The sequence below is a fragment of the Oenanthe melanoleuca genome, chromosome 1, assembly GCF_029582105.1.
Source record: "Oenanthe melanoleuca isolate GR-GAL-2019-014 chromosome 1, OMel1.0, whole genome shotgun sequence".
NCBI lineage: Eukaryota > Metazoa > Chordata > Aves > Passeriformes > Muscicapidae > Oenanthe > Oenanthe melanoleuca.
In genome coordinates this window covers 68,717,092-68,789,180 of record NC_079333.1, presented here as the reverse complement: position 1 = coordinate 68,789,180, position 72,089 = coordinate 68,717,092, and positions in this window count along the sequence as shown.

Sequence of the window (72,089 nt, the reverse complement as noted above, 5' to 3'; positions counted from 1 at the left end):
GAACATTTTGCAATTTCACATTAAATTAATGAATCAGAGTTTAAGAACACTGACAAATGGTTGGCTAAGCACTGCAGATTCTCTTGGTGTTCTCACTTCTGTAGGCACAGAAGTGTGCCAAGTGCTGGCATGAGAAAACTTCAGCACTCGAGTTGCTTACTCGCACCATTTAACCAAATGCTTGTGTCTTCCTTGTTTTACTAGTTTTCAGACTTTTGCTGACAATCTCAGAACCTATCTTGCTGTCTGAATATGAAGCTCCTTTAACCTCAGGGCAGACTGCCAGAACCAGATGTCTTTAAGGGAGTTGTTGTGTGCTGCAGGAATTTGGGCTATTCGGCCTTCCCATGCCCCAGGCGCTGAAAATTCCGCATTATCAGATCCAGGGCATTTCTTCCATCTCATTGGGATGGATGTGGCTGCTGCTGTTCCTGTTGGCAGGTCTGGGCAATGGCAGGACTCAGCACGGATTCCAGAGACACAGCTGGAGAGGTACATGCCTGCATACACACGAACATGCCCACCAGTGTGTCGGGCTACAAAAACCAACACAGACAGAAAACACTGCTGTCATGGTACCCACATAAATACCTCCAGCTCTCACATGTAGCCAGTACTGTCATTTTTTTTCCTGTTTAAGGTTGAATTTACCAGTATAAACATGTATATATTTATATCTATGTAAACACATATGTATCTTTATGTAAACACATATAGATACAGAGGATTGAAATTCACTAATGGAAAAATACACTCCAGACTCTACATGCTGCAGGCATCCCTGAGTGCTCTCTGTGAACTCTGTCCCCTTTTCCAGGTGCTAGCCTCTAGGTACATTCACACAGAGTGAAACTCTACAGAAAATAATAAAGAATATGATTTAATAACATGATAGGACAGACTGCATTGATCAATACGGGCTCAGTCAGATAAGTGTGCTGCTCAGCAGCTTATTTGCAAACAATTATGCTTTTCTATTCTCCTCTCCTCTCCATTTCCTATACTTGTACTTCTGTGAACTACTTTGAACCCCTCTTTTCTTCAACCCTTTCTCCTCTGAAGAAATCCATCATTAATTACCTTTTTCCAATTTGTCCCAGTTAAGCTAAATTCACAACCAAATTTGGTATTTCTGATAGCCTTCCCAATCCTTACATGAAGCCTTCATTATATGGTAGCAGGCAGGATTCCAGCCAGTTTCAACATTGTATGTTGTAGCTAAAAGAGAGAATAAAAGTACTTTTTGAGCTTTGAACATAGTCTTGCCAGCTTCACTACTGCATCTTTGAACCTCTGAAATTCATTCGGCTTTCATCCAGTTTTCCTTTGACCTTTCTGGAAAAACCATATTTCCTTCTACCTTGTCAAACTTCATTCTATTAATGTAACTTTTAACAGAAAAATGTACAGTAATAGCAAAAGTATACTTGTCAAGTTTCTGTCAGGTAGTCCAGAAACCTCATTATTTTGGGGACAAAGGCTGTATTGTCAATGCTCTGGCAGACACAGAGCTACAAATTCTGAGTCATTTCCAGTGCTCTAGGTCAGAATAATGCTCACATTTTCTTTTACTTTTTACATCTAATTTTAAAAATGTATTGGAGTACCACAGTCGTTCATAGGTGTTAAGATAAACATAATATACATGCTGTCACAAGCTGCAGAGCCAGTGGTTCTTACTGACATACCTGAGATTTCTGTTTTGAAGGCAAGAAACAAACCTAGGCTTGTCCAAGGGAAAATCCACTTGCCTGTAAAAAAAATCTCTGCACTGAAAAAATGTCACTAATAGAAAATGAGCTCAAAAGAGAAACAGAGGTTAACATCCATGTCAGGGTCTGAAGCGCAACAAATGGATCTCAATGACTTTTACCTGCTTTGACTCTGAGTCCCCACACCCTGACTGCCCAGGGACCCAGGACATACAATTTGATCCAGACCTGGTGAGACCATTGTAGGTGTTCCTGTCTCCATCTGTGTCTCCTAGAACGACCCTTCATGTCCACACTGAAGTTATCTCGTCTCCATCACAGACGTGGTTTGCTCCATTGTATTGACATCTTAGACCACTCTTTGGCAGCCTCATGATGCTGCTGGAAACCAATCTCAGCCTTGCCTCAATGCTCACCCAAAGTCCCAGAGACTGGTGGTAGGGCTCATTGGTGGCTCTGGTGCTTCCTGCCACATTCAGGCTCTGCCAGACTGCACCCATTGGGGTTTTACAGCCAAACCCAGGGTCTTGGCTGTGCTTGGCCCCCTGGGAGCCATCAATCCTGACTGTGCTCTGCCAGTCATTCCTGGTTTCTGACCCAAACTCCACAGTCTCTGGCCCACTGCAGCTCAATGCCTTGCCCCCATGGCTTCCCCAAAGTGGAAAGCCTGGCCCTGAGTTTTGGATCTCCCCACAGAGCCAAACTGCTGACCAGCCCCAGGCATCTGAGTGAGCCCTCTCTCACTGGTTCTCCCAGGACTCAAGGCTCCTTAGAGTTATTGTCCTCCTCCTCTAGGAATATCAGGAACAGCTTGAATGTCCTGCCCAGCTCCAAATCCCCTACACTGTCCCTACCACAATCCTTACACTACTCCAATTCCCCAGTGTCATGCCACCATTTCTTCCTCTGTAGACAGGCTCTGTCCTGTCTACACCAGCTCCAGGTTCCCTGTCTCACTCCCAAATGCCCTTTGTGATGGTCCTGCACGGCCTTGCTGTGTTCCTGACCTGGATCTAAGCTCCAGCCTGAGCCACATCCCTTTTCTAGTTCCCTGCCCCACTTTTTCATCCCATGAAACTGTCCCTGCTCAGCATCCACTGTGGCCTCCTCCCACCCCTGCCCACAGCCCAAGACCCCATTTCAGCTCATGCATGGCCACAGAGTGCTGACCTGAGCAATGTTGTAGGTGTGCATTTCTCCACCCCTGTGGCAACAATTAGTTTCTATGTGTAAGATCAACTTAGACCTTTTTGCACATCATGTATGTAAGCGTTTTCCTAAATGTAAGAAAGAAGAGATGCATCAGTAAATGAAACAAAAACTACCAAGGAACAAATGCTCCCTTCCACAAGCTCATATATTTTCTTGTCTTATTTAAAAAGAATGATAAGAAATATTCTTTCATTATTTAATATATGATCTATTTATTTATGGACATGTCCATCTGTAGGCTTTTTAGAACTTTAAGTTACATGATATAGAAAGCATTTACTATAACTGCAATGTGAAAATATTAGACCTTAACTGTTCTCTGCTGTAGGGTGTTAATGCTCTAATGAGCTACTCAATCATCTCACATAGATGAACTTTTCTGCCACTCTTCTTCTTTTTCAGAAAAAAATATAATTGGCTATTCAGACTTCCTGGAAGCATGTGAAACACCACAGACTTCAATCAGTTAATCCCACAGACTCAAATACAGATGGGGCTCTAGGAAATGAAAGACAGACGAGTGATGTTATCTATACTACAACCTTTTTGTTCAGTTTGCAGTCTGACCGCAGCCTACACTCTGTGGTCAAAGGAAAGATTAGTTCTAAAGCACAGCATCACTTGTTGGAGGCTATGATCATATGCTTTATAAGAATCATATAAAAAAATAAAAGGCAAGATTGCTTCTGAATTGAATTTGAAGTTCTTTGACTGTATTTAGGGATACCTATGTACCATCTAAATGAGCTTCTATAATATTAAAGTTATTGTAATATAAAATAGGACATACATTGTTCATGCATAAAGGAGATTTAATTAAAATCATTATGATCTCTGCAATTCCTGCCCTAAACTCGATCTGGTTAATGATCAGTCCTGAGAGAATTAATATTGGTATGATGGTAAAGCTTATAAAATAATCGATCCTTCAGATATTTTCTCTGCAAAGAAGCTATTATTTGGAAACTAATAATTATTTTGAACACCATTTTGATGAGTGCTGCTTATTTCAGTGGTGGATTAAAGACCAGGTACAGGTTCTGAGGAGTGCAATGTTGAGAAAATATACACAAATGGGAGTTGGGGTGAAACAGGATGGAAATAGTAAATTAAATCAATCAGTAGCTCAATTATATTGTCTAAGTTAAATCTATACATGACCCTACAGATTATTTTTTTTTAAAAAAGAAAGTCTAGAGAGTTAATTCACATGCATCAGGGTGTTGCTATGTGCCCTAAATTCATGTTGAGTCTTTCAGCTCTTTTTCAGTATCTTTCTTGAGTCCTATTACAATTTTATTCTTCAGAAACAGTGGAAACTTGAAGAAGACAAAACTTTATTGTCTCTGGTTTACTAATGTCCAGCTGTTTCTTCAGTTTAAAAAATACTTCACAGCATTTAGAACTCATATTGAAAAAAAAAGGTTTCTGAATTCGAATTTGGGATCCAAGACAAGATGAACTACTCTTTTTTTTTTTTTTCTTTTTTTTTAATGGACTCCATCCAATACAAAATGCAGTAAATCAACAAAATCCTTCTATAATATTCACCCTTTTATTGTAAAATATTCCTCATTGTTCGTCTCCATGTAAATCAGTGATTGTTGAAACAGGTTAGCTAAATAAATGTTCCACACCTGTACTCTGCTTTCCTACATACATCATGTTAGAGACTCTGATGATGATCTAATGAAGCTGATGATGAAAAAGTAACTGCTTACTATATCAATACTAGCTGCTACTAATGGCTATCCTGAAGATTAGAGAACTAGCAAATTAGAGAATTCAGGGTTTTCTACGTTTCTGTTGAATGAAGAAAAAATTGGTAAGTTTTCCTATTCTACAAATCATAGATAGTGCTCCATCTCTGCAAGAAGTGCAATTATTTCTCTGCAAATTATTCTTCTCAATATTAGCAAAGGACAGATATGAGCTGTATATCACCTGAACATATCAGAAATACTCTGTAAGACACAGATGAATGGGAGGATTATGACCCATAAAGATAAAAGGTATTCAGTAAATGAAATAAGCAGGACAGAAAGAGTTTGAATACCTTCAAAGTTTAGCCTGAGACAAATAACTTTTTGGTATTTCATGTTACAGGAATTAGCTATTCCTTCCTTATGATGTAAAGAAGAAAGATCAGGACAGTAAAAGACTCTAACAATCTTTATGCCAGCACAATGAGATAAAGGATTATTTGAAGAAAACATTTCCCAAATGAATCAACAGCTTGACATAATGTATTGAAATATTTGTATAACCTAGCATCATGAATTTAACTGGAGCAACATAACTTTTTTAGAGACAAAAGTGCACTTCAGATTTTCATGATATGCAGAGAAACAGTTAAAATAATGTTCAATTGGCATGTTACTGTCCTTGCTTTGACCAAGCGATGAACTTGAAAAGTCCAAATGCCTTTTTCAAACTATCTGAAATTATTTTACTTTCTTCTTTTGACATCTAGGGCTATAGTGTAGGAGCAAGTAAAGAGTATGGAATTTAAAGAGCATTTCTGTAACAGCATAAGTGATTGCTTCTGATCATGTAGGAAACAGAATGAAGGTTATTTGTTCTTTTTTTTTTCTCCTTTCAATTTTATTCATACTTTCTTACTATTTATAAAAATCCTGTAAGATTTTAAATATTTACATCTTCCAATCAAAATTAAATATGAAAGAATGAAAGCGGAATTGAAGGTTTTACTGAAAAAAGCTCTTTTTGAGCCTACATTGAGAAAATAATTGATAGGCATTATTTACTCTTTCTTCTAAGCTATGTATTTTTTTCTCCAATTAGTTTCACAGGAAAGTTATAGTCATTGCTCATTTAATTACTTCTCATATTAAAAGAATGTGTTCAATTTTCTTAAAGTCTTACTGAGATTGATGAGTGTCATGGAGTTGGAGCTTCAGACAAAGTTTATTAGAGTAGAACTCCCAAGGACCTATGAGGTGCAGAAATTCATATCTTTAATCAAATAAGAATAGATCTTTTAAATTGTTTTTCACATGCAAGGCATAATTATATTTTCACTATTTTTAAAAAAATATTTTGCTAAAAATAATTAATTATTTTACTTCTGCTTTCTTCTATTTCATATTTTTGATGGTTAGCTGGATGCTAACCACTTGGATTGGCTAATACCTCCATTACTGTTTTTGTCCTTTGCAGAGCTGCCTTTTATTTTTAATCTATTTCTGTTCAGTGCCACTGGTGAGACTTATCCCCTTACAGAGGTATTTAACCATCTGTGAGTTAAGTTTTGAGTCTAGTTCCTATACTAAGACAAATATAAACTTTGTCACAATGGGCTGTAAGGTACTGCTTTATAGTTACACATCCATCGTGAAGTAAGAAATAAGATATACTTTATCAAAGTTGAAATGTCTTTTAATCAGTTGATACAATAGACATGATGTTAAGTACTACTTCAGCTAAAAAACAGATCATGTAGATATTTGCTTCAATATATTGGCATGGTATGCTAAGGAACAGTGATGGAGTACATTTCATTCCATTTCATCTCATTTCATTTCATATCATCTCATATAATTTCATTTCATTTCATTATTTCATTTTGATAAGTTTGTAAGGGTGTCCTGGATTTTTATGTTATTTTCCTCATTATATTACTTAGTTTTGCAACTATTAAAGTTAGTTGTAGCATATTTTGAGCAGACAGCTTCCATATCCTTTCCAGATTTTCAGTCTTTATTTTTGAGGAAACCACCTATGCAAACTGCATTCCTGAGATTAAAATTTCCGTTTTTCTAGTGGATGACAGACGTCATGGAGATGTAACACTGAACCTTCCCCTTTTTGCCCTCATTGCTTTTAATTAACTATTTCTAATTATTTTCAAACTGCTCAAAATAGAAAAATGTTGCCTCTCACTGTAGTTCATTCCCTGTCAAAGTCATAAGGCAGAAAAATTTCCAGAGAAACTGAAACAAGTTTTCAAGCCAAACTAATCCCCAAATATTTAAAAATATTTTGACAGTAATTTCTGCTTTCCTTCACAGCAAGCACATCCTAAAAGTGTTAGGAAACCTGAATTTTTATACACTGAAGTTGTGCAGTGGCATTGGTAAGTCTATAGGATTTAATTTTTTTATTTTTCTCCCTCTTCCCCCCGCCATCCCCCAGTATATGACATTTAGTTCCCAGAAAAGCAGTGTTCAATTAAGATTATATGAAAGACATTATAACCATTTTTTGGAAGCCACTACTAATTTGTGAATCATGACTGGATAAAAAATTCAGACTTATTTATAATAAATCTTATGTCTATACTTTTTTATTTAATATCAAACATGGGAAAACAACAGTAAACTAGGGGATTTTCTTCAGGCCAGTGGTCCTCCTGCTACACAAATGCTGAAACAGAAAAAGCACATTTGTTCCCAAAACAGGATTCATTGGTCTTGTAACTAAAAAAAAACAAAAAAACAAAAAAACAAAAAAAAAAAAAAAAAAAAAACAAAAAAAAAAAAAACAACCACAATTGACAGGCTGTCTTTCACAAAGAATCTATCTTATTTACAGTTGTCCTCTCTTTATTGAACTCTTAGGCTTTATTTATTGTGCATTGTAGTGAAAAAGTGTTTAAACCTCCTTTCATTGTTTCTGTGTAGAGTATACTTTTGTTTACCATATTTTGCCAGTCTAAATAGTGATGTATTTTGTGTATTTACAGAAAAACTGATGACTCCAGAAGAGATCTGCTAGGGAAAATATAACATGTGATTCTATGACTGCTATTTCCAGTCACTTCAGGCAGTGTTACAATGGTCAGTAGAAACTGGGCTGAACTGAAACAGTGCATACAAGCTTTCTCAAATTTTGAATATGTTTTCAAAGCTCTTGTCAATTTATTCTTTGAAGTAGTGAAGCAACATTCAAGAACTCTGAAGTACCTCAAAACTTCAACAATAAAAAACTTGACTCACAACTATTAAAAATTAGTTTTAATAATTTGCAGCACGGCTTACTGCAAACCTGAGGAAAAAAGTCTCAAAAAGTATGTGACTGAGCAACTAAACTGCTGTAAACATCCCTCAACCATAATCTCATAGGAAGAATGGAGATCTGTGGGGGTTCAGCACTGAGCACAAGTCCTCAAACATATACATACTGCATTAGCAAAGAAAATCTCAGAAGAGAATGAAAATGCATTTCTGTGAGCTGTCCAAGTAACACTAAACACAGGAAATGCTGATTAAGACAGATAGGATGACAAAATAAAACAAGTATATTCTCACCTGTGTGTTATCTTTATCATGACCATGTATTGTGCCCTTGAGAAATGCCTCAAGATCAGTCCTATTTTATTTACTCTTGAATAAGAAAGCAGCAGAGTAAAAATGTCTTATCAATAATTCAGCAAAAACAAACCAAGACACCCAGAAGCATCACCATATTTCCCTTCTGATTTTAGTAGCTATTTCATTTTATTTTGCACCCATATCCAGTACAAACAAAATGCAATATCTAAAAAATGCAGTGATTTTAGGTTAGTTATTTTGCAATCCATAATAGGAGAATAGATGCCTATATTTAAAAAAAAATCAGCTTGCTTTATTTTTAATCTGCCATATTTTATACTATTTACCTTGACTGGCTACTTCAGCTACACAAGTGCATGTTAAGTGTTATGGTGCCAAAAAATCTGTGAAATTAAATATGTATTTTAAAAAATCCTACTTTGCTTAACCAGTTTTTTTTTTCACAATTGTTGATAAAATGAAGAAACAGGAAAAGCAAGCTACATTGTCACCATTGAGCAATCTGTTTTACAGGACATTAATAATTACTCACAACTGGTGAAAAAGAAGTCAAAGTGAATAAAAATAAACAGAATTGCTCACAGCCCTGTAGTGGTCATAGCAGCTTTGGTGATGACTAGCATGCATAATGGATAATAGAATAATACATTGTGGCACTGAAGGGGTGGTCAGAGGTAGGAATAGGCTGCCCAGGGAAGTGGTGAAATCATCTCCGGAAATGTTCTAGAAGCTTGTGGCTGAGGCACTTGGGAATATGGTTTTGTGGTGAACACAGTGGTGCTGGGTTAATGGTTGGACCTGCTGAGCTTTTTGTTTGAGGTCTTTTCCAATATTAATAATTCTATGATTCTACATCAAGCTGGATTAATGACACTATACTTAAAAGTAACAATAGAGAAATTCAGTAATCCCTCTGACATGGCTATGATTTATTCCTAAGAATTGAAGAAAGGAATATGGAGATATAAGACTGGTAAATATTTTGAATCGCTCTCCTTTAAGATATATGATTGCAAAGAATGCCAAGAACACACAAGTATTGATAATATTAATCAAGCAGGAGATAGACTAACTCAGGAAATTACTGTAGTAGCCATTCCAGATAAACATCTGTAACCTCAGCTGCACAGATAGCTAGAGGCAAACCTTGAAAGAGAAGTTCAGACATGAGTAAATTAATGTTATAAAGCATTTATAATGGAGATATGATAGGAATTTTTAAAAATAGAATTCTATTTACATGTGTTATATATAGGCACTTAGACTGTTATAAACATGGCAACATTTTAAACAAAGGCTTGGAGAAATTAAATATAAATATAAATATTTTAAAAGAAATCAAAATAAATAATTCTGGAACATTCCCAAGGAATAATGTTTTTTAGTATCGTTTTTTGGTGTTTTCCAGGATCTAAAGCATAGTTAACTTACAGACAATGTGATAAAATGCCCTTTTTTTCCATTAGAAAACTGTGGTTTAAGATTAGCTACAGTTTCTAATTATCTAGTAACAGAGTCAATATTTGCAATTCAAAGAGAACAATGCCTTAGACTTTATGCAAGTCAGAAAAGAATTATTTTAACTGAAAGAACACAATGGTTAGTCATCAACTTGATAACTGGCATGCACTTCTTGCTCTCCTTATCTTGAGGAGGAGATAATTCTTCTGAGATCATTCCTTCTAAGTGCACAGAATGATTAAAGGCTTTCACTACTATTGGTGTGCTCTGAATTTCTATTTCAGGACTGCTATATTTACATCACATGGCATCTCCTTCCTTTAGTTAGTTTGGATTAAGGGCTCCTTTTACCTAAAGAGAAATAAATTTAATTCCATTGCCTTAAGTTTTTTTACTTCAGTTGAATTGCATTAAGTTAATTTCTGCTATTTTTTGCTATAAGTTTTTGTGTAAATGGATAAAATAATGCCTTTTACTGGAGAAACATAAAACAAAATATGGTTTAAGGTATAGGCATCTAAATGGAACCATCAAAAAAAGCCAAACAAACAAAAAAACCAAAACCAAAAAAAAACCCAAAACACCAAAACCTAAACCAATATGTCAGTTAGATTTCCCAGTTTTCATTTTACCAAACAGAAATTTAGTGAAAAGAGTCAATGGAAACCAGAGTAAAACGTAGTGAGATGATGTCAAACTTCTTTAGTTGTTTTGTGTTATTTAGGATAACCTTGTTTACATAAGGTACCTATATAAAGGTATATATAATGGATATGAAGTATTATTTACAGAAAATGCTCCAAAAAATCAGCAGCTCTAGATGACACTGGATGACTAACAGGATTTTGACCTCAGTGACTCCTGTAGAGAGAACTGAATCAGCACAGGAATTTAAAATCAGTGAAATCAAATCATTACAAACCATTTTCAGCAGAACCTTAGAATCCAAATTTGCTATCAACCTCCTATCATTTCTGCCTTTATAATTATTGAAAAATCTGTTAGGTTATAACTAAAAGGAGTCTGAATATTTAATCTAAAAAGACTAATAATAAAGTAATATAAGAAATACAGATATTTAACCTGCTTAATAAAAGCTTTATAACAGCTATAGCAGGGGCTTGTATGTTCTCTAATTAATTCCAATAAGTTCTCTAACTAAAGTGTGCAGCTTCCCTGAGTATATTTGAATTAGAGTATCAAATATTAAATTTGAACAAAGTGTTTGTGGGAATTTTTCAGAAAAAAGCATATGTACCATAACATACTGAAAAGGAAAGGTTTTATGCAGGCTTTTCTTGGTCAGGGCAGTGTAGACACAAAAGGAATTTTGATTATATGGCAGGTCATATAGGGGTTAGACTAAATGATCTTTAATGGTCCCCTCCAATCCAAGCCATTCTCTGTAATTATGTTAAGACAGTTGCCTTTAGAATTTAATCTATCATTTTCATAATTAGCAAAAATATGTGAGTTCACTCAGGGCTAGTGATTTAATCACAGCAGAATCATATCTTTTAGTTAGTTATACAAGCTATTTACCAAATCATTTGCCTTCTTGTCACAATTTATTTTCTTTGCAACCAGAACTACTTTTATTTGGTAAATAGTTTTCTGCCTTCTGTATGATTATGATTCTCAGATGTGGTAACTAAGAGTTTATACATGTATTTTATGGAAAAAGAGAAGGAGTGCTTTTATCACATGTAGAGTGATGTGATATAGTGCCTGTTCAGTCTGAACAGAAAATCTAAAACAAGTTGCAGGAAATGCATTTAACTGCTAAATTTTTTAGAGTACAATTCCAGTAGAAGTCATCATCTGTAAGTCTTTTAGTCTGGGACTAAGAAATCACCTAGGCAGAATGATGGAAACTACTTTAAAAGAATTTGCCAGTGATCAAGTTTTTAAGTTAAGAAATGTTCATAATAAATAGCGTGGAAAATCCAGAAAGACTTCCATTTATGCAATTGGGCTGAGACATAGCAAATAACATCTAATGTTGACATTTGTGCAGCAATTCATGTGGACAGGAAAAACACTGGCCTCAAATGTAAATTGCACTTTACTGTTTTTTTGGTTTTTGGTTTTTTTTTTTTAATATTCTAAAATAGATCTTAACTGGGAGTGAAGATTTCAGAGAAATAATACAAATATGTAAAGAAGTTATAAAATGAGTTATCTCATGACACTATGTTAAGAATGGTTAAAAATATTTCTTGATTATATGGAAACTAGTAACTATTATCTGTTGAATAGCAAATAACTATATGTATTTCACAAAAGAAAGTGTATCATAAATGTATGTGGTAATAGGTTACATAAACCAGAAAAATACCTTAATTTATGAGCTGACTTTCATATTGTTTAGCTCTATTTTGAGCAAGATTTATATTTTTTTAACCACTATTGATATTTATTGCATCCAGGTTGAAGTTGCCTTGACTAGTACATATTTTTCAGTTCATTAAGTCATCAAAGTCATGTGAGATATGCAAATAATTGATTCGTATTATTATAGTTAACGATGCATAGTACCACTTCTAAGAAAGTCTGTGCATCATTCTTTTCCAGCCTCAATTATAAACTATGTAAGTTCTATTCAGGAAACAATAAAAGAATTTTTCTTGGTAATTAGGTGCATATATGTGAGTTATTATCTCTTTGACTATTGTATTAATTTAGATAGAACATAGTCTTTCCTGGTTCATATTTCCCTGACTTCCTCCAAATGTTACCTCCCTATTTAAATGTTAGATTTATACCTGTATTTGAATAAGGAATACCAGTCAGTTTATGAATACAGAAATTTCTCACTGAATATTTCCTAATAACTTTTTTTTTTTTTTTTTTTTTTTTTTTTTTTTTGTTAAAACGAAAAATGACAAACCAATAGAAAACCCAGGGAGGCCTTTCTACACAAAGGGGATTGGTTTGCTGTTTCAGGGACAGTGAAAGACCTATAATCTTGCTGAGGCATTAAAAAAAATTCATGCTGTATACTTTACTTCAAGGAGAAATAACAACCTACAAAAAAATTCCCAACAAAAATCATAAGCTTAATTCCTGTGTGCTTTTTTTGCTGGACTACTATAATAACTCCAGCAATGTGAAGTTCTGCTCCTACATTGTAAGTCATTATTTCTGTCCCAAGATGGACTGTTGCACATTTGATAGATGGGTGAATTTTGTGTTCATGGCAGATAGAATTACACTTCCTCAAGCATCAAAGATATTCAAAGCCTGACTGAACACAGTCCTGGGAAACCTGGTCTAGCTGAACCTGCTGGGGGGATGATTGCAGTAGATGATCTCAAGAGGTCCCTTCCAAAGGAAATGATTCTGAGAAATGGATAGGAATTGCACAGCAGCAACAGACAGTGACTTAAGTCTCCAGGTATTCCCAGCTGAAAAGGTTTCTGAAAATCAGACTGATTTGGTTGTGAGGAAAAGATTTAAACACCCAGCAGTAATAGTGGAGAAAAATTTTAAAATAGAAGAAGAAAGTTAAAGTAAATCCTTGTTATCTTTCAGTGGTTTATTATCTTCCATTTTCCTGAAAATACATGAAAGCCACTTTGAATGGAAAATGTATACACAACTAGAGTGGGATGTACAGCTGTTTAAAAAAGCAAAGTAACTGTAACATATTTTTTAAAACTTTGCAAAGTTTTAAAACTTTGATTCACTGCATGTAAGTGAATAGAATAATAAACATTAGGTGGATTCATCCTACTTGGATCAATTAAAGCTGGAGTTTTATAATGTGTTCCAGCTCTTTTGTTTCACTTGTGTTTACACTTGCACTGAAAAAAAAAAAAAAGGAGAAAGTGACAGTGTCATCTGTTTTTCCATATTGTCATCATTGATTGTCTTTTCTAATGCATACTTTCCATCTTTGTACTCCAGCCACTTCATAATCATTCTACTTCCAGTTTCCTTGCTTCCTTACTGTAGTATATTATTTGTCCCATACTACATGTCCAGTAAACATTTTTTTGTGTCAGCCAAATTCTATGTATATTTGTTTTTCAGTCCTTTAACAGTTTCCTCTCCAAACAAGTTTTTAAGCAATAATGTCTCTGATCAGGACTGAAATTGGGTTATCACAGGGCATCCTTTTTTGATTGCTTCACATAATTAAAAGTAGACCTAATTCCCAGCCTCTTTAAGTTTGACTGGAAATAAACAAAGTGTCAGATACTATTTGAGATGCTGGAGTGACCTGAACCATGACTAGGGGAAGAAAAACACACGTTTTTCTATACAAAGGAGCCAGATATACTGGGTAAACTTGAGTCTCAGTCTATGGGAAACCTATAATGCAGCACACAACAAAAGGAATCAAATGTCTAGTCAAAAGGGCAAATGCTTAAAAACACAAATCTTCTTAGCTACTGATGTAAAGAGGACAGTCTATATTTCTTTAAGTGCTTTTAAATATTTTCCAAACTGAAAAGTTTTAAGGAAACTAATTAAGAGCTTGTATTCAGAGAATCATGTTTAGAAGTACATTTTTTAAAGGGAAGTCAGGTAATGCCAATTCAGAGAACACACAAAAAGAACAGCAAGTTGGATACAGGATTTCTATCCAGTTTGTGATTTAGATGTTTTCTGACAAGTTACTAAAACTAAACTATAAGATAGATTGGCTTTTTGACAAATGCACCCTAAATGAAATATTATCATGAAAAAGGCTAAATAAAATGAGCTTTTATTGTTGTTGTTGTTCCAATATTCTGTTCCCAATATTTTCAGCCTGGGGCAGCAAGCACAGAACTTGTCTAAATTTGTAACCTGAAGGTCTCTGTGGCCATGGCTCTGAAAGCCTGAATAGACATGGTGATGGAAAAAGCACGTTTCTCTCAGAGACTCCAGGCTTGCTTTCTTCTAGACTCTAAAGAGTTCTGAATCTCTTCAAGACTAGAACAAACAGATTTTATCCACATTACATTGTATTTGTCCATGGAACACCTCTGTGTTCCACAAATGGTCTCATGGCTCTAAATTACTGTTTTCTGGTCTTTCGTGTTTCGAATCCCTGAAAAACAATGCAAAGGCAAATTTGCAAAACAATGCAAAGATATTTTTGTAGCCCACCGGGCTAATGCTTTATCAGCTTGAAAGTGCTGATATGTTGGATGTAGGGAGAATTGCAAAGGCTCTAAAGCACTGTGAGATAATTTAAAAGACTTTAATGGGAGAGGCAGTGAAAATATATCCCAGTATAAACCATATCACCTTTATTATACTTGCTGTTCTGTTTTGTGTTCAGTAAAGTGCAAGATACCCACCAAAGAGCTAAGATTTATTCAGTGTTCATGTGCAAGGAAGGAAGACCCAGAAGTGGAACTGAAAATAGTTGTTTTTCAACATAAGTTTATCCTATAAATTCCTAGATTTCTAATCATGATCTAGTAAACATCTGTCACCTGTTTTGGAAACATGCAGATTACAGGATTCCTGAGATGATTGACAAGAGATAAAAGGCAATTGCACATAGAACTCCTGCCAATCTAAGCTCTGGGCTGCATGGCAGAGAGCTTAAAAAACACTTTGCTGCTTGACATATGGGCAAGTACCATTTCAGATCTCTTCAGTACCAATTTTCCAGGCAGAAAAAACCAACAAAAATTACTTGTAAATTTGCCTTCCAATTGAGAAAATGTCAGGCAATTAAGAAAGAAAAAAGAGAGACTCCCAGAAGCCCAAAAAATGACCAGAATATCTTTGAAAGACATATTTTTGAATGAAAAACTTTATAAAAAAATATAGAGTTTAAATGTGGTAAAATCTGTCTAGTTTTCTCAAAGTTCAATAATTAGTGAATACACAGCTCAAGGAGGCTGCAATGTCTCATGGGAATTAAGTTTCAAAAGTGTAGGAAGGGATTTTATTTTAGATATATAAAAAACTTATCAATATGTATCATATCACTCTGTATAAATTTTATTAAAGAAAAATTAGCTATGATTTTCTTCTTCTTGAAGAGTTTTTACAAATTCCGTGCAAATTCCAGTATACAAACGTCTATTTAAATGGTACTGGATAAAACTCTAAGCCTGACAAATTTTCCATTATTTGAGTTTTGAATTATTCTTGCGTTGTTGCAATTTCTGTTTAGAGGGTTGTCTTGTTTGTTGGTGATATTATCAGAACTTTCAAAATTTGATTTCATCAAATTCATCAAAAAATTAGGTTTAATGAAGAAAAATCTGAATTTAGAAGTTGAGCACGAAATATCTTTATTTTTACTAAATTATTGTTCAAAGGTGAAGCCTTACAGACAGTGAGACAAGAATTAAAAGCTTTAATAATGTTACTCTGCCAAGAGATAAAATATGAGTAATTTTCCCTCTGGGTGGTTCTGGTTTTGAGGTTTTTTTGTTCATTAGGTTGATTCATTTGATTTGAGGGTTTTTTATAATAACATTTGTGAACAGAAAATTTATGAAAACTGCTGGAAAGATTTGTTAGGCTTTTGAACCCTTTTCTGCTGTGAGATTATTCTGCAGAAGTTGCATAGTAGGAATTGCATCTCCTATTTTGGGAAAATAATTCAACTTTCCACATCTTTAAATAAATTACTCTTATGTCTCCTCTGTTGTTTATTGTTCTAGGACTAGACATACTAATATAAAGTTTAGTTCTAGCAATTAAGAAAGAAATATTCTCTTCAATTTATTTGTAGTTGCTTATTTTAAAATTGATAAACTCAGGGGTTTTTTCTTATTCCTAGCTAGTTGATGTTCTACTATTCATTTATTACAGTACCATATGGCAAAAGTTCTTGTCTGTTACAGGAAAGATTTGATATAGTATCCTGTTTGCTACTTTGGTTTTTAGCTGCAGGTTTATTTTGGAAAAGTTTTCATGCATTGTCAAAGACATTAAATACTTAGTGGTTTTTAGTATTTAACTTTGGTCAGAAACTGCTTCTGTGCAATGCTACAGTAAAGAGAAGTTAATTTGAACAGAAAAATGCTAGCAGCATACAGACCTTGGGATGTAGAATGAAGCAATAATACATATTTCAGAATTTATTAGCATTTTCTTATGATAGATGGAAAATATTGTTAGCTAAGAATGCGAGGAAAACACCAGCACAATGTCAAAGAAATAATAGGTACTTCTCAATGTCACCCATTTTCATTTTATGAAATTCAACAAATCATTTGAGATAAAGTGCTTGACTATTTCCAAAGGGCAGCACTACATCAGTACTATATTTTTATCTGGCATATAAAGCAAAACTATTAGAGGAGTAATTATGTATAGAAACATACAGTAATTTTTTTCCATATTGTATCTTTCACATATTCACAGGTTTTTTAGACAGCAAGCCTTGCAAGTATAGAGAGGAAATTTATACAAAATTAAATCATAAAGTCATGGAATCATTAAGGTTGGAAAAGACCTCTAGGATCATTGAGTCCAACCTTTGACTGAACAACATCACGTCAACTAAAGTGTTTTACTAACTGAACAATTCCAGAGATGGTGACTCCTACACTTCCCAGGACAATGTTCCAATGCTTATCCACACTTGCAGTGAATAAATTCTTCCTGAAAGTCATTAATCCTTCATCTTATTTGCTATTTACTTCTTACCTAGTTATGAAAATTCTCTTTGAAAAAGTTTGGTGTCAGACAAAACTTCTCAGCGCTCTTCAAGATCTGTGGGTGTACACATTCAACAATATTTTAATTCTAAGCTCAGTGTAATTTTACAGTATAATGAGGCAAGAGTTAGTAAATAATGACAGATTCATATGAATGTTAAGTGCTGTAAATACACCTAATGATTACAATAGCATGACCAGTTCAGTAATTGCAAGAGTTTCCTACACATAGATATGTGACTAAATTGCTGATGCTTCTGTAGTTGTCTTTAGATTTTCCCTATTCAGTTTCTAATGAAGTTTCATGCATATAAATAACATTGTTTTCATTAGGAGAATATCAATACAGTTATTAAAATTCAGCTGCTATCTGACCCAGCATTTTTCAGACTTTCTGTAGTACACCCCAAGAAGTGGGGAAAAAACACTGCTCTCACTACAGAAGCAATTACTATTTCTTTTTTTAATATCCATATGTGTGTATGTGTGTGTATTTATACACATCTGGTGAGTATCTTTGTCACTTATTTCGAATAGCATGTTCCTCTGCTGGTATCAAATTTTGTAAGACAATCACCCCTGGAAATCTATAAGAATTTATTAACTAAAATAGGATCTATAAGAATTTTTAAACTAAAAATATAAATGTCTTCTTTTTGTTTTTTTTTTTCCCCTTCCCCCCACTGCCAGGTGTCAGGCTTGATAGTCCATTACCTCAGTGCAGTTATGGATTTCATAGATCAGTCAGTTCTCTCTTCTAGTCCACATTACAGACACCAAAGAAAGGGGGGTCACAGTTGTACTGATAATGCTTCTTAACTTTGGTTAACAAAAGATCAAAGAACTTGCCTCAAGCCTGAATTTGAAATAGACCATGAAAATAGCTGATAGAACCAATAATTCATAGACTTCCATAGAATTACACAAATAAAATGCAAATACATTGCTGGCTGTTTATAGATAGCATTTAATCGTCACTAGAAATTCCTATATAAATTGAAATATAATTTATATATTTGCATCATAAAATAACATCTCTTCTGCTAATCTTAAAGATGTGATACACTTTCTGGCAATTTTCATTTAGATGCTGCCACTCTGACTAATGGTGACTTTGTGGTGGCTTTAGCAGTATGCAGATAACCCCCAGCTGTTTCAGCCTTTTCATTAATAATTCTTCTTGGTCCTCCTCGATTTGGTGATGCTTCTCAGATCTGAGCAACTGGAAAATACCAAGTCCAGTACAGTTCTGTCATAGCTGAGGATTTGGATTTGCAGATTAGTATGGGTTGTGACTTCAGCAAACCTTTCTTCCACTGGTTTCTGACATAATTTGACCAACTGAATCAGTTTTCTTTTGCTCTTTTGCCCATCCATCTCCTTAAACTTATTTCTTAACCCATCCAATGTGGGACTAGTTTGATTTGGGTTGGCTTTTCCATCATTTTTCTCGGCCTCCTTCCTCCTGGAATCCCTATTTCTCTCTTTTTCTTATTATTCCAAACATTTAAATATCTGCTTCTAGGCTTAATAATCTATGAGTCATACTAGAGAGAGAGGAGCCATTTCTGTCATCAGAAAAGCTTTTTAGAAGAGAATCTACCTGGGTGCCTGGTAGGGTGAAGCATTTACAGTCTACACTGTCTATAGAAGGTCTGAGAGGTCAGAGAGAGCTCTGTAATTAACAGCTAAGAAAAATGTCAAACTAATCAGGATACAATTCACAAGAAACTGTAAATGACAACTTCCCACAAGTTCCCCACTTGAAAAATTTCAAGTCATAGTTGCAAGCTTTGAAACACATGAACTGCCAAGTACTGTCCTTCTACTTTCTACAATTCAATTTATACATATGCATCAGAAGGAAAAATGGTTATGGATAATTCTGGCTGCAATTTTTCCACAAAACTTTATGCTAAGGGAGAAAGCTAGGAAAATTAATTCATAAGCAGCTGAAAATGAATTACTATAATAGAAGCATCATGAATCTCAAGGATACACAGTGCTAAAAATTCTCTCTAACGTCTCTTAAATATTCATAAAAGATGACTATGAACTATGATGGTAGCCTACAAATATATTTGATAACCTAGAGAAATCATACACCAGCTTAAGAAAAGAATAAAATTAAAAGATATACATGAATGAGAGATCACTTTGCCAGAAGACAGTAGTTATGTCACAGTCCTTCACCAATTCTCTCCTTCCATTTTCCCTGTCATTGCACAGTGCAGAAAAACAAACTCTTCTACTAAATAATTGCAGTTTGTGTATTGGATCTTTTATCAGTTGTGATCTTGGGAAGTGCTCAGCATAATAGATATAAAAATATATACTTTAATGTATTAATAACTCTAAAATATATTTATAAAGTATTCTCAAGAGTAACATTTCTAATTGGTTAAGAAAGAAAGATAATATGTAAGTAAAATAATATAATTAGGGACCCATTCCATTTAAAGAACCACTTATCATGTCATGGAAATGTCAAAATATGTTGTGATTATTTCTCCAAGAAATCCTTTTCGTTAAACCATGTCTAGATGGTTTCTGAGTATCTCTAAGGAAAAAGACTCAGAATTTTCTTGTGAATTCGAGTGCATTTCATACAAATTATCTCTATTTTGGAAATTAATATTTTTGTATACTATTAGGCATACTTTGATCTAGATCATTATATATACAGATCAATTTTTTTTGTGTTAACTTGTCATGTGCATATATGTGTTAATCCTGGTTGGCTTTGGTTGAAATCTTCACAAAGTTATTCAGAGTTCCTAGGAAATTGTATAATTATCTCATATACAATCCAATTAATAAACTTCTGTTAAAATTTATCAGAGTACAAGGTCCAGTAAAAAGAATTATCATTCTTATACATATTGACTCATTCTATATATACAAGTATATATTTCAATATACACATATACTAAAATTAGCCTGTTGCTTGAATGTCATTGATGTTTCTCAGGGATCAGGAAGTCAGGATATTATCTAGTAATTTGAACCCTTCAAGGCTGAAGTTTAAAAAGCAAATAATAAATTCTAGTTCCTCAAAAATTATTTTAAATTTCCTGCCATTCTGTCTCATATGTGAAGCATCCCTTTTTGCTATTCTGCTTGCAGAAGGTGCATCTTCCACATTTGAACCAGCAGCAGAGATAATGTTACTGTCAGACCCACAGATGTTCATCATCTGGCTCTGAGTAAACCTGCATGAACAACTGCCAAGAACAAGTCTTTTGAAAACAGGTACATAAAACACAGCCCAATGGATTTCTGCCACATTACAGTTTCAGTTTATTATTATATTTGCAGCTGAATTTAGTGTAGTTAGAAATATAGATAAAGTTTGACTGTTAACAATGATGTTTTGCCTTGTATTTACTTTTACTGTGGATGTGATTTTCCTTATTTGCTGCTGGTTTTTTTACATATACAGAGGAGCAGTTTGGGAAAAATCCTTAAGCTGTTTATTTTATGAAAATTTAAGATATGAAGCATGCAATTAACCTGAAGGATTGCAAAACATGTTTAATTACCAGGAAGAAAATCCAACAGCTATATCAAAAATCTAATTCATATCTCTACTCCTGCATTTGAATGCTATGTAATCCATATTAAAATTCATAAATATAAACTCTGAATATATTAAGGAGGGCATATAGCTTTAGAATTTTCTTTCTAGCTCTTAGCTAAGATTAATGAAACATTTTTTTTTCTTTGGAAGCACACATAAGTGAAAAAATGTCATTAGTTTAAGAGTCCTAAGGCCTTAGATCTCAGGCATTCTACAAAAGGAGAGTGAAACACAAACACAAACACAGAGTAAAATCTATCCATTATTCATCAAAGACAAGCAGAAAATGATAGATTAAGAAGTAATTGCAGCTATCATTTTAAAATTAATTTTAACAGAAATAATCAATAAATTCAGTTTTGAAGTAAATAGGCTTTGCTCACAGATCCGAAAATTATCACAATCAGTACTCACTCCAGTAATTTCCTAAAACAGTCCCTGAATTAATATCTCTCCATATTTCAGAAATTCACATATTTATTAATAAAAATTTATTTATGAGACTGGTGACAAAATAGTTTAATATATTCATTTACTTATTAAAAATCTACTGCCAGCCTTTATTGATATCAAATTTGATGCAGCAGTGAAGTCTTGTTTGGAAATCTTGTCCGTTTCTCATTATTTTCATTCACTTTTTTCTTTCATCATTAAAGTCTGTCAAACATGAAAAAGTTAACTGAGAAGTCATTAACTAAATTTTAAAAACAGAGAAATTCCTGGATATTGCAATTTTTTAAATAAACATAAATAAGCTGTAAAATTTTTCTGGGAAATTTTCTTTATGAATCTTTGACCGTTAATAGAACTATTATTGAAGGTTTGGTGCTTGTCTTTTTTTTCCCCTCTAGCCTTATCACCACACTAAGTGATTAAGTTCAAAGATTTTTATCCTTTAAAATGTGAATGAGTCATAAGGAAAATTAATTAAATAGTTGATTGAAAAGCTATTTTTGAAAACATCACATATAAAGAAACAATTCCCTTCTCTTTTTAAGTGATGATGGAAAATTTTATAGAACAAGAGGGCTGAAGAATATGGAGAAGAATAAACATACCTTGTTTTGCAGAAAACACTTAAAGAATCTCCACTATTAAATGTAAAGCTAAAGGACTTTTAACCCGTAAGAAAATGTAGGTCTTTCCTCCTATTATTCATGAAACCATTTCATCTCTGAAATTATTTGAACTCCAAAGAATTACAGAAACATTAGTAAATCACTTTTAATGCAGTCGAAAGAGGGAATTATCTTATAAAATGAGTATTGTTTTTTAAAAGACAGTACATATTAGCATTTATTGTTATTAAATAATCAAGCTACACCAATAAAGCTATGATGCAGCAGCTTACAAGTGCCTTTAATAAGGTATTTAATGGCTATGTCAGTGAGAGTTCACCCTTCCTTCATGTCACTGAACAATGCAGGTGTATTGCTCACAGTCAAATAGAATTTTGCTCAGGTTTTTGATCTGACTGAGAAAAAGACAATCTTCTCCACCAGGATAAGGATGGCCCAATTCAGACCGCAGGTAAGTGTTTAAATATTCAACAAAATGCAGTGTTCTGATTTTAGGACCTTCTATGAATTCTGGATTTTGCCAGAAGAGTAGAACATTTAGCTTCTGCTGAACAGTGCTTACACAGAACCAAAGGCTTTTCTGCCTCTCACCTCACACCTCTCACCACACCAGTGAGGAGGCTGAGAGTGCACAAGAAGCTGGGAGGGGACACAGCCAGCACAGGTGACCTAAACTGACCAAAGGGACGTTCCATACCATATGCCATCATGCTCAGTGTATAAAGTGGGGCAAAGGGGTATGTCCAGAGTGATAGTGTTTTGTCTTCTCAAGTTCCCATCACAGGTGATGCAGTCCTGCTTTCCTGGAGCTGGCAGTGGAGAATGCTTTCCTTGTTATGCTTTACTTGTATGTAAAAGCTTTTGCTTTACCTATTGAACTTTATCTCTACCCATGTTTGTCTCACTTTCACCCTTCTGATCCCATTTCCCATCCCACTTAAAGCTTTGACCATGAAATTTGAGATGCTTAGCTGCTTGCCTAGGCTAATCCACAACAATGATGTTACTAAAGACCTGCCAAATAATGTAAATTAAGAGTTATATTGGTATGAAATTAATAGGAGCTCCTCTATTTATACTGAATTCATTACTAAGTTTTAATTTGTTCAGAGCATATCCTACTGGCAGCCACTGACTGTGTTGGAGAGCACATGCCTTGAAAAACACCACAACAAAATAATATTAGAGGACCCAGGGCTGCATGCATTAATGATTAATCAGTGATAAAAAACTGTGTAGCAACAATTACATGAAGCTTCCCACAGCTGATTGCATAGGCATACTTGTCTTTGAAGGAAGGCTTAATAAGGCTACAGAAGGTTATGATAAAAAATAGCTAATTACACTGCTTCAGAATCTGCTTCACAGAACTGATCACTCTGATATCCTGCACTGTACTGCTGCAGATGCAAAGATTACCTAATTTTCATTAAAGAGAAGAGTATTTTAGCACTTAATCTGCAATATTGATAACTGAATTCATCTCAGATCTTTCTATTTGACCTTGATATGGCATCACAAGTAAAATTTTGCCATCAGCTCTGGACCATTGATGACATTTAGACAAGTTTTTCTTTCTCATTGTATATGCAGTTCTGAAAAATATTTTGCAAAATGCAAAGATGTTGTTTTTTCACTTTAATACCATGGAGTTTATTGCCTAGATGTTGAATTTTGTTTTAAAACATATATATTTTAAATAATGCCCTAACTTTAAACAAAAAAAAAAATTAACTCTATACTAGCAAAAATTGGCAGAACACCACAGTAGCCGACAAAACTGACATATGATGTTAAGCACATGAAAGCATAATAATATATTTAATTTAGAATCTGCCTTTTTTGTCTATATGAAACCAATTGTTAAAAAGTCAGATTATCTGCTGATTCCTATTATTGGTCTTCAGGACCATTCTCCTTCCTTCCTTCCTTCCTTCCTTCCTTCCTTCCTTCCTTCCTTCCTTCCTTCCTTCCTTCCTTCCTTCCTTCCTTCCTTCCTTCCTTCCTCTCCCTCACTCCCTCCTTTCTCCCTTCCTCCTTCTGTCCCTTCATGTCTATGACTATATTATAATTTGAAACATTGTTTACATGTAATTACAGAGGGGTTAATGCACATTCACAAAGAACATTGCAATAAGATGCTCAAAAGAAAATATAATTGTTCTTATTTTTAATATGCCTTGGTTATCTTCCTTTTTAGTCAGAAAATAAGGAAGATAGTGTTTGCAATATTTAATATACAAAATTTTTTCTAACTTCTCTGTGATTTGAGACACAATAGGGGGTAGTAGAAAATCCAGTGAGACAACCCAGAGCAGTTTGTTTTTTTTTCTAATAAAGGAATGCTCCCACTACAACTTCAAAGAGATGCTGTGGATTTTCTATCTTTATCTCTCTTTTTTTAATTTTTTTTTCTTTAATATGGGTAGAAGGAAGCAAGTTTTAATTACAAAGAAAAACCTCTTCTTTTCTTTTTGTCTACTTAGAGCAACTTCTGTGACATCAAGATGAGGATTTCTGACAATGCTCATGATGTCAGAGGATTATGACTTCAGCTGGAGGAATAAAGAGAAGCAGCAGATGAATTCTTATAAAATAAACCTCTGTTTCCATAAAAATGTCTTTGTTAATAAGAAACAAGAGAAGAAAAAAGCAAAAGAGATGAGACATATTTAGGTTGATTTCTTTCCCCTAAAGAGGGAATCCTTTAATAGTCAAGATCCTAAAAATGCTGATTTTTTTAACCTCTTCTTGTAAGACTTAACCCACTAAGGGCAATATTTTTTTAAAGGAGTTTTAAGATGTTCCTGCTAATTCTTATGACAGCTAAAACTTCCATATTCACAATGCCCACATAAATATCTCCCATATAAAATCAATTAAAAGGCAATCCTATGCACTCTGTGATCTCACAAATCATTCCTCCAGTTACTGTGTTGTGCAGTTCCTAAGAATATAGATGGAATTAAATAACTAAATAAAAGGCAGCCAAAGTCATAACATGAGAACATGAAGATATAATTTTTCTGAATCTTCATTTATATTTGCATTAGACTTATATTTCACATTTGGATAAAATCCTGTTAAATAACCAACCTTAATTTAACTTTAAATATTTTTCAATTGTAAACTAATGAGTTAATATAACATAATATAATATATGTATCACGGAATCATAAAAGGGCCTGGGTTGGAAAGGAAGCTTAAAGATTACCTAGCTCCAGCCCCCTGCCATGGGCAGGGACACCTTCCACTAGACCAGACCTCTCAAAGCCTTGTAGCAAATCAGACTCAACTTGGGGAAGAGCAATTTCATTCACTGTCAACTAAAACCACTGTAGGATGGTGAGAAAAAAAAAAAAAAGACAAGAATAAAAGCACTTTCTCCTGTCCCCATCTTCCTTCCTTCAGTCCCAGTTTTACTCCTTCATTCACAACTCTTCTACGTCCTCCGTCTCCACCTGCAGTGGTGCAAGGGGCTTGCAGTAAAACAATTTGCTCTGCTGCTCCTTCCCCTTCATGCTCTCCTCTGCTCCAGTGTGGGACTCCTCCCATAGGAGATGGTCCTTTCCTGAGGGACATCCTTTCCACAGGCTGCAGTTCTTCAAGGGCTGTTCCAAGGTGGGTTTTTGCAACGAGTGACAGTCCTTTGGGAAGGGGTTGCTCCAGGGTGGGTTCTCTGTGCTGTCCCAGGTCCTGCCAGAAACCCACACACGAGCTCCTCTCCATGGGCAGGCTCTTGCAGAGGCTTGTTATGACATGGGGTCTCCTTGGGCTGCACCTTCCTTGGGGACATTTCCATCTCCTGTGGCATGAGGCTCCTAGTGGGCTGCAGCGTGGATATTTGCTCCAGAGTGATCCTGCCCATGGATTGCATGGGGAAAACCTTCTTCAGTGTATCCTTCTGCATGAGCTGGAAGGGAAACTGCTCCAGTGCCTGGGGTACCTCCTCCCTACGCTGCTTCTCTGATCGACATGTCTGTGGTGTTGCTTCAAATTTGTCTTTCATCCTTCTTTCTCACAGCTGCTGTGTAGCATTTTTCCCTCTTCTGAAATACGTTTTATAGAAAGCCCCATCACCTTGGCTGAGGGGTTCAGCTGTGCTCTGTGCTGAGCCTGCTGGATCCTTCTGGAACCAGCTGCATCTAACATGGGAAATCCCTGGCCTCTCTTCAGAGACTGCACTCTTGTTCCCTCTCACACACTTTGTTAAGTAAATCCAACGCAGAAGTCTACCTGCTGAGAGGAGGAAACAGCAAAGTTTCTTGGCAGCATAAAAATAACTTTATAGTTTCATGTTTAATAGCCATTGCTATCAAATATATCATTTTCTTAAACTTTTTTTTTTAATGACTGTTTTCTTGTTACAAATAAAATGAGAACTATTCCCCATTTTCCCTGGTGAGATGTGAACTCCTTCGTGTTACTTTGAAAAAATGCTTTTCATCTCCCTTGATGATCTGAGCATTCTAATTAAGGTAGCTTTCAATGTGACAGTATCTTTTTCATAAGACTGACATTAGCAGGATGAAAGTAGTGAGAAATAAGGAGTTCAGATGAGGAGATGACACAAATCTGACTAGACTGATCAAAAATTATATGTGTGAAAATCACAAACAAAAAGAAAAATTATATCCAGCAGACAAAGGTAACACACTTTGGCAGTCAGTATCTGAGATAGGAAAGGAAAAGCAAAGGTGGCTATGGAGTTGGAGGGAGTCTGAAAGTGATAACTGCTTCAATATTTATATAATTAAATATTTTGATTCATTTCCAAATCTGAAAGATGAGACAAAAATAATCTAGGTCCACATGTTACACTTTGGGTAGGAGATACTGAAGCTCAGAGCTGGGACCCAGTTCATTGCTATTCTTCGTTGTTGTATCACCTTGGACTAAGTAATGTTACAATTCAATAACAGTAAAACACTAGTTCCAAAATTCAATAATGCTAAAATATTAGTTCCAAGTAGAATGCAACATTCATTTCTGAATTCAGAATGAAAGGAAAGAAAAATCTACTGCAAAGAACATGGAGCCAGACTCTGTTCATAGGATCACGGGGACAGGAACAGAGGCAACTGGCACACCTTGAAATTAATCTTATTTTATTTATTATTGTTAGAGTGATTATTCCAGTTTTAATAACTCTCTTTTCTGCGATTTTCCAGTAATTTTGTTACAGCTTTCATATGAAATTATCACTAACTGAATAATTAAAAGGTATTACTTGTGAACCCATACAGCTTTTGGTCAAATATTTCTGTATGTTTCAACATGTAATCTAATGCACACCCTGAAAACCCCGGCTTCACAAGGAAAAGAAGGGAAATTATTTCCTTGTATACAATAGAAGCCAAATGAGCATGCTAGCAATGAAAATCCAAGAGATAACTTTTCATCAGAAAGGGCAAACAAATGATTTCTTTCATTTCAAGTCAGATATAATCTATGTTCCCACACTGAGAATAAGGGTAATCAAGAAATATTTTCTAAGTTAATTTCATGCAACGAAACCAGTACTGTGATAAACATTTAATAAGACAGAACACAGAACTCTTTGAGTTTCATGGAGCTGCCTGTAATTTTTATTGTAAGATTGTAAAATGTGTGACCCGGACGCAAACCCCCCTCATCTACCCCAGATTTCTGTGGGAATACCAAACTGAACACAGGAGTGTTGAACAAAAAGTACTATTGTGGGTCCATCAAGCTTCTACAGAAAGGTTATTGTGTTCATAGTAGTCAAAGCACAGTGCTTCTTAAAGATGTTGAATTTGGTCCAAACCATCACTTATCCTAAAATGAGTTATGGAAAATTATCTCAGATCTTTTGTGATGGCTCTTCTTGAGCCCATATAAATCATTTGAAGTATCCTCATTATAAAATGGACATTTATAATGATGTTGCATAGTGACAAATCCTTTCCCTATCCTTGTTACCCTGGAAGAGAATCATGAACACAATCTAAACTGATTTGCACTTAATCCTGTAATGGAGATGGAACAAACTCAGAATAGTGAAGCTCCTCTTACAGAGTTCAAAGACCTAGCCTGGCAAATTTTCAGGACAGCACAAGAGGGAATTTTGCTTCTTGACTCATTCTTTGTCCTTTGTGATTACCTCATCTGATTACCTCATAACACTATCTTATCTTGCTTGCACATTTGTGAGATGTCAATGGTTTTTAAATCACAGAAATATTTATTTCGGTCATACTCCATTTAAAAGGTCATTTGCAGTGTTTTATAGTTCCCTCTGTTCTCATTTTCTCTCAGAAACCTAAATCAGTATTTCCTACAAATAACTTTTTTTTTTTCGTCTTAAAATTATGGATCTTAGCCTTTCAAATCTCATTTAATCAACGTGATTGTCCTGGAAAACCCAGTAGTGTGCAACAAAGTAGATTGAATGTGTATTCAGGGGAAAAGAAGTATAAAAGTAAACAATCCAGTCTAGTGCTTGAAAATTTGCCTATAATTGCAAGGAAAACCTCAAACTTTTATAAGTCTGCTAATTAAGCATTTTCTATGTTGTTAGATCTCTTTAGAATATCTTTTATTTCAGACTTCAATATTTTATATTCTTAATTAATACAACACTGAGTAAATTTAAATAAAATTATCATCCTAACCATCACCTATTTGCAACAGATTTGCTGGTCAGCTACATACTTTTAACTGTAAAACTTTGATTAGTGGCCACTCTGTTACTCTCTGGTAACTCCTGAAGATCTCTTCTGTTTTACCAGACTGCACACTGTGCATTCACGAATAGCAGATCTGATGGGATACATAAAGGGGGGTAGATCCTGAGAAGAGGTTTTCCTTTAAGAGGATTTTATTTTCTTCTACTTTTTTCATAAAGGATTTTTTTGTTTTGTTTTGTTTTCTATTTCTGAGATTTGTTGCAAGTCATTTTCAGGTTTTGAACAAGTAAACCTTTTATTTTTTTTTTTTTTCCCCTGGAAAGGAATACAAAGATTTACATGCTTTGAAGGTAAAATAGAGTCTCTGTGGATGAAATTGCAAATGCCTGAAGGATCCTATGCATATTAATAACATCATTTGACTAAAGAACAATTGCTTAAGATTTTAGGTAAGTTTTTAGGGAACATAGAAAGAAATATGACTCTATGGCCCTTGTGGGAAGTTGGGGGGCAGAAGTGTCTTTAATATTTTTTTTTAGAGTATCAGTGAAAAAAAGAACCAGAACAATGTCAAGATTTTTTTTGTCAGATGTTAAGAACAGTAAACCTGTACAAAGGGTTTTATTACATTTAGATCCAAAGAAAAAGAATCTTACTTATGCACATACCTATATCACTATTTCTGTCTTTTCCTATAATAAATATTTATTTAAGAGGTCTTAGAGAATGATCTAAGTGATCTAAGAAGACAAAACAGGGAGTTTCACTAATTCTCTAGAGGACATGAGAATAAAATGCCTTATTAAAAATCTGCTCTGCAGTTAATGTATTTTTGCAGTAGAATTATTACACTGATGAGAGGCTAGAATTTGCCATCAATATGCCTTTCTGTTGAAAGATACTCAGAACATATATGTGACCTATGCTCACCCCAGAGTGCATTAGGTACTATTTAGTTCTAAGGGGGTTTATTGTCTGTTTGTCTGTTTGATTGGATTTGTTTTTAAGAGGCAGACAATTTTTAGTAGACAATCTAATTTTAATGGCTGTGGGCACCATGCACCTTTTTCTGGCACATCAGTTGGATGTGTCATACTATGGCATGGCACTCATTGTCACAACTACACTCAAACTGTAGAAGGTGTAGTGGAATAAAAAAACTGCAAGACCTCAGACACTTAGAACTGCATATCTACTTTTATTTATATATACAAACATATATATCTCTTTATATATGCATATATACCTATATACCTATATATACACATATATGTGTATATACCTATTCAGTGTCATGCTATGCATAGGTCTACAGCTGAATTATACTCAAAAACCTGTTTGTTGCTCAAAAGCAGCTAAGCAGCAGCAGTGTGTGTTGCAGATCCACACTACTACAGGCCAGTTTCTCGTGACCAGCAGCCAGGCAGTGTCTGACTTTGCCAAATATGTATCCAGGGCCATATGAAGTACTCCTGATTTCCTTCCAAGCCTTCTGTCATGCTCCATAATGACGTGGGTGTCCTGTAGGCTTCTTTCATGTCTGCATGAAAGCACATGTGCATATCTGCAGTCTTTTAAGGCACATGATGAGATCAAACAGAACCAGTTGACTGTACTTAGGAAACTAACTCCCACATTTGTTTTCTTTATGTACCCTTAACTTGAGGCTGCACTCAATGCAATACTATTACTATTACTACTCATCTACTGACACTACTACTACTACTACTACTACTACTAGTAGTAGTAGTAGTAGTACTACTACTGAAAGTGCATACAAAGTATTTAATGAGCTCAAGCTATATTTTGAAGCAGCTACTCATGACTTTAGAGGTATTTTCTACAATGAAAGCTTTCAGTATTTAGACAAATACTTAGAATTCATACATACACCTATAGGAGCTAATGTTTCAATTCATTTAAATTATTACTTAATATTAATTATCCATACCTGAATTTGAGCTAGATTCTCTGCTATCTTTGTACTTACAGAAATAATTCCACCAAACTCATTCTTCCAGTCATCCTCTTACTATGACTTCTTTTTTTCCTTATGTAGAAATCTTAATTACTTTAACTAGAGTTCCATGCTGAGGAGCAAAACCAGTGTACTTTTCAGCTGCAAGAAAAACCCACCATCCCTACAGCCTGATGGTAGTCTGTGTTCACAGCAATGGCACCTGATCTAATTTAAAAGAAATAATTTCTTTTAGCAAAAACTTTAAGCCCCTGAGTGCAACATGAGTCTAGTGATTGTAACAGGCATGGGCCTTGTCAATAGGACTAATTTTTAAAATATCACTTTATACAAGTGAGCATCTGATCAACAAATATTGAAGCACAGCAATTTAGTTTCATGGAGCAGAATAACAAGATTATGTTCAAGGGTACCACATAGATCATTACCAATAACTCAAAATTTTTTGTAATTAAATAAAGATATTAGCCACAAGAATACCACTTATATTAGTCATAGCAAAAAATAATTTGTCCCTAATTTCAACTAATCTGAAGACTATACAATGCAAAATAATTGGCATACATATCTCTAGAATGAAGTAGTAATGTTGACCTTTTATTGTAAATCAATTTTTTTAACTGAGATATGACACTGAATAGTGTTATGGTATCAAATTATTTAAATTATATGAAGGGTTCCTCTTTTCAATTTCAGTTGTACTCCCTCCAAATATAATGCTGAATTTAAGGACCTGAACACACTAAAAAAGAAAAAAAAAATACATAAGAACCCCTCTATAATAATTGAAAACAGCATTTATGGAAAAAAAGTAGCTAGATAAGGGGTCAGATTCGATGTGTGATTTATAAACGTCAGAGAAAAAAATTCCATGACTTTTAATTTTTATCTCACTCATTTTTAGTAAAAATCAAAGGAGAAACAATATGTTTTCTCTTTACTAGAGGTACCTCATAATATTTTTGCCTTGCTGGCTTGCAGATGTTGGAATCCAGAAGTGTCAAATAGGAGAAGATTATTGTATTAGATTGTGTGGAACATGAGATGCTCCATCTGTATCTCCAGATTCCAGGATTCCAACCTGAAGCATTTTGAGGTCCACATGCCACATACAACTTTCCCACAGAGGAAGCCACCCAGGTGATAGTAAGTGACTAGCAGTTCCAGAGTAATATGGAAAAATAACCAAAACAAACAAACAAACAAACAAAACAAAACAAACCCCCCAAAAAATCCCACAAAAACAACACTTTTTATTCACCTTAGAGTGTTGTAACACATCTCTTTTCCTCCTTTTGATACCTTCTCAGAATAATTTTAAAAACAAGAGAGCTGTTACATGGTTACTGAATAGGAAGTGTATCTGAATATTTAATATGCATAGCATACAGAATACATTCCTAAAAGGTAAACAAGTCAAAGAAATACTGCTTCTGCTTTTCCTCAGATGCTGATATAATTGTGCTTCTGGCACTAACAGTGCTATCTCAGTGGTGTACCATGTTAAATAAAGAAAAGGAAGAAATGTGCTCTGAGCATGAATATGAACCATCTCCATGGCATCACTGGATTTTTTTTCTTTCCCTAAAGATTTTTTTGTTTCGTTGCATCATAGGTAAAAGGAAATAAAAGTTTTTTACAGGTATTAAGATAAAAAAGGGGGACTTTCATTTCAACTTTTGTTGTTTTCCATTTTGTTAATTAAAACATTTGTATATTTATAATTTTTTAAATTATCAAAAATAGTCACACAGGCAATACACCTACTCTTGTTCTCTTTTAACTTCTTTTGTTATTTTAAATAGAAGACCAAGAACAGCAACAACAACAAACAACAATAACAGACTTTTTTTTTTTTAATTTTACTTTTCATTTTAACTCAATTCCATCAGGGATATTTTATGGTCATAGTCATAAATAAGAAGTAGGCAGCAAAATGATTTGTCTAAGTGCCCCAGTACTGTTCTGTCTCTTTTGTTTGCAATTCTTTTTGCAGTTCAGAGAGCTCCAATCTGAGCTGCAGTACATGATACAAATACCACCTTAGCTAGAGATTTACTCTTGGTGAATAAACAGAACAAAACCTGTCCCCAGTCTACAACTTGTCAAGTGCTGTAACTAGAAATAGTTATTTTGTTTTTGTGCCCTTGATGAACTTTCCATGTTTGTACTGATTCATTTCTATTCCTGCTTTCTTTTTCTTTTGAATTAACACAATTCTATCTCACTTCATATCTAGGAAATAACAGAAAATGTTTGTGATGTGCATTAAAACTAACATATAGTAATAAGATATTTTTATTTTGGTGTTGCTCTCCTCCGGTAGGTGTAATCTTTACACAGATAAGAGTCTTCACTGAACCCAAGGATGTCTATGTTAAACTGAAAGCTTTCATTTCTCCTAAAATATTATATTGGAAGGCTCCCACTGATGCCTTAAGTTTTAGCTTTCATATTTCTCAGATTCTGTGCTGATGGGACTCTGAACTTCGTGTTAAGTGTCAGTAAGTTCCCTTCACAGGATAGTTACCCAAAATTAATAAATACATTATTCCTTTAACACTGTGTAGCCTCTGTGCTACCTCAGACTCCCACAGGCATCACACCAATGAATGATAAGCAACGTCTTGGAATAAGAAAAGAGAATATTTTATTTTAAGATTATTATTTTATAATGACCTGCAGGATTTGCAGATGTAAATAATAATATTAATGTGATGGATTTTATCAGTTTTCCATGGATCACCCTCATATGCTCTGTACACCACACCTCAAAAACCTCTTAGCAGATATTTTCAAAACAATTACATTATAGTGTATGTGCCTACAAATTTACTTCTTAGAAACAGAACCTTGCACTACAAATTGAGAATTGCCTATTTATCTATAACATATGTGCCATATATAGCCTTATGGATACCTACCCTACATTTCACAGAACTGCTAATCCTGCTGGAAACAAAGTACACTGCATTTCAACAGGACCATAACTTCATCCAATTATAAATGAAATACACCTGTTTAAAATTAAAATTAAAAAGAAAAATCTAATTTACAGATGGTGGAGCATGCCTACCTTTACATGCAAAAGACTCTGGATGTTTGAAGTTTTTATATTAAGAAAGGAACACATGCTTTTAATTGAAATGCAAAGAGCATAATCACCTGTTTAAAACATCAGCTAGCCCTTCATGTTAAATATTAAACATTTTGAATCTGGTTCAAAACTACTCCCAACAGCAATTAACTCCCTCTTGCACACTTAAATATTTCTTATGTTATCTGCAAGCCACACACCTGGAAAAAGGCCAAAGGAAAATCTATTCTTGTAAAGTATATTTTAAAATGAGAAATACTTTTAACTGAGATGCACTGAGGTCTGTTTTAGCCATCTCATTCATGTCTACTGAGTGAAGTCAAATGACTCCTTCACTGTATTTAAAAACTAACAAATACCAGCCCAAGAAAAGGAAACTGCATTCATCGCATTCATTTTGCCAAGAGAAAATTAAACCTAGTAGTAAGTGGTACAGTATTTCTACAGGATGCATTGCAGAACAGAATTCTGAGCCCAACTGAAGCTAGAGGTGATAGCAAAAAATTTATGTCCACGTAAATGAAGATGGTCTAAAACAGAGAGAGTTACACAATTCATGGCCACTCTCGTGTATGTGACTGAGAACACACATACTGCACTGCACAATACTGTAATTTATTTAATATTCATGTGATATCCTGGCCTGTTGCCATACTCAGGCATTAATCCAACCAGGAACATGATGCTCTCTATACCTCCCCTGAAGATAAATTAAGGCCATTTGCTGGCAGTTTAAAAATACACAGTGACATACCCTTCAACCAAATATATAAAACAGACGAGACCCTTTGAATTCTGGGGTCTAGGCTTAGTATTTGTTTGAAATTTAGCTGTTTGCATGGTCTATGGATCTAACAAACTTTGAAGAATGTGTGTTTCATGAACAGAGAAATTATTGCATAATCTGTAAATTTTTCATCATTTGCTAAACATGCAAATGAAATTCATGTCTCCAAATTCCAGGTTCCAAAGTTTAAAAAAAAATATCTCCCACAGAGTATAAGCTTCTTAAAATAATAATCCAAATATAAAGAATGTGATTAATCCAAGCAAGTATATGAAACAAAATCCTTAACTATATAAAATAATGTTATCTGTTTATATCATATATGTTTCATATATTTCCTCATATCATTCACACATTCTTTATGTTTCGATTATTATATAAAATATATATTAAATATTATATTATTATTATATACCATTTCTTTTGCATTTTATTTGAACCTCCTAATGTCACTGAAATTGTCACATGAATCCACAAGAGTTCCACTCTTTCTTTCTCACGCAGATATAGACAGCTTCCTGCTCATCCCTAGCTTCTCATGCTAATTTATAGAATATAGCTCTTCTCAAGCAATGTGTTGAAATCCCACGTGCACATTTGAGACTTGTTATTCTGCTGAAGAGAATAAATGTGCTAGAAGTTTTTCCAGTATAAAAACCATACAGCTCCTAGCTGCCTTCTAGTCTTGGATCTTATTTCCTTTTGCATGTTTGGTCATAATGCAATTGCATAGTCCCATCTTACAGTATTGCTATTGCTAATAACAGGCCATAAGTTTGGTACTTCACTTCCAAACCTGCTCTGTCTGAATTTTTCCTTACCTCTAGCTTTGTGTTACGAGAGTTTTGTATTGAGAGTAGCAATTAAAATAAAAATCCCATAGAATGAGGTATTTGCAGCTCTAACTCAATGATGTAGTACAGAGAAATTCACATCTCATACTGTAGCAAAGACTCTGAGAAGTGGAGACACAGGGCATGGGGCAGAGGAGCTCAGGCATGGGGTGATGATAAGGGATGAGGCACAGGCTTGGCACTGGAGATACCACACCTATAAACTCTGTCAGTTACAGAAATGCAGATTTGGAAATGGACAAAACTGGGTTGGGGGTAATGAACAGGAGAAAAACCCCAGTGTCTAACTTGTATATTAAGCTCACCATATATATTAAAGTGGGGAGTAGCATGACACTGCATAGCTATGAGGAAAGTGAAAGGTGTATAAGCTCATTAACACACACAGAGTACCACAACTGGATACTGAAGGAGAAAGGAAAAGCTCTAAACAGCATATTCATCCCAGCAGAGGACTCCAGAGGCTGACAGAGTTTTACCTGTAAGTGTATATACAAACCAAGTGTATATACAAACAAGTATTTGACCAAGGACCTTTATCAATATAGCAAGGTATGATAAGAAAGGGAGGAAGTCATAAAACCTGACTCTGGCATCTGGAATTCTCTTATGAGTATTATTTTTTTAAAAAACAAAAGCATTTTTTTATCTTTAATAATTTGGTCTAGACTAATGATGATTTTTGAACTAGACTTCTCAGATTTCCACTAGAGAAGCAGCAACTTTTTGGTTCCATTTTTTTATATGTATTTTACTTTCTCTTTTCCCATAAACAATATTTTGAGCATAACTTGATTTTAGTTATTATTTAGTTATTCTTTCCTATGAAGGGTTTGTTCCCACAGGGGAAGATTGATTGCAATTTACTTATTTATGCCCACATTCATCCCACAGAACTTGAGGCATTTAGCTAATACATCTGAGTAAAGTTCTATTCTGTCAAAAGTGCCTCTTACAGCAGTGGAGACACTGGCATGCCCAGACAGCTAATCTCCTCTTTATGACACTGCAAAAGGAAAGTTGTTCACTTTATGAGAATTAGAGAAAAAAACAGGACTGATTTCTACTTTAAGAAGCCAAAAGAAACACCAAGTTGGGCAGAAAGGCTCTACATCTGAATAGATAAACCTTGTTTATGGATGAACATAAGGACTACTGTTATTTAAAACTCTCTTCTGTTATCAATTAGTAAATCTTTGCATAATGGCACGACACATATATAACAAAAAAATAAAAAAAAGGAAAACTTGTTACTACAAAAGGCCAGCAGAAATATCAGCAAAATAGCAGACAGAATTTATAAACATTTTTCATAGTGTTATAAGTGTAGATGTACAGAATTAATGAAAGCAGAATGATATCAGAAATTAATTTCACTCTAAGTAAAAAAATTAAATGTCCAATGACACAAAGTACTGCAAATTATATGAAGTGGAATTGAAGTTCTGTAGCAGCATGCTATGTTGAATTACCATTATTGTACATAGCAGACCAAGAAGAGATATGCTAGAATGGAATAAAATAGAAAGGACATGAGAGAATTATCTGGGGGAAACATTACTTCCTGAAAAAGAACAATCAACCAGTGTTGTGTCCTTGTGACTATTTTTTGTAATCTTAGCAATTTTTTCTCCTTGCCTATCTATTTAAGATAATAAAGAGACTTTAGATGTCTGTAGTTCATAAAGAACAGACAGATCTGCAGGCAGATAATTCAGAATTTAGTCATTATACAAAGGCCCCAAATCATATGTCACAGAGGGTAACTATTTAGGAACCTAAATTCTTGAGTGTCAACATTTCAGGCTGTTTTCAGCCTCGTCCAGACCCTCCACAGACTCTGTGTATCACAAGGTGTTTCTTCAGTCTGTGAGCTAAAAAGCTAGGGAGAGAATGAGAGAGAGAGAATCCTCTTCCTTGCCTTTTCTGTTGCATTCTGTAATCACAGGGATCACCAATACAGATAATATTATTATTTTTATGGTAAAAAAGTTCTACTGTCATAATAAAATATATGAACAAGTGTATCTAGAGAGTAGTAATCTATGTTTTGCATTCTTACCTCCAGAAATCCATGTGTTAATGCATCTGAAATACATTTATTTCTTTGTCTACAAACGATAGCAAAGAAAAACATACATAAAAAGAGGATGTTCTACCTAGATTTTAAATAATTCCAAGTTTTCATTTAGATAAGCTGAAAATAAAAGATTTTTTAAACAAATGGAGGTTTCTAATTGCGAAATCCTGAAGAAGTGAGTAGGTAAAATCTGTTGGTTCATATTTAACATAAGGACCCTTTTTTCTAAATTTAAGCATCTTCAATATTGGTACACTTCTGGTTTGTGCTTTTTTTGAAAGATAAAAAAGGTCTTTGATATTCTCTTTTTTCAGTACATAAAACCCTACCATATGCAGAGCACCAGAGAACAAAACAGCTTAAAAATCATAGGCTGAACCTACTTGTACTCTACTATTTCAAACAGTTTTCTGTAAATGTTTTAGAAAAACATTTAAGAGAATCTCAGTTTCCAGATGCAGAATTCCACAGCAACTTTGCTAGCAGATAGCACAGATATTAAAAGGAAAGACCAAGCAAAAAAAACCACTCTAGTTTGGGATTTCAACATCATATAATTCATAAATTATTCATCAGTAATGAAAAAATTTGCATCAAGCTCTGGGAACTATGAATTATAAACCCTCTATTAACCTTAAAATAAAAAGTGAAGGGTTTTTGCATTCTAGGAACAAAACTCTATGCATTAATCTTTCTGAACTTTTTAAAAACATGAAAAAAATCACTGGGACTATACAAAACTTTGTAATCTGTAGTCATGGGATCCAGGTGCCAGTATCCATTTATCTTGATGATTTCTAAGCTGGGTAATAATATTGTCACATTGAATATTTTTTTTTTATCAGAACTATCTGAATAATATTCCTTGTGACATTCACTTCTTTACTTTTTTGTGACACCTTTCTTTTTAATTTTCTTCCAAATGAAAAGAGCAGTCTGCAGTAGAAACCTAAGCCAATTGTTTGAAGAAAGAGCATCTGGCGAACAAAATTGCTCGTTGTTAAATATGAAGATGAAGAAAGAAAAAGATGAAGGAAAGAAGAATTAAAATATGCAATATTTAAATATATGCATAAAAATGATGCAAAATCATGATGATAACTGTTGAATTCTTTAACCCACACCATTCTTGAAACTGCATGCACAATGAAACAATTGAAAATCAAGTAGCACCTTAACAAATCTTATTTATATTGTTTGGCATGGATTTATTTTTGTATTTATCTTTTTCAAAAATATAATATTTAAAAAATAATTTATATCCTTGAATCTAAACATACTGAACAAAAACCAGCTCACATTCTGAAATGTGGTTTTTTTTCTACCTACAGCATCAATTAGTTTGGCTACAGATCTTAATTGTTATAAAATTAGCAATGTTCAAACTTTTTTTCTATTTCTTTAGGCATTTCAGATAAAATGAAAAGCTTTTTTCATTTGTTCTAGTACCTTTTTATAATGGTGCAAATAGATAATGTTTGTATGTTTGTGAAAACATAAAGATCTCTGAAGCAAACAAAGAAAGAGTTAATGTGTTGGGATACTTCCAGAGAAAGGTGAACATAGATTAAAGTTAGAACAACAAAATCTTCATAGAATAGAGAATTTTGTTCATGTATCATATTTTAAAGTTAATAAAATTAGATTTTAGTAACAAATTATATAAGATGATAGGCAGCTGTGTAAACATAGGAAGGAATATATTCATATAATACAGACTCAGATAATAAAGTCTAATCCACTCTGCTAAAGTGTCAAAAGATAAGAATATTTTAAGATTGTCATCACCCTTCTTGATTAAAATTTATACTTCCTCAATCCATGCTTGGAAAAGAAAACCCAATGTAAGCCTAGGTTAAACTTGAAAGCACAAAAATGCTGGATCTTAGGACTATTTAGCCCATTCCCATTATTTCAAACTGGAGGTATTCAAAGATAGTCTACAATTAGAATGACAAGTTCAGTATTTCTAGATAATATCTGTATATATGTTTTATCTTTCAATTATTTTGCTGTTCTTACCACAACCACAGTCCATCTCAGCAACAGAGAATGGATTTTGCTTCTATCTCCTGATTAATCTATAGTATTAACTATTAAAAAATCCACTTCTCTTCCCCAATACAAGAAGCACGTATGGCTAATTATTTTTCAATTTTTTTATCATAAAGTAGCAGCTACTAATTTTAATATTTTGTTTTATTTCACAATAGGACCATGAATTCTGTATTTCTAAATGAAGCAAAATTGTTCCTCTCTCCACTAAACAGAAGATAAACATACACACAAGAGAATGTCATAACCATTCCATATTTGATTTGGTGTAGGGGTGATTGTATCTCTATTTTATTTTCTGTTTAGATTTTTAACTGTTTGATTCCATAATCCAGTGTTACAAATAAACTAGATTATATTTCTATCCAAATGGTTCTTATGGTCATATATAATGACTCTTCTCTTAATTAAAAAAAAACTCCAAACTGTAGTTTCCATTGTTAATAATGGTTATCAAACAATTATTCTCCATAGTGATTTTATCCACAAATTTTCACATGGTAATGAACTCTTAATTCTGTGAACACTCAGTTCAACTATATTAACAAATCTTAGATTAGCTAACAGCTGTTCTTTTCTAGGTTTATTTTAGAATCTCTTTTTTTCTATCTTGTGCAGCTGAGCATCAGTCGTCTTGCAAAGTGACTGTGGCAGAGCCCTGACTTACTCAGAGCTTTGAGGTGTATTTATTTTTACCTTTTCCATGCAGCAAAATGCCAAGTTCAACAAAATTATTTGAATCTTGAAATCTAGATTTCATTACTTGACAGAAAACACCATTCAAGAAACATTGGATTACAAAAAGAGCAGTTAATTTTCATTACAGTAGCCATTCCCCCTCTACAAAGTCACTCCTATGATTACAGTAAAATTTTTATTTGTTTCCTTTATAAGGAAGACAATAGGGATTTTATGTCACCAGCGAATTTCTACAATATTTCTGAGATATGTGAAAAAGGTTTCCTTTTATAATGACCATCTAAACAGTCCAGCTATCCCAAGCATATTTTAAACTTTTCCTTCATTATCGACTTATTTATCACAAATGTAATATTTTTTGTTATTCAATACTATGAACAACTTTCTGTAAGAAACACTTAAGAAAATATGTCATGATTTAGGAGGACCTCATGCAAAAGTTTGTTTAGAAGGGTTTTTTTATATGGTTTTGTACTGAGAACCTGTTGCAGCTTTGTGGGGAAATACCTGGGCATGATGATGGGCAACGAGTTGAACATGGATCAGCAACAATCCTTGTCACAAAGGCCAGCAGAATCCCAGCTGCACTATGAAAACTCTTGACAGCAGGTTGAGGGAGGTGATGGCTCCCCCATCCCCAGCTCGTGTGAGGCTGCATCTGGAGGGTTTCTTACAGATTTGGACATATTGACAGAAGTCTGTATCCTTGGTATCCAAAAAAGGCCTGCATGTTAAGGGACTGGATCATGCTTCATGTAAGGAATAGTGAGAGAGCTGAGTTTATTTAACCTGGAGAAAAGAAGTCTACAGAGGACATATCAACAGCCCCCAACACTTACACAATGTCTTTTGAAGTGTGTGATGGGAGAGCCAGAGATATGCTAATAGAAACAAGGCAAGTCCAAGCTGGAGATCAGGGATACCACCATGAGGTCAATCACACAGTGGATGAGGCTGCCCACAGAAACTGTGTGGGCTTCATACCCAGAGGTTTCCAACACCTGTCTGGACAAAGTCTTGAATGTTCTGGGCAGAGCTGTGTGTGCTTTGAACATCAGCCTGGGTTAAAGAACTCCTCATGTGCCTTGAATCCTCTTATAGTCCATTGGGCCTATCCTACCTTTTCTCTGTTTGCTTCTTCCAAAGACCACAAGTCCTTCAGATACTGTGCATTAGCTACCAAATTTAGTCAGGTGTACAGTAGGGAACCTCAAATTGCTTTATAGCAATTTGTGTATAACAAATCGAAGCAAGGCCAAGGCCTCCCTATTTTAAATGGATATCTCCTTACTTTAAATAAATATCTAAGCCCCATTACAGTCAAATCATGCCTAATGTGGGATTCAACAATCCAGAATTAGGTGCTCAGTGAAAGGTGATGAGGTGGTCGCCTGTAGGTTATCCAAGACATACAGAACATGTATTTTCACTGTAACAAATAAGATGTAAGATTACCAGAGCCTCAGAAGAACCACTGATGGCCCTTGGAGATACCCCAGCGTGATACCTCCCAGCACTTTTAACCTAAGTCATGAAGTCAGTGTGGTTTAACTTACCTCAAATCAGGTATCTATGGCCTGCTCCAATTTTTTAAAGATGTCATCAAGTGTAAATATCAAATGCTCAGAGGTGTCTGACACTTTGGCCCTGCAAAAGTGGATTGATGTTAGAGCCATGGGTTTTTTTCTGAATATCCTGAATAAGCTGTCTGTAATCTGTCCATATACTGAGCAGCTCTCAGTTCAGCTGCCATGTTAGTAGGGTTTTAATGCCATTTCAAACACCCTCAGTTGTCATGAGTAACTGTTACCATCAGAGCTATCATCCGAGTATTCTACTAGATGCCTTTGCAAATGACAATTGAAGAGTTTCAAATATCCTGAGAAATGTTTACACATATATATGTATATATACATATATACATATATAAATATATAGATATACATATATATAATATATATATGCACAGCCACAACTCCCATATTTAGCCAGTACATTTGCATATCTAAGTTTAGAAACTGACCATCTGGAACTGCATTTTACCCAAAGAAACATTAACTGTGTTGTATAATAACTAAGAGTCCTTTCCAAACTGCTGACTCCTCAGGCAAGGAACAGATTCTAAGAGTCAAGTGCAGATATGCTAATTTGGATAACATCACTTCCTTTGGTTACAGATTTTCATTGATGTTAGAACAACATGAAATAGATAAGAGATAAGATTTGAACTGGAACTTAATTTTAGTTGTGGAGTAGCTAACTCTACAGAGTTTTGATTTTCTAACTAAAAGAGTTTTTTCATTAGACAGTGCTGTTGGCAACTGTCTGGGCAACTGCTCAAGACTTAATATTGAAATTACCCAAACACTAGATTTAGTAATAAGAAAAATAATCCAGCAGTAAAGAAGAAAAAAAAAATCTCTAAATATTCTTCTTTGTTGACTAGTACCTGAGATGCAATTCAAGCTTTGATACATGCACATACATTTCACCATTATACACACACATACATACCACCATTGTAAATATATTTAAGTATAAATTAAACACAGGTTTTTTATTCATTCATTTAAAATGTATATTCATTAAGGATTTATTTAAATTTTCTTAATCAAAGCTATTTTTTCTTTATGAAATAGAATTAAAACTCTGCTGGCATTTGCATTCAAACAGAAATCTGCAGACCATCTGTGGTTCAAAACTACAGCACATAGCCAGACCATCCCTGCTCTCAGAAAAAATACTAGCCTGCTTGACTCTTTAATGCTTGCCTAGAAGGCACATTTCCTACTGGGACAATGAAATTGCCAGCTCTGGTTCATTCTTCTTAGCACAAATAATGTCACACTATTGTTTTAATTGCCGTTAGAAGAAAATCACAGGAATACTTTGAGCCTCATTTTATGTCTTTTTTTCTTCTTCCTAATTTTTTTTTTTTTAAACTTTTGGTCTGGAAAAGTTTGGGTTTGCTTGTTTTCATTCTAAGAATGTTAGGAATTTCTGAAATACCTGCTTGTTCATGAACTACCACAGCAAAAATGATTCTAAATAACTACAGAAGGCTCTACCATGAATCATGGTACACTTTTGCAAGCAAATTAACAAAGACCATCAGTAAGAATAATCAAAGAAGGATAAAAATTCCTCTTTATCAGCCAGGATGAGTTGTTTTTTTTTTAAATACCATCAAAACACAAGTATCTAGAGTGATGCAATAAATATAGTTTTGCTTAAATCTAAAAAAAGAGAAGAAACACAAGAATCAAAATATGGAAATAAAAATATGGAAAACGTAATCCTAACACTCATGATGCTACTGAAATTACAGGAACGATGAGAATTACATATTATCTATTCAGATGATGTGAAATATAAATATGACAATATTTGTGTACAGAATTTTTATTCTTTATTCTCATCCTGCTATTAGCCTTATAAAAAGTCTTAGCAAATACAAGCAATGTTTTTTCTGGGAAGAAATTGTATTCCTAAGGAACATAAATTTACTACTTTAAAAAATCAGCATCTTGTAGCTTCATCTGAAAAGCATATTCACCTAATCTTTGTAGTCCTCAGAGACAGAGAATTTAAAGGCAATTAAATTGTGCTTATAATTTAGGTCATATTAGAGCTTCTAAATAAGTAACAAATTGTTGGTATTAATTATACATTAGCTTTAAATAGGTCTTGCTTTTTAATATAAAACCAATTTCCTGGTGGCTGTGGATTTTTTCATCTTCCTCTTTTGGCTTGTAAAACCATTTGTTTACTCTATGCACATGTGCTAAAATAATGAATTCCTGATGAAATCTGGTGCAAACGAATGTTCTGTTCTTTCACTTCAAAGCTGAGTGGCTTTTGGACTTATGACAGAACTGGTTCGACACACATATATTTATAGGAGACATAATTGGTACACGTAGACCTAAGATATAGCAGGTCCCACACCTCCAATAGGGATTATTTTCCCATTAAAATAGTGATATCCATATAGATACTTTGCACTGATAAAAAAAAATCTGGCAATTTAAAAAAAAAATTATATTCTCACATAGATTGGAGACAGTGCTGAATATAGAAGTTTACTTCAAAGAGGATAGGACTAAGCAGTTGTATAAGCTATCATGTTTTCTTCTTGGACTTCTTAGAAATAGGTGACTGTGTTTTACAAACTTGTCCTTCTGCTTTCTGTCTGAAACACCTCTTAAGGTGTGTGACATGATATTTAAATTTACATTGCTGATATGCACAACACTGACAAGAGATCTTTGGATCTGTGAAAAGCATGACTGAAATAGCTTTTCTTTTCAATGCTGTAATACCTCAGAAACAACTGTGTGTGCAGGCAGCTGGCAGTTTTTCCAGTAAGTGGCAGCCCCATCCTATGGTCCATTGCCTCTAATGCTCACCAGATAATCAGATGATGTATTTCTTTACTCCTCTGTGTTTGATAGAATACTTACATTGCAGTGACTGATAGCTCATTTGAGACTGTTTGGCTCAGAGAAGCAGAATGACACTTTTCTGGATTTTGACAATTTTTATTGTAAATTTCTATAATGGCCCAATGGGAAGTCCAGCTACTGTCTTTTCTTCTGACCTGGTATAGCAGCTTTCTTGCACAAGTGTTCCTATTGTGATTTATATAGCTATCAACACACCATAGCATGAAACATAATTTTCTTTTTTTTTGCTTCTTTAATAGAAGATTTAAACACTTGATGATCTAATCAAAACATTTGCTAATATATTCCAAGACAAATAAACCAACAGAAATATTAAATTTGAAAAGATTTTTGTACTTTGAGATTGCCAAAGACATGCAGCAATTCATAAGAGAGGGATTTAAAGGAGAATAAAAATAACTGATTTTGAGAGAAATTTATATTCTTAAATTCATTTATTTATTTACAGAATAAATTATTAAAGGACTGCTCAAGCACATTATATTAGTATCAGTGAAGAAGCCATATGCCCTTTGCATTGACAAAAAATCAAAATACTAAATCAGATTTTTAAAAAAGAGAGAAGAAAAAGTGACAGGGTAAAAAAACAGAATGAAAACATAGACTGCAAAATATCTACAGATATTTGCCAATCTTATAAAGAATGTATCTTCAGATTGGCAATAATTGCAAACAGGAGGATCTCTTGGCAGAGAAGCTGATTGTTGAAGTGTATTTTATTCTGTCCCATCTAGATAGGACTAATGTCCTGTAAATAGTGATCTTATATCTTCTGAACAGGCAAAATACAATACTGATAGACAGATATTAACATTAGCATGAAAAATATTGTTATATAACTTTTCATATGAGTTTTACACTCTAGTCTGTCAAACCACAGAAAACTACAGAAAGAGTGTTGCAGCAAGTTGTAGGCAGTTTTTGAAAAACTATATCCTATTATTAGTAAATTTAAATAATTAAGCTTTAGAAAGAACAATCTCATAGAGAGCAGTCTGTTTCTGGAGCTTGAAAATTAAACTTACTGACTTATAATTATCATAAGAAATAAATATGATACTTTAAGGATTTTAAATCTCAAGACACTTGAAGTCAAGTCATTATACAGATCTTAAAACCAGAATTTTTTCCCTTAAACTTTCCTTATTTATCTGATTTCCAAAAACTCTAAAGCTCAGTTGTAACTAGTTTCACTTTGAAATAAGTGATGACTTTCCACTAACACACATGAAGTTTTAATGAAAATAAAGTGGCTCAAAAAAAAAAACCAACAAAAAACAGATACTAATGATTCTAATGTTATCCCAGCACCCATTTTTAGTTTAATCTTTTTCTTTTCATAAATAAATAAATGAAATGAGGCTACAGTATGGTTCAGATCATGTAGGTCACATTATCATGAAACTAATGCATAGTGACATAGTGCCACCTGAAATATTCAACCAACAAAGACCCTTGTCTCTCAGCCTCAGTGTCATTTTTAACTATGATTTAGTCTTTTTTGCTTGAAGTTTCAACTAGAAGATCTGAAAAACTCTTATATTAACAATTGAAACAGTAAAAGTCTGTGTGAAGTTGTCAAGACGATCCAGGGTCAATAAACTGCTTTTTGAAGTTTGACAATATTATGGGAGTAAGAAGGATTTCATGACACAGACTCACAATCTCCTATGAGTTTTGTCTATTTTCCTTTTTCAGGTAATTTGGAGTAGACTTGTTCATGACTTAATCTGAAAATTTTGGTATTTCTGATTGTGTAGAGAGAGTTGATTCTATATTCCAGCATAATGCATAAAAGCTCATCATAAATTTAACAAAGGAAATTATTTCTAGGTGTCAATTTTGTTCATCAAAAATTTCATTGTCTACTATAGCCTGCTGTAAGAGAAGTATTTCCCTTCTCAAAAACTTTGCCCAGATCTAAATGAGGTATTGAAAAAAAAAAAGTGTTCCAGAGGATTAAATACATGCATTCTCTCCAAATCCTGCCCTAGATTACTCTGGTAATTAACAACACAAACCCTTTCCTAGAGTAAAATGCTGTTCCCTAGAGCTTGAATTTCAGAGACGGCATGCACATGCTTCATTACTACTCACACAGAGGAAAATAGACTGAAATGGTGCAATAAGATACTCTTTTATCACTCTTCATTTTGGCTAATCAAAATGTGGCACCCATTTGCTGTGTAACATGATAGTCAAGAAGGAAAGCTGTGCAACAGAGCTGGATAATGAGTGTCGGCACCCTCATTAAGGATGAGACAAATTCAGTAAAGCAAGCAAATTGAAAGCATAAGTTAACAGCAGGCCTCCTGAGGTTGAGGAGGACTTTCTTCACTTGATTTGGTAAGCACTCCTAATGAGGATGTGGAATAAGAAGATGCAAGAGCTGCCCTGGCAAAAATATTTGTTGTCCATAATAAGGAGTTTCCAGTTCCAAGCTCAAAAAGCAACGTGGTTTCATAGCAGTATAGGACAAAAAATTCATAGAGTGCATGAAAAGATGTTCTAATTTACTATGCCAAACCAAAACAAGGCTACAGGTCTTGCATCATTTTGTTTCATTGAGAGTTTTTATCTGTCCTCAATAGGAAAGAGTGCTGGTTTGTGGTTTTTTTTTTGTTTGTTTGTTTTGGTTTTATTTGTTTTGTTTGTTTTTTATTGTTTTGGTTTGGTTTTAACTTTTCATTTTTTCATGAGAAAATAGCTTTGGCAGATTGCATTGAGCACATAACACAGAACACACCATATTTATGTCTTATACATCCTTGTTTTTCTAATTATTTTTTTTTTTTCTCAGAAAGGCAATATTCTAGCTAACTTTACAAGCACTGTTGTTTAATATCCAGATCATTGCTTATAATGTGTATATAAATTTGTTTCTACCCACTTGGAAATTTATAGCTTATTCCCACTGCTGATGCCAGCATTTGTCTCTGCATTGATACTTGGTTTATTTTATAGTTATTAGTTCTATAATTCTATATCCCTACTGACTAGTCTAAGCATATCTAACACCCTTTAAACAAATAGCATATTTATTCTGCATCCTACTGACACTTGTGCTGGGAAGTTGAATAAGTGAAAAAGGTTGCTTTATTATGTTTCAAGGAAATAGGTGAAATGTCTATATTTCCTGGTGCATTGTGTAATGAAAAACATTGATCTTTACATCTATAATATCAAGCTAAGTTTTGGTTCTGCAACAGAAAGAACAAGGTTTCCTGAAGCCATTGTTTTTCTCTACCCCACCACCCAGCCTTGGCAGTTATCTCTGTTGTCTCTCCTTTCTCACAATTTTTTTATTTCAAATTCTCTGCCCCACGTACCAATATTGATTTTTAACTGTTTAACCTCATTTCAGTTAGGAGGTGCCTAATTCAGTTGTCTGAAAGAGATCAATCACAGTTCCCTGTCTATAGGCAGAACCAGCAGAGAGGCTGAGCACATATTACCAGGAGACTGGCAAACCCTTGCACATGCTACACGTACACATATATTCACAGACAGGCACACAGCTCAGCACAAACACTCAGCACTCACATGGACACAGACAACACCTAGAACATTTTCCTGTTCCCTTCTCTGATCAGGATGGAAGTTCATTAATGGGAAGTACATATGATCCACACTTCACTGACTGAAAGTCAAATTCCTATACAAAGCCATGCATATAGAATAGATTTGTTAGCCCTCAGAAAGGGTTAGAAATGGATTTTAATGAGAAAATAGGAGACATTGTAGTGATCAGATGCAAAGAATGGCCATGAGTATAGATGAGCAGCCTGTTTGTAACTGACCAACACTTTTATGCCTTTTTCCACTCTATGTCCCCATACTTGTCTAACCCAAACCTCCTTGGTCTGTGTATTTCTCTGTCTTTGACTGCTCCACTAAGTAGCCAATAATGTCTGACACAACCTCACAATATCATTTGTGGTACTTTAAACTCTTGTATATTTCATAATCTACTTAGGTCATCAGATAATAAATTCTGTTTCATTCCCAAATTTTTTCCTCTTCATTCTTTAATACAGAGGATAGGCTGTTCCCCTTTGTTTGCAAGGCCTCCTGGTGTATGTCATCATGTTTCTTATTGCAGATTACCAATGCACTGATTGCTCTTTTTGGGCAGACCTCAGGAGACAATTCTGTGAGTTACCTGCTCACTGAATAGCTTGGTGTGTTCTTCCACCAGTCATACTTTGTAAGGTTCTTTTCATTATGGTATTAGACTTTTCCATCTGAAATCCTTTTCTCTCAATGCTTTCTATTTCCGTATCTATTACCATCTACTGCTAATGCTACATTTTATACTTTTACTGCTCACCTCTGCCACATTTTTCTCCATTGTGTAATTTAATAAGTATATGGAAATTAAATATCTCATCTACATTAGGATTTAATCAGAAATTTTATTTTAGCAGAATGGGAGAAACCATGTTCAGCACTTGCACAGAAACAGTAATTATGTTCTGTTTGGAGAGCAAACATATTATATTAGATTGTTTCATACATCCACCATACCATTCTGATTACAAAAGCCTATTAAATGGTCATTTCTGTCCAGAAAGCCTTACTTCCCACTTATATCACTTGTCAGACACCTGAATCTTCTCCAAATTCTGCTTCTGGTCTGGCACTGCTTAACACATTTATTGTCCATTTGCTGCTAAATCTGCCACTCTGATCTATTCCATGTATGAGACAGGAGGATCACACGAGATGCACCATAAGGAATACTCCCATGCAGCCAAACAACATCAGAGGAAGACTAATCAGACTATCAAGGTATCCAGCTATCAAGCCTATCAAGACTACCCAGGATGAAGTCACTGAAATTGAGAAAATGTCACAGAAAATAAGGAGCAGATGATCAGTAGAAAAATGCAGACAATAAAAAATCGCTCACTGATGTTGCTTCCAATGAAATATCATTCTAGCATAGAAAAACACTGTCTTATTTCTGTCTCTTCACTATTTATGTTCATTCCATAATTAAAATACGTAAATAATATTCTATTAAAAATATAGTCTATGTTTTAGCAGCCAGATTTTCCTCTTGTTCTCTTCCACATGCAGCCTGTGCTCACAGGGAACACATACAGGGTAGATTCTAGCAGAAGAATATCTCTTTCCCAGAAAATATCAATACTTAAAACCAGCATAATCTGAATAACTCAATTTGAAATTTATCATACTGAACATACTGATTTGTCATAATATTTCACCAAAATAATGGAATAAGACACATTTGAATATCCATGGCTTACTAATAATTCTATTCTGTAATTCATTTTTAGCCATATGCTGCTTCACCAGTTTTAACAGAAACATGGTCTTCTATTGTGAATTATGAACTAGTTTGCTTTTTTTTTTTCCTATGGAAGGAGAGAAAATACTTTTCTCACCTTAAAATAAAGTTAAAATATATTCTAAACCAACAGGGCAAGCACTGAGTAGCTGTTCTCCTGTACTCATGAGCACATAGCAGATACTTCATTTTGCTCACACTTTTCCTGTTGTGGTCAATAAGAAGGGGAAAAAAGGTACAGATTCATTTGGAAATTTAAAAAAAAATTGCTGTTCTTGACAGCTATATCTATTGACAGTATTAATAATAATTTTATAAAATTTATCTACTTAGGACATGATAACATGACAATGAATTAAATCAGTGTGGATTCTTTGACTTGATGAGAAAAAAATTATGACATCTGAGAATTGTGGGGAAAAAAAATCATAAAGCATCATTATGTAAGAGGAAAAGACATGATAGGGTGAAAGAATTACAGATATTTTAAATTTTGTTAGAATAACAGCATGTGAAACTAGAATGCATAAAGTTAAAATTGCATTTTAATTTTTTAAAGTTTATTAAACACTACTGTGCAAAATTAAGTCATATACAGAAAAGTCAGTCTTTCAAATCTGAAGAACAGCATAGATCGTGCTATAAAAACATATTTAAGATTGGTCTGTAAGGTTTGGAGCAAAGAGTTTGAACAAGAACTCTGAAATAAGGGAGGGTAAGAAATTGAAAAGGGAATTAAGTTCAATACTATTTTCCAAAACCAATGTTTTCTTAAATCTGAACAATGTGCCTTGAAATAGAACATACATGTTCCTTTCCATCCTTCGAAATAACACTGGCAGGACTTTGGGCACACGGAGTTTTTTTTCCCTCTAAAAGCAGTGTTTCTCAGTATAAATAGATTCCAATTCTTTTGCTCTTTTTTTTATTTCTTTTTAAGGGTTGTTTGTATATTCCCATATGTACTATTTACAAGAATTTATACTCAGGCTTAAGAGAAATGACAGTCTGTTATGATCCATGTGAACATATAGCTCAGTATGAGATTCAGAATGCCCCGAGGGGGAAAAAAAATTAAACAAATGCAAATTATTTTAATATTCAACATAGAAATAGCTTCAGAAACAGAATGTCACTTTTACTTGATTATCTCATGCTCTAAAATAAATGAATGAAATTTTGTGTTAGATTTTCTGACAGAAATCTTTCTGTAGATCTAATTGTAATTTAAGTAGTAAAACGCACAAAATCTCTCCTAAAAATCTAGTCACATCTACTGCAGAAGCTGAATTAAAAAGAATTCATTGCTATACCTACCATTGTTAAAATTTTAATACCTTATCTATGTATTCCAGAAAATTTTCAGGGTTCATACATGTGAATAGATACCTGTGGATATGACTATCTTATTTATTACATTGACATCTTGAATATTTTTTTTGGTCTTCTAACTCAAACCCTTTTATTATATGAATCTATGATATACAACCATATGCCATGAGTATTAAAAAATATATTTTTCCTTATTGCAGCTTATGTTTTTTTAAATGAAGCTATTAATTTTCTATTGCTTACAAAAAATATGGCCATAAGAGCTCTTAAACCCTCTCAAAGTCTTTTGTACATTTCAAAATAAAATCTAATTTCTTTGAATTCTTATTCTAACATTCATGAGTTTCATTGAAAAGCCAAGCTAGTATAACCACAGAAGTCTTGAACCAGTTAATCCTGGTGCTAGAAGGAAAACTAAGCCAAAAATGTCCTGTCTCAAATTTTCAGGCCAGTTTCCATTCTTTAAAGTTAAATCTTCCATGAACAAGCACTGTCATCTGTCACACCATAAGCACATCTTCTCTGGCACTCAAAGCTTATTTAAAAGGACTCTTTCAAATGTTTCCCACCCGTACACCACTTTGGTTGCAGGCATTTAAAAAAACTGTTGAAAAGATGGAGGAGGAAATGAAATGAAGTTGCAACATATGAAGTGCAAGTATTGCACGCATGCATAGCCATCTGTAGGCCAAACTTTGAAGTCCCTATTTGGCAAAACTCGAGCTTCTTATCCTTATTTCTTCAAATACCCGAGAGAAAAACCACTTCTTTCATGTCATTCCTGGCAGCAAAAACATTTTGTCCAAAACAACCCCACAGCAAGTGATTTAACATGTGCCAGGAAGAATTTGAAAAGGGGAAAACATGGTTTTAAGAGATATTTTGCAGTTGGGCAGCACGTGTGAAATTATTGATGCACTCTTTTTTTTCAAATATATTTTTAGCTTGGTAATCCCACGTTATCATGAAGGCAGATATATTTTTTCAGTACAGTACCCTTTATACAGCTTTCACAATACAAGGACAGCAGGATCAACATGAATTAAATTACTTAATCAAAGATATAAATACTCTTTGAAAATTAATAACTTCTCTCTAGCCATATTTTGGGGTTACCAGTCTTGTTTTGTTTTGCTTTGTTTTCTTTTGTTTTCAAGATAACTAACATTTAAACTAACATATTAATATTAGTAAGGAAAATATGATACATTAAATGAAAGATTTCATAATTGGCAGGTAAAAAATGAAGTCAACTACCATGTGCACGTATATAAATGCAACTTCCTTCCAGCTTGTTTTCTTCACTGAAGGAATGCTGCTTGCTTTTTTTTCCCCCTTTCTGAGTTTCATGAAATGAGTATTGCACCAGGAAAAAAACATTCTACATTCTGAGCAACTGCTGGTGAGAGACTGACCAAAATCTGTTCAGATCAGGGAACATCTTCCATTGGGTTCAGCTGTCAGACTGAAAAAGAAAAATATACTTGGAGCATGTATGTCTGTATATGTATGGAGCCATTTGTTGGAAATTAAAACAAAACAATGAGTTATATCAGATATATACTGATCCATTTAGAACTCTTCCTCTGTATAATACACACCTTGTATTATTTCCACTTTATCAAAATGGTGAAGTTACATGATGTAGATGTATATTAGAAACTTTCAGTATACACTGCAGCATAAAATACTGCAAATATAGGTGATTTTATTGTGAATTTATATAAGGTTTAGTATGCAGAAACTTAGGATGAAGGCAAAAAAAGTAAATTTTGAGAGCATTTAATTCCATTTTTCTTTTTCACTCTTGATCTTTTGATTATTACATTTTTGTCCTATTATGTGAAAGTGACAATTAACATCTCAAATTTGACCTATATTTCTTAGAGGGAAATGCATGTCTTTCACAGCAATAAAATTATGATCCTTAGCCCATAATAAACTTTGCAGAAATGCATAAAAACTTTTTATTAAATGAATTAGCTCATTCTCTGAAGAAACCACTTCTTTATGAGAAAATGAGACACTCCCTAACTTTTTGATGCTTTAAGCCATAGTTTAAAAGCACAGTGCAAATATTTTTGCTCTGAACATCCAGAATTGTACATGACTGGTCTCTTTGATCTTCAGTGAATCATGCATTTACACCTCACATGAACTTCTGGGAAACAGAACATTTTAAGTTTTGCAAACTAAAGGCTATTCATTTTTCATGCTCTTTTTTTCCCTCCCCATGATGGGTTTTCTTCAAAACAAGGAATGAGCTTTAGGGGGTCTGTCTTGATGTAAACCAACCAACACTGAATCACAGCTGTTTGGAATCAACACAGTGGGAGAAAAATTTTTTGTGAACACTCTTTTGTCTTAGATAAATAAAATAGGTGTAGGACATTTGGGATACATCAAGGTGAGAAGTAAAAAAAAGATACATTAATTGGAATACAAATACATTTAAAATATATATATTAATGCACTCTGGTTCACACTGCAGCTCTCCCTCTAAAGATCTGAGAAAAAAATAATTGGCTTGATTTGGATGGATTTGTGACATCAATAACAAAAATTGGTACAATGTAGCATGGTCTATATATTGTAATGGGAACTTTAGCTGAGTTGACAGCCTTGTGAATACTTCTCAGAAGTCTTAATTATGGAATGTAGTTCCAAATTATATTACCTTCCGGGAGCTTGCTTTGTTATTTCAGGTCTCTAAAGTAGGTTTTGGAATGAAATGCTGACTTGTGTTTCTTATGCTGTGATGTAAACTTGCTTTAGAAAAGAAAACAAGAGAAATATTCTTGCCAATAGGAACAAGATGGGAAATTATCTGGCAGAAAAGAGAGAAAATGGAAGAAACTCAAAATTTGAATAGGTTGTAAACAACCAATTTAAAATTGAGGGAAGAAGAGCAACATTTCCTAGGGTTTAGTTGTATCGAGGGTGCATCTATTTACCTACAAGTCCAATAAAAATACTGAGACTTCACTCTAAGCTGAAATTCCCTCGTTTCTTTTGTGACAAGATGATGTCTACACTAGCATACAGTGAGGGCCAGTAGAAGTGGATCTGCAGAATGGAACAGCTGATGCTGAGGCACTGATGTCCACATTAGACATATTTCCCAGATTTTTCTTCTCTTCAGACTATTTCATCTTTAGTTTCATGAACTACATTTTGGTATATTCATGAATCAAATTTTTCAGCTTCATCTGAAACTAATTCAGTTTGAGCACATGGATATCATTCCAAGATGCAAACTGAAGAAAAGTAGCAGGGAAAACTGGGAGATTCATTCAAAATCTCACTCTGGATAAGTAGTATAGCTTGTCTTTATACAGATTCTGCTGACACATTACAGAAAAAAAAATATCCAGGGTGCTTTATCTGCTCCCTCATTTATATTTCGTGATGCTTCATTTGGATCTTTTTCTTTCTGTGGGAATATTTTTCAAAGGTGATCATGAAACTTCTTTTACATTTCCACTTTAAAAAAAAATCCAGACACACTGACACATTATATTAGCAGCCTCTAGTGCAGTGTTTCTACCCTTCTGATACATCCTTAAAGAACTTGAAGTTTTTCTTCCAAAAGTTAGTGAAAAATTTTTATATTAATACTTGACTATTATAGGGATAAATAAAAAGTAGCAATTTTTTTATCTCTATCCTAAGCCCATTTTTTTAAAGGTGTTATGGATAAAGAATTTGAAGGAGAAATTTGTATAAAGGCAGAAACCAAACTAGCTCAGAATTTTCTAGATTCCATTCCCTTTTCTTCCCTTATTTTGCTCCTTCTTACATGAAGTTATTTAAATCTATTTGACAACATAATATATAATTTCTTGTACAAGAAAACTTGCACTACAGTCACTTTAATTAATGGATCTCAGAGTTATGAATAAGGTAATTTTATACTTCAGCATACTGAGTAAAGAAAGAAAAAATCAAATAACAGATTAGTATTTTAAGCTTGCCAATTCATGCCATGGCAAGGACAGCCCCATATTTGTAATAATCAAGTGTAACTGTAATCTTTCAAAATAGCATATTATTTGTTTTATAAAATGTATTATTTCTGACATAAGAAATTATTTGGGTTTATTTCTTTTTCTGTTCCTTTCCACAGAAAATAGAAATCTAATGTTAGGTGTTAGTACTGTACTAGTGCTAACAGCATTACTTCAATCATTATCCTCTTTTCACAAGTCATAAGGGTATCATTAGGACAAGTATTTTCCCTCTGGAAATCCAGTGCAAAATTTGGATCATTTGGACTAGAAACACTCCTCTCCTCACCATTGCTGGTAGAACATAATTCAGTCTTATCACATTTTCTTCATTATTCCATTGTTTTCATTATGATAAATTCCTTGATGTAAAAAATATGTCAAATGACATCTGCTAGATTAATTTTGTTGTTAATTTAGAATTTGAATGTTTTATTGACATGAGCAGGCTTTAATGGTTTCAAGAGGACTTACACTGACTAAAAATTAACTTTCACCATGTGTCTTCCCATCTTATATTCTCTTCTGGTTCTGGCCTCATCACAAATTTCAGCACATTTCAACTACTTCTGATGAATTGGATCTACAGGTTTACAGGAAAACATTCATCCAGAATACATTCATTTGCACAGGAGAAAATAAAATCCAATTCCAGCACCTGGAAAACTATATTCTTGCTCATTTCTATAATTTCGTATTTAATTTTCTTTCTAAGTTAAAAGTTTAGATAACTGGAAAAAGGAAGAAACAAATGAACTAAATCCTTTAAGTGCAAAAAATTGAACTTCAGTCAAGGTGAGAGATGGATATAATTGTAATTTTTTATTATTTTATTTTATAATATTATTATAATTATTGTATTTGGTAAGAAAGGTGAGGGCCAGTTCCATGCTTCACCAATAATACTCAATGAAATCTTCTGGGTGCAACTGTTATATTATCAGCTCTGTCAAATGTCCCTCGAGTGATCATAATTAAATATCAGCCTTACAAATTACTGTAGACCTTTCACCAAGAAAATGCAAAGTTTTAATATGATGATATAAAAAACTAACCAACAAAAAACAACAAAAAAAAAAACCCAAACTGCCACAAAAAGTATTACATACAGAAAAATATTGCAGAAATTTCTTGAAGAACTAGTCTGGTGCAAGTCACAAAATTATGGATGTCAAATGGCTTAGTGACTGTTTCACATATGTTCACTATAATGACATACTCATTAATTCACCTCTTTTTTCTGTCACTCTAAAATTACTTTCACATCTGTTTTTGACAAATGGAACTGTGCTTTTACATTAGACAGATGGAACTAGACTCAAAACCAAGAAAAAAATTGAAGCATAGCATAGGTTTCTCATATAGCTGATGAATTCAGTATTTACTAACTGGATACAATTGGCAGAAGACTACATAGCAGGTAAATGGAAAATCATACTTAGCTAGATTACATATTCTTACAAAGTCTCTTTTCAATAGGTTATTTCCTCTCAGATACATGGTTAAGGAAAGAAGCTTATCTAGACTGATAGAGTTAACTTTTCTGTTTTATTAGATGAAATGTTTTGGATAAAGTGGGAAAATCCTTCAGTTCCCAGACTCAGTCACCAAAACCACGGTAACTACTTCAATTATTTCAGCTAGGCATGAGGTTGCCTCTGTTTTGTACTTTTGCTTTGATTTTTTGATTTGTCAAATGGATTTTGAAGTGAACTGCATTACATGTCTTTCTAGATGCAGCTTTTAAATATAAGAAAATAATAAATAAGAATTTAATTAAATATGATTAAACAGGAAAGTTATGTGGGATAGCCTTAACGCTGCTCCTCAAGAGCAGTGTGCAGACATGGTCTTAGAAGAAACAATTTAAGCAACAAGTTACATTTTTCTAGCTGAACAGGTATTAGTCCAGCCCTAATAACCCTTAGAGTCTAAATTATCTAGAAAAAACGTTCACTTATAAGAAAGTTTTGTATAGTCACATGTAGACTCAGACACACATAATCTCTTCTAACACCTTCACCTTTTCTTCAATGTAAACTCATCTTTTCATGCCCTCTTGGGTCTTAGGGTTAAATCATTATTAACTTAGAAGTAAGTATGAGTTTGAAACTGTCATCAGCACCTCAGCTCCATCAGGGGAATAGTAATAGCTTCCAGAGGGGGTTCAGTCCTCCTCATTCTAAGGACCAATTTTATGTATTTTCTGAACATTTTTTAGCTTTTTTTATTCTCTACTAGTCTTCATTTCCATATAACATCCATATTTATACCCCCTAAAAACAGTTTGCTTTCTGTCTCATATTTTATCCCTTTAATTACTAATCATGGATCATTGGTGAGTTGTTCACAGACATGTAGCCTTTGTCATCGTCACATCTACACCTAAACACGTTCTTATAATGGCTGTCAGTTCTCTATACTGAGTTTTTCTCTAGGTTAGCAGTTTATTCTACATGTACTCATTTGGGCTTATCATTTACTAGTTACAGACATTTATCAAAATTATTTCAAGAATAGATGCAATATCATAATGTCATGCAGAAATAACCTAAACACAAAACAAATTAAGTAATTATCACTTTCATATTTGAGAAGTGCTGTTATAGCTAAGTCAGATAAATAAATCTCCAGAGAAGTTAGGACAAGTGTAGATACAGGGGTTCTGCAAAATCAGAAAACCTCTGTTTGGGAGCCTTGGAGATTTTGGACAAAGCCTTCTCCTTTATAGTAGCAATGGCAGTACCATATTTGCTTAGCTACAGGGCTACACAAATAGATATTAAGGCTGTTAAGGTATAAAATGAATATTTTTTGCTTAGGAAGGAAAGAATAAAATATGATATGTTTTCTTTGCCTTGCTAAGAAGTATTTGTATGCTTTAGTCAATACATATTTAATCTTAATTCTCAGATATTGTATTCAATGAATGCAAACTACTAACAAACGCAAAAATATTTTGCCTATAGAATCACATTATCATTTGTTGATCCAGTCGACCCTCACATTTTCAATGGACCAAAAATTAAGGAGAAATGCACAAAATAAGAACAGAAGCTGCTATGTCTGCCTATAACTGTTTAATTTTTGTTTTATTCTGGGCAGGTGTGTGTGCTGAGAGGAAAATTAATTTAGGCAAGTGGTTTATCTCCTAATTACTGTTTAGTAAGAATGCAGAATTACCCAGATGTAAATATATGTTTGTCTTTCTTTGTGACAGAAAGGACATTAGAGAATGTCTTCAGGACAAGTGTAAAATGCACAAGTGGTGTTTCTAAGTGTATGCTAAAGGTGAAGGATATGTTTTCCTTTCAATTTTCTCCTCAAACTTCCTGTGCAGTTAGCACAAAGTAAATTCTCCCACTGTGCATATGATTTGTCTGAGATCTACAAGTGCAAGAAGAGCAGGTGCATGGCCCAGGGGTCTGGAACCCAGACTCCTAAAAGTTCGTCATCACAAAACTTAACATCCTCCTGGCTCTTTTCCCAAATTCCTCACAGTGCATGGAAAACAGAATAGGGTAAAAGGTTGTCTTTATACTTTCACTCAGAGACAGAAATGTAATCTTTAGCTCTGTTTTATTACCCCTGAGCTGGCCTGAATCTTTAAGCTGTGAGACCTGCAGAACTATCTTTCTTCTAATTCCATCTGTGTTCTTTATCAGTAGGTTTACTACAGTTAATAAGATTGTAATTGTATAGGACAGTCTATCAGGTGAGCAGTGGATGTCATTGCTTAAGGTGGCATCACTAAGAATCTAGAAAGAACTGCAAATTTAAATTCCAATCTTGATTTTAGTATTTCCCATTGTATTGGTTGTCAAAAATCCCAACAAAAAAACACACTGATTGTCCACCCTATAATGTGAGAGAAACAGAGATATGCCAGGAAATAGTATATTAAATATAATAGACATGAAAATATGCATGAAAAGAACCTCTTGCCAACGAGAAAAGTTTCTTTTTCTTTGTGATTTATGAGTCTTTTTCATTTTAGCCATCAAAAGGAAATACTTCCTTAAATAATCTGTGAAAGGTTTTCATGAAATTTTATGAGATAATTCTTTGTAAGACTGAAGATAAAAAAATCACACAAAAATCTCTGTGTACTACACATAAAATGACTAAAGAAACCCCAAATTCAAATATACATACAAACCTACATATTAATTTCATTCATATTTTCATGCATGGCCTGATCTAAGTTCAACTGAAATTTGGACTTGTTTTCCATTGACTTCAGCGAGCCTCAAAATGTGGTTCTTACTTCATAACTTCACAGTGTTTTGGTCCAAATGTATTAAATTATGAATTGCTTAAGTGTTTTAAGTGTTTTCAAACTGAAGGATAAGGTTGTGTAACAGCTACTCAGCAGTCCATAATGTAAAAATCTGAGATTTGTATTAATGCTGACTCAAATCAGAAATTATATTTCCTATGGAAGTTGAATCTATGTCTTTCTCTTCATCTTAGTGAACATTGTGTAAAATCGTCTTGGCTGAAATTTGAATTAGTATTTGAAGTAGAGGAGTAGAGTACCAGCATTATCTCTAAAAAAAAATCCACAGTTCATTTAAAGATTCTTGTCTTCTATCCAAATATACATTTAGACTAAAGTATCTCTTCTATAAAAATAGCTTTATATTTATGATAACTCAAACATTCCCAGGCAACTCTGTGGTATGTATTCTTATAGGAAAAAAAAAAAAAAAAAAAAAAAGTTTGTGGTAGAAAAGAGATAAGAATCATCTGGATTTGGTTTATAATGGTGGGATAGTAAGTCATAATAACAACGAGAATGCCTTTAATTTAGCTAAATCTAAACTGTTTATTCTTCCACTAGATGGCTTAAATTACTGCATAATCATTTCAATGTTTCAATTTTTTATAAGTTAAATACTGTAATAAAAGGCTAACAGTACTGTTTCAGTGCTTTAAACATGGATCATTTTAAAAAATATAAATTTCACCTTAAATCAAGCCTCTATTCAATATTTTACCATTATCTGTGAGAAAATAATCAAATGCCATTCTATTTAATAAAAAAGGTAACAGAGTAAAGTGACCTTAAAGTTACAAGATGCTTACAAATAAAAGGAGAATCAAGATTTCTAAAAGCCATCTATGCTTTATTTTTAAAACATGATGCATCATAAGAACAGAAAGGAAACAGGGAATTAACAACCAAGTCCTGTTCTCATGAAAAACTTATTGATAAAAAACCCCTAGCTGATTTTCTTTTAGAAATAGCAGTGCATGCCACATCAGCTATCTAGAGAGTGTGAGATTGAATACCAACTCATCACTTTTTCCGTCTTCTTCTGTGAAATCTTCAGAAAGAGTAGTCAGAATGGTGCCATGATGTAGTCACAGCAGTGATGGTCAGCTGCAGTGTCATGGAGGCATCAGTCCCTGCCATGGTGGTCTCTGCTTTTTGCTTTGGTGGGCAAGGGCTCAGGAATGGCTTTAAGAGAATGAATGGTTGTAATTTCTACTGCTGAGGCCACAGTTCTTCCCTGTATGGCAGGAAAGGAATTAGTTGACCTGGTTTCTTTTGGCTACTCTTCCTGGAGGTTTTTCCCTTATAAATTAGCTTAAATCATCTCTACAGGGACCTGGAGAGAGCACAAATTGTTATGTGAGTAAACCCTTGGAAAAAAGGGTGGAGGGGAAGGTGTCAGCAGGTGAAAAATGTAAAAATGAGGAACAACAGGTTCCACTGAGCAAAGAACCCTTGATGAGCCAAATGGTGGTCTACCTAGCAATGTGGCCAAAAATATCAAGTCTCACACTTAGCACAATCCCTTTCTTAAATCTTCCTGATGGAGCATGGTGGTTTTATAAGATTAGAACAAGGTTGGTGAAAAATGAATTTAAACAATATTGACTAAAACTGCAGAATGTCTTTCCACTTTGCAATCAGAACACAAAATTAAATGTTATTTTTTTCTGAATTAAGAAACATCTCAAATCAGTTGAGTCAGAGAAATTTGAAAGCAAACCTTTTGTTGCACAAGTAGGAGCTCATTAATTATCAAGTAATTTCTTGATTGTAACAAAATATGGTGTTGTTTTGGAAGCTTTCTACCCCTTTCAAGCTTTGTTGCCTATTTGTTATTACAAAGAAGTCTTCCTGTCTTTATCTACATTGCAGGCTCCTCACTTTTTATGCCTTGTTGTGTACCTGCCCCACTTAGCACTCTGGGATATGCTACCAATGGAGTTTTCCTTAGTTATTCCAAAAAAAGAGAACAACCTTTTATTTTGCCTTGTTTAGTCACAACTTAAAGGCAAGATAAGCAGATGGTTTTCACTTCTGGTTCACAAACTTATTAAAATGAAAAAAAAAAATTAGAGTCATTGCACATGTAGTAAACAGTGCAAAAACAAATGGGCATTATACCATCTATTGCACTGGATTAGTCTACAGTGAAAACAAAGAATTACTCTGCAGAGGACTACAAAATACAAAACCCCACATGCTTTATATGGAATAGAAATGGATGTGAGTCATCCCAAAAACTTCTAAAGGAAAGTGCAGCATGATACAGTGGGGTTTTGCAGGCAAAGACAAGAGTTACTAAGTAGGACAAATGAAGTATATACAATCTTGAACTTTTTTGTTGCAAGCAGTGCTGTCTCAATGAGTAACTATTTCTTTGTCAGATAAAATAGATCTTGAATTGTTTAAAATAATGTTAGGCTGTACTGATTTTTTGAAGAGATGTAAAGAAATGACATCTACCACAAATTCTTATTCTTAAGAGTCTGAGGGTCAACTATGAGTTGATTTACTGCACAACATTATCTAGTTTTGTTGGCTTTGCCCCTTCCTTAGTTTAACAACATTGTAGAACTTTAGAATGTTACCATAGAATCTTAGAATGATTTGAGTTGGAAGAGACCTTTACCTAGAGCAGGTATACTATTGTCCTCTTCAGGAAGAATCATTATTTAATGTGAATGTAACAGTTCCTCCTCCCATAATAGTTAATATTATCCTTTCCAAAATATGCCACCAAATTAAATTCAGAAATTTTTCACCAAGCAATTTGTTTCTTAAAGCATGATTCCATCTGTAAAGTAAAATAAATATTATATCCTTGATAATAAATCTAATCTAATAATTAGAAAAGTGAAATTATTGGCCAGTATGAAACCTTATGTAAAGCCTTATTTGTTTAAGGGATGATTTAAGAACTTCTGGAGTATATGTGAAATTTCATTTTTTGAAACTTTGGAACCACCCTTGACTTGTTGAAATTAAATCACTTAAGACAAACTTCTTTGCATGGCTGTCCTTTATGACTTTAAGCATTCACAGTACAGAAGACTAAAAGAAACATTTTATTCTTGGGAATCTAATTAATCCTATCTTTATAAATAAATCTTCCTCCCTTTCTCAGCTCCACATCCTCTTCTCCCTGGGGGTTTTTTGTCACTTTTGTTCCAAGATTTAAGTTTACAACTTCTCCAGTTCCTCTCTGATCCAGTAAATCTCACAGAACTTCTCCTCCCAATCTCACAAGTTAGAAATTCTAACAGCTCTTTTTCCCAGAGCTTTCTTTCTGTTTTAGTCACAGAATGCTGAGGGTTGGAAGGGACACCCTGAACTCGTCAAGGCAAACCCCCCTACTAAAGCACATTGACCTAGAGCAAGATGTACAGGACTGCATCTAGGAGGGTTTTGAATATTTCCAGAGAGGAGGACCACACAACCTCTCTGGGCAGCCTGTTCCAGTGCTCTGTCATCCTCATAGTACAGCTTTTCCTCTTCTTCACAGGGAGCTTCCTTTGTTTCAGCTCATGCTCAGTGCCCTTTGTCATGTCACTGAAAAGAACCTGACCTGGTCCTCTTGACACACACAGTCAAAATATTTATAGGCATTTATAAGATCTCCTCTTAATCATCTCTTTATTAGGCTGAACTGGCCCAGCTTCCTCAGCCTTCCACCACAAGAGATCCTTCTGTCCCCTAATAATCTTTAGAGTCCTCTACAGGACCTTTGCTAGTAGTTTCTTGTATTAAGCTGAGTCTGTATTGGTAGCGAAAATGAACCAGGGACTATTTACTGATCCTGAGGTAAATTACAGAGCACAGTCAATGCCAAGACTGCTAAACTCTTATCTTCCCTCACCCTTTACCCCTGAAAACGTGTGTGTGTGTATATATATATATACACACACACACACACACACACACATATATATAAATATATATATATTTATACATATATATATATGTGTGTGTGTATATATATATATGACAAAGTGTCTGAATTATGGCAAGACTATGCTTGTGTTTGTAACTTAATTGAGTTTCCACCTTACTTTCTTGACTTCTCTATTAGAGACATATGCAGGGATTTGAGGATAGTCGTTCTTACTGTCCTGGAGAGTATCTCTGACTCAGTGTTGCAAAAGTTGCATTTCTTCCATCTTTCAAGCTATCACATTCTAAAAAAATTCTGCCTGATTGCTACTTGCTTCTGGTTTCATAGCATGGCTCACCAATTTTGCAGCAATAAATAACTGAGGAAGAATTTCTTTACTCTTTGGGTGACCACACACTGGAACAGATTGTCCAGAGAGTTGTGGAATCTCCCTCACTGGAGATATTCAATAAAAGCCTGGACACAATCAGGTGAATTATGTCCTAGAATGACCCTAGCTGAGCAAAAAGGTTAGACTTAGACTTTAAAAGAATATTATCTTTATTTTGGCAAGAGACTTTGCATTCAATATAATGATGTGCTCAGTAAAGTGCTATCAAGCTTACCAATTTGTGAGACTCAAAAGAGAAGTATCCATTACTCCTCAATCATGTAATTAAAAATAAGGAGAAGAAACTGTACAGAATTAGAGCCAGTATGCAGCACTGCATGTGGTTTCAGAAGAAAAATTGAAGAGCTTTTACTAAAATTAGTTACTTTACCCTTTGTCAGTGAGAACACAGAATGAAATTAACAGTTTGACCTGTGATTTCACATGATGTTTGAAAACAATATTTGAGGACTTTTTTTACAATATTGTAAAATATGTACATACCATTTAACATCTATCATGCACTTTACGTATCAGTAAGTTTCTGATACTTAAAAAGAGCAATAGCCATTAAATTAACGTGACTAAATTCTACTCAGAAATATGTATTTCTAGAAATTATTTCTATAAATTCAAATAATGCAGAAGAAATTTCAAAAATATTTGTAAATTAAATAACTGAGAAAATTACCAATAATCAACTGGAGAAAACAAAAAAATACCTCAAGTAACTACAAATCAGTTAAGTTTCTCAGTATATCCAAGACATCATCTTATCAGAGGAGCTGGCAAGACTTTAAAAAACTCTTTGAAACATTGTTTAAAATGTTAACCTGTACAACCAGGCAAACACAAAATTGAATCATATTTCCTTTAGACTTTGACCTAGCACTACACCATGACTTGTTATTCTTTCACCATCATTCCATTGTCACATGAAAAGACTGAAAAGTCTGAAAGATCAACACTTTTTTTTGTCAACTAACAGCCACAACTATATTAAGTGTGATGCTTAAAAAGTCTCATCCTTATATTTTTTGAGCTCTCTGCAGCCATAGAAGTGTAGTTTTTAGGTTCTTACTTTTCATGAGTATTAGTTTTTGTTGTTCCATTCTGAAAAAGTCATTGAGGTCTCCTTGAAAGAAGAAACAGTTCTTTTGAAGCTTAGCAACAGGGATGATATGCTAAATAGATATTTATAATGTTGGCATGATTTTAGCAATATGTCATTTCAATTATCTCTTCAAAATTGTTTCCCAGTTATTATTTAAGACCTCAAGAGCAGCTGTAACAGAATGTTCCTTAACTGATTTTCTACAGTGAGGTCAGTGCTCAGATAGCAAAACACAAATTTCGAATTAAAAGCAGTGAACCAGTAAATAACAAATTAATAAGGTTTAACTGAGTTAGAATAGAGTTTAATTTATGAACTGAAGAGAAGTATTGGTAAAGGAAGGCCAGTAGGGAATATGTTCTAGTATTCCACAGCAGAACCAACTATTTTTTATTTTACTGTTTGCAACACTTTGAGCAATTTAGCAATGTTGTATTAATTACAGTACTGGTAAAAAAGTATTTGCAAGATTATAACCCAATAAATTTCTATCTTCAAGCTATCTAATCTTCCAATAAAAGTAAAATAATTAAGGTATTTCTTTGGAGCTATAAGTCTTTCCTCTACTTTACTTCTTTACTACACTAGGTTGGAGAAGATAGAGATGGCAAGAAAATTCCAGAAATTTAAAGGGGAAAAAAAAGGTATTCTATTTCTTTAATGTCTTAATGCACCAAATGTAATAAAAACATAGACATCTAAATAATACAGAATTTTTGAATACTGTTTGCTTGTATATTGAACTGATTGAATCAAAATTTACTGATTAAGATAACTTCAGAACAAGGAACAAGGTCCATGTGATATGTATTCCTTATCTGAAATTACACAAATAATTTTAGATCTACCTAATTTTTGATTTCTTTTGTTGTTTGTTTTTTGTCCCACAGACCCCTTATTATATGTTATTCCAAAGGATTATAATTTAAAACAAACTCTAGGAATAAAATAAATCAAAAATTCTTTCATTTATTGTTCTTGTGCCATTGTACATTATCAAAAATTCTTCCATTTTCAGCTTATAAGTTGTCTGGTTTTATTTCTCCAGACCACTCTATTTCTTATGATCTGTATTTCTTTCATTCAATTCTCTGTTAGACTGCTAGCAATAGTACTCTCATATTTAATTTATTTCTTCAATTCTGACTGTTTCATATGCCAAAAAAACACTTTATTCTCATCATTACAGGATATTTGAAATATTCTTTGCATTGTTTGTACATGGAGTAGTCTTTCTATTTACATAACCATACACATATACACCCATAGATACACATAAACTGACATATTCTAATATGCCAAAATTAACATGGCAAAATTAAGTAACAGCCAATGCACCATAAAATTAAAATGATGAGTAAACTTCAGTAACATTTACTTTTGATTTTGTTTGCAATTTCTTTTTGGGGGTGATGATAAACTCCTTAAGATGCCAAGCTATTTCTTTTTAACTAACTTACACAACTTGTGCATTGGGCTGTATTCAACATTCTCTGACAAGGAAGCAAGCAAGACAAACAAACAAAGAAAACTCCAAGAAGGGACCCTGACATGCAGTTTCAGTTAATTCCTCTCTTATTCCTTTTCTTCAGTTTATTAGCATGTTGTTCTGTGGTTTAGAGTGTTATGTTGCTGCAGTCAGCAGAGCAGAGAAGGACATCTTAACCAGCAGCAATTGTTTTCTATAAGGTAAATTCTGGATGAGTAATAGAGAATCCATCTAAGTTTATGATTACAATAAATAAATTAATATTTTCAGGAAAAAGGCAAGATGTTCTGTTGAACAGTCTGTAATAAGAGAATAAAAAGTAGCTTCAAGTAGAGACTAAAGTAATAGAAAAATGACTCAATTTTTTCAATTTTTGCATTTTTTTATTTTATCCTCACTTCTTCATAGGTAATATATTTTCTACAAAATCTCTGTATGTTTCATTCTGGTCCTTTTAATAAACAAATTCAGATAGGTCAGTGGCAGTAACAATGGAGCTTGAATGTAGGCTTATTAATACTATAATATAAATGTATCTTTTTGTGACATTTTAGTGCTACACTGGACAGCTGTTTACAAATAGGCAAACCTCTGTTTCCCCTCAGGAAGCAAAAAATGAAAAACCTTAAATATGGCTTGGGACATAGCTTAAGTAAAATATTTTAATTTTATTAGTATTTTGAGGAGCTACAGCCTCCTGAAACCTTGCTTAAAGATTAGCTTGACATGGCAGGAGTGATCTTTCATTTCCATTTCTTTTTTCATTTTGCAAAGTTCCTAATTACATGTCAGATTACAAGCAGGTAGCAGTTTTTTTCCTTGTTAACTTTCAGAGTTGAAAGAATTGCATAAAATAGTTTTTGTTATCCTGCGGAAAGCCCCAGGATTCCCTTGGATTAGGGACTGGTTCTTGAAATAGCTACTCAGTCTACACCAAACTGCCAGCACAGAAAACTGTGATTCAAGAATGAGAAGTAGCACCATTCACTAGCAAAGGCAGATGTCCAGAAAATCTCATGAGCTATTTGAGTCAGCAAAACCAGGCTCTCAGACAGGATGATAAGATGATGATCTGAGATACAGTATTTTCAGTGAACCAATACTCTAAGTGTAAGCACCCAGCCAGAGGTTCTTTCAAAAAGTTTCTGATTTCTTAATTTTGGAGGAGGTCCAAGAAGAAATATTCCTACTGCTGGAACTGTTTCACTTTTCTTAGGAAGAACAAGATAGTACAGTATTTGTCCTTCATCTGACAAGCAATTTTTGTTAATTTGAAAGTAATGTTCTTTTCTTTCCCCTTCAGTTTATTAGAATTAAAGATTATACAGTTGCAGAGCTCCAGAAAGAGAAGCCAAAAAGAGGGAAAAGTCAGTATCTGTTATTCTCAGTATCTTGGAAAATAGCTCTTTATTTCACCTAGTTTCATGTTCACAATAACTAACAATATAAGACTTGCATAGTCTAATCAAAGGTATAAATTATGTATATTTCTGAAATTTTGAAAAGTAATGAATGTATGAATGGTTGTGGAGTTATTTGATTTTGTTTCTTTAATGAGTCTTACATTTCCTGTCAGCTACACTTTGTTATATATTGCTAAAATTACTGGTATTGAGTTTGAAATGATATTACCAAACTCTTCCCTGAAATACATACACAGTACTAGTTTTCTGCTTTCAGTTACTTATTTTGCTTGAAGTAGATAAGCAATTTTCAATCTTCTTTGAAAATGTATTTTTAGGTGTTCTCTTATGGAAAAAAAAGAAGGCATATTACAGAAAAAGTAGGGCAATCCAAAATAATATTGAATTATTATGTACACACTTCAATGTCATCATTTATATGTAGTTTTGTATATCTTATTCATGAGACCTCTATTTCCTTCTCTGTTACATGTTAATTCTGCTTCACTCTCTTTGACAGCCAAGACAAGCTGTTTTAGATTCAGGGCAATTTGTAAGTCAGAGGAAAATCTAAGAAACAAACTGTAGAAAAAATACAGTTTTACTTTTACAGTTTTGTCAGTGACAGTTTAAATGGGCAAGATTTTGAGGTGTTGGCATGAATTAGCATTTTGCAAACTTAGGGTAAGTTCCACACTGAGTCAGAGATTGAAAAGCTCATCAGGTTAAAACATTGTGTTTTGAGCTATAACAGTGTTAAATTGATGGAGGCATTTCAAATATAATCAAGCTTTGCATAGTGCATAGTGCTTCCTGTTGGGAAGTTTAAAAATAAAAAGAAATAGGAAATTAGGGTGAATGTGGAGGAACCCAATGAAATAAGAAAAAAGGAGATTTTAGAAAACTGAGAATAAAATTAAAATTGAAAGAAATAAAATATGTTTGAATGCTCAGAGATCTGAAAATCCAAGGGAAGAATGTGTATTAAACTGGATAAAACTTTCCTTTATGTGGAGAAAAAGAAAATAACTTCACTAATAAAGAGCTTTGATATGTGCAATAAATGCATGAAAATATGAATATGCAAATTATTTCTTTTGGGAATTTCCCCTCCATTCTATAAAAGGTGTTTCACTAGTGCATAATTTTATGTGTACAAGACCTTGTATATCACAACCTCTTCACTTTACTGATTTCCTTCATGTCTTCTGGTCATGTGCTTTTTTACTTTCAAAGGCATGTTTATACCAAGTCATTCTTATCACTTCAAATCTTTGCTTCACATATGGTATATCACATTTCTTAGGCTTTCTTGTGCATGGAGCTATCTGCCAGATGTTCCAGGGAGCCTATTCATTGTCTCTGTTGATGAATTCAGTGCATTTATTTCAACAGACAGCTGATGTCTGGAAGTGTATATTATAGGAAAGAATCATTACACATATCTTCTTACAGATTCAAAAGAACATTTGAGTGTTTGATGAACTAATTAAGAAATGTTATAAATTCTCATTGGTAAGCTATACCTTTTAAGCAAACTTCACAAGAAATTATTTTCTTATGCTTATTCAATGAAGTTTGCACCTCTTGTGCTACATCCTGTCCTACAGATTGAAAAAAAGAACGTCTGATGTTACTTATATTGTAACATCATGGGAATATTGGAGGAATGTGGACAATATGCATATATGTATATATATATATGTATTGAGGTTAGTCAAATTTTCATCACAGTTAATAGCCAATAAGCAGACTGCAGCGTGGGAAGTATTCCATGCCACAGTGGGTGGATATGCCCATAAGGAAGCTGCAACCCATGGAGATCCTGAGCTGGAACAGGCTGGGGCTGTGTCTTGCAGAGAGCAGGTTTTCCATCAGGACCTGTGAACCTGTGGGGGACCCAGAGTGAAGCAGTCTGTTCCTACAGCACTGCACCCCATGGAAAAGGCCCATGCTGGATCGTTTTGTGAAGAGCTGCTGCCCATGGGAAGGACTCACATTGGTGAAGTATGTGGAGAACTGTCTTCACAGGTGGCACTCCATGCTGGAGCTGGAGAAGAGCATGGGGGGGAAAGAACATCTGAGACTACTGGCTATTAGCTGACCACAGCCTCCCTGCCCACCCCTGTGTGCTGCTCTGGAAGAGGAGGCAGAGAAATCGTGAATGAGTTTGACCATGGGAAGAACAGAGGGGTGGAGGCACGGTGTTCCATGTTTTAATTGTGTTGTTTCTCGTCATCCTACTGTACTTTTAATAGGCAAAAATTAAATTAGTTTTATCCAAATGGAGTTTTTTCTTTAACATGAAGGTAACTGACGAATGATCGTCTTGTCTTTATCTCGACTCACAGGCTTTTCCATCTAATTTTCTCCTCCTATCATTTTGAGGAGGAGGAGTAAGAGAGTGGCAAGATAGAGGGTTTGGCAGCCACCCAAGATCAAACTCACCACAAACTCAGCCACCTTTCATATTGATTTTTTCTGGCCTTGTTCTTTAAAAGAGTTTTAATTTCTCAAATAAACCCCAAAAAACATTTCTTTATATACTAAAGCTCACATGCCCCATTTCAGGCTCATTTTTCAACATTAATAGCAGCACAAAACATACTGAATATACTTGCACAAAACGGGGTCAGTTACAGATCCTTTTTATGAGTAATTCTGCATTCTTAATTTCACAGCCTTTTGAGTTGTAACTGGTAAAGGAAAATGAGATCAGCTAAAAAGAATCAGTAAAGGAAATGTTGCCAGTACAATATTACTATTGTGGTAAGAGGCCAATGAGGTTGCTGCCAAAAAACAAGTGTATGTCAGGTTTACACCATAAACTGCAGTTAGGCAAAGTATACTTTACTTTTTTGGTCACGGGGATATAAGAGAACTGCCAGGCCTAAAAGAGTCATGTTCTGTTTCAGTGCACTCCTGAAATATCATGGAACAATCTCCTACTCAGTTTTAGTTCTACCTCCACAGAGTAACACCTATTGTGTTCTGCTAGAGAGTAACATAACACTGATAAAAAAAAATAACTGATGATAAACTACTTATGTCTTATTTAATCAAGTTTAAAAAGAAAGTGTACTGAAAGGACATGTATTCTATATAGAGATAATAATTTACTGAATTATGTGTAGATTAAGTTAGGCTTCTCCATAAAATAAGTAAACAAAATCTTTTTAGAAGGGTATTGCAGTTTGTAGAAGTGCCATTCCTTTTGCAATAACTCAAATCCAAGGAACTGACAAAATGAAGATCATTTTTAGAGTACTTTTGGACCCACACACCACATGTTCCCTGACAGACTGAATAATTTTTAACAGCAACTTCAGTCTGCTTCTGTCAGATAAGGAAACATTGTATGTATATTCAATCTCTTCTACCGTGTAAAACATTTCCTTAGTTATGCTCCCATGCTTCCTCTCAAGTCCCAAATGCATATTGCATTGTTTCCTTAAGCTATGCATATATAATAACAATGAAGACAAATTCTTAATTTTATAGATGTATATTTAAATATTACTTTAATGTTTTGTTTTGTTTGATCAGTTGTAGGTTTGTTTTGTTTTATTTTTTGGATTTTTCTTCACTTGGAGTTGGTTAGAGTTTTCAGTATTGCAGAAAGCTGCAAAATTAGAATTTGAATAGTTATATTTTTTTATTTGTATAACTAGTTAACCCTATAAGCCTAAAGTTGACCAGTTTAAGTAATTAAAGAGATGTCTCTTATATAAGCAAGAACAGAATCTTGGCTATAGTATATTCAAAATTACAGTATCATCCTACTTAACTGCCTGCCATTGCCATATGTAATTTCCTTCGGCAGTCAGTGAAAAATGGAATAGCTGGTGCAACTTTAGGAACAGTAAAAGAAATATACCAGCTGTAAGGTATACCTTTGCAAAAGAGAGATATTTACAATTACCAATTCATACACTGTTTAACTGCTTATTGTTTTAAGTAATAGTAAAATGAAAATTTATTCTGGTATGCACTGTGCTCCCATTAAAAAAACACATTTGTATTTTCTGTTTAGAAAAGCAGCTTTTTACTACCAGATAATAAAATTAACTAAAGTAAGTTTCAGACATTTGTGATTATTAGGAGTTTCTCATGCGCTGTAATCTGGCTTTTTAAAATCTGAGTGTGACTGAATTAATATAGAAAGTTATGTGAGATAAAGAGTGAAGTGGCATATCACTGACTTTTGAAATATGGGCAGTGGCTTGGCAACTAAATCAGCCAATTCCCTCAGGCCTCTGG